The sequence below is a fragment of the Melitaea cinxia genome, chromosome 11 (genome assembly GCF_905220565.1).
Source record: "Melitaea cinxia chromosome 11, ilMelCinx1.1, whole genome shotgun sequence".
NCBI lineage: Eukaryota > Metazoa > Arthropoda > Insecta > Lepidoptera > Nymphalidae > Melitaea > Melitaea cinxia.
Window position 1 is genome coordinate 14025372 of NC_059404.1, and position 72089 is coordinate 14097460.

General features: G+C 33.3%; 4 protein-coding genes and 1 long non-coding RNA gene across 5 annotated transcripts; 2 read left to right on the plus strand and 3 right to left on the minus strand.

Annotated features, from left to right (window-relative positions):
- The first annotated feature begins 12290 nt into the window (after positions 1–12290).
- On the plus strand, positions 12291–19402 carry LOC123657939 (CCR4-NOT transcription complex subunit 6). Its single transcript, XM_045593423.1, has 7 exons — positions 12291–12448; positions 13086–13240; positions 14615–14772; positions 15333–15545; positions 15824–15995; positions 16827–16966; positions 19323–19402. Exons 1-7 carry the CDS (start codon positions 12305–12307, stop codon positions 19400–19402), a joined length of 1062 nt encoding a protein of 353 aa, XP_045449379.1. The 5' UTR covers positions 12291–12304.
- A 7153-nt stretch (positions 19403–26555) lies between these two features.
- LOC123657940 lies at positions 26556–27922 on the minus strand. Its single transcript, XR_006743806.1, has 2 exons — positions 27383–27922; positions 26556–26859 (listed from the first exon to the last, which is right to left on the minus strand). It is a non-coding gene; the product is annotated as an uncharacterized LOC123657940 (long non-coding RNA).
- Positions 27923–28499: 577 nt separating this feature from the next.
- LOC123657938 (28S ribosomal protein S24, mitochondrial) lies at positions 28500–31797 on the minus strand. Its single transcript, XM_045593422.1, has 4 exons — positions 31623–31797; positions 31208–31394; positions 30299–30399; positions 28500–28746 (listed from the first exon to the last, which is right to left on the minus strand). The coding sequence occupies exons 1-4, from the start codon at positions 31653–31655 to the stop codon at positions 28558–28560; spliced, it is 510 nt and encodes a 169-aa protein (XP_045449378.1). The 5' UTR covers positions 31656–31797; the 3' UTR covers positions 28500–28557.
- A 2709-nt stretch (positions 31798–34506) lies between these two features.
- LOC123657633 lies at positions 34507–46291 on the plus strand. Its single transcript, XM_045593155.1, has 11 exons — positions 34507–34849; positions 34970–35092; positions 35915–36502; positions 36585–37127; positions 37264–37376; positions 37490–37693; positions 38448–38511; positions 43025–43252; positions 44221–44426; positions 45455–45598; positions 45993–46291. The coding sequence occupies exons 1-11, from the start codon at positions 34507–34509 to the stop codon at positions 46077–46079; spliced, it is 2643 nt and encodes an 880-aa protein (XP_045449111.1). The 3' UTR covers positions 46080–46291.
- Positions 46292–55249: 8958 nt separating this feature from the next.
- On the minus strand, positions 55250–71684 carry LOC123657634 (collagen alpha-1(I) chain-like). Its single transcript, XM_045593156.1, is given in 25 exon segments — positions 55250–55917; positions 56537–56758; positions 56919–57088; positions 57435–57656; positions 57819–58004; positions 58129–58417; positions 58503–58718; positions 58866–59135; positions 59227–59360; positions 59464–59724; positions 60732–60876; positions 60968–61165; positions 61541–61702; positions 61904–62371; positions 62533–62829; positions 63488–63586; positions 64037–64243; positions 64925–65049; positions 65611–65728; positions 66552–66736; positions 67774–67973; positions 68244–68292; positions 68454–68625; positions 71268–71410; positions 71663–71684. Coding segments are annotated over 25 exon segments (4707 nt in total). The 3' UTR covers positions 55250–55770.
- Positions 71685–72089: the final 405 nt, after the last annotated feature.

Genomic DNA, 72089 nt, shown 5'->3' on the forward strand with positions numbered 1-72089 from the left:
GCGAACAATGTGAAGAGCATACCGGTGCTTATCAACTTCGGTCAATCTAGTGCTCATTCGACTTTCACTCAGCGAATTGTCTATAACACCACTTTATTCGCGACCGTCTTATTAGCTCTCGGATACCGCTAAGATTTCACCAAGATCTCCAGTTTCTAATATCGACATCGACATTTCTATTTTGAACTAAAGTGAACGACCGACAGTTTACTAGTATTGTTTACGAAATGAGAAGAGGACATCCATCAAGCGGTAGGCGGATGTTTTTTACCGCTTAATATTCAATAACACAACCATAGCCGTGTATTGTGTTACGAGTTATGCCCGTTCGGGAGACGATGGTCGCGCATGTTAAGCCAGTCGTGATTTAGTGCAGGGCCGGGCTCACAGCCCACGGCCCTAATTACAAAGTGTAATGAGGTGACGCCCGCACCCACTGCGGCGAACTGTGCTATCTCGCTGACATCGAAAAGCTTGTTCGCACGTCATCTTTATATTATCTTCGTTAGATTTAATTATGTACCTCTATGTTATTTACATAAATACACAATATGCCTCTTTTGTAAAATTTCGTTATGTCAAAATAATAAGATCTGCATGTGAAAGAAGTAGGATTATTTCATAGAAATCCTTCTTGATAGGATAATAAACCTTTGTATAGTTTTAGAACGAATGCTTTTTTAACTAACTTCGCTTAGTAAAAGTTCTCGTCGTCAATTAATCTTATCAAAATAAAATCTGTCTGCAAGTGCCTTTAGAGAATATTTTAACAGGGACAATATAAACGTGACACGATCCGCTATACACCTACGAAAACATGCGACTCGAACGCTTCAACGGCGAATAATAGTTTCATACATAGACAACTGATACTCGCTCCTAATCTTAAGCGGAGATCGAAGATAAGATGCTTAGCTTAGCAACTCAAAATTGTACAAGCTGTAAAGACTTTTCTTGAATTGCTTTATTGTTTCGGAGCTCATGCTGCCGTCCGTCAACGTTGCAACTGTAATTTTAGTAACTGTAGGATAATTTATTTTATTATTTTAAAAGGACGATACAAAATTTTTATTATTATTTTTTTTTTTAATTCTTAAAACAAAGTAAAAAGTAATAGTGTTTGATTCAAAACCATTTTATTATTTTAAGAAGCCCCAGTTTACTATCAGATCATCCCTATATTTAATTGAGACGACGTGGCGTTTACACCATTTTATAGAGAACGAATTGCGTGAATCAAATAATAACGTACAAAAAATACCCACTCCCTTCCCGTGGGTGTCGTAAGAGGCGACTAAGATAACACAGTTCCACTACTACCTTGGAACTTGGAAAGCCGACCGATGGCGAGATAACCATTCAACTGCTGGCTTTGAAATACACAGGCCGAAGACGGGCAGCAGCGTCTTTGGCGCGACAAAACCAGCCCTGCGGTCACCAACCCGCCTGCCCAGCATGGTGACTATGATAAAACACATGAGTTCACGCCATTTTTGGCGTGAACTTGTGGAGGCCTATGTCCAGTAGTGAACTGCGAAAGGCTGATGTGATGATTATGATGATGATGATGATAAAATACTTTCACATTACAATGTAATGTAAAATTAATTTTATTCAAAAATACATTCTTCTTTTGCTAGTGTCTTGAAGATCTTAAAAAAACTGTTTTATTGCCTTGTTTTCCAATAAACTCATGCCTTTATTGAAATTTTATGCACTTAAAAAATCATAATATTTGATTAATATTAAGATATTTTTAAAGTTATTACGATAAACCTCACGTATAAGGTTTTTATTGTTGTAATATTAAGGTTTCGCAAACAATGTGAGACCAATAGAAATGTCTTATATTGGTCGTTTTTCCACCTTAGCTTTATGTGGGAACGCCGCCAGCTGGTACAAATGGAACGTCTGCGTTTAACGTCTCAGCGTCACATCTGATGGCGCCAGAAGAACGACCCTACTTTACTAAGTGATTTTACTTAGGATCAGATTTCATTCAGACGTACGCACTAATCGAATTTAATCCTGGAGATTTAAAGGTGCTTTGCCTTCAAAGCTCAACTTCAATGAATATTTAACTTGAGACTAATTTTAGTAATTTTAAAATTAAACATCGTAAAAAAACTGTATGATCAAATGATATGTGTAATGTAGTCATAATGCAAATTCATTAATCTCTGCCAAATTATTGTTTTCAAAATATAAGTCATGGCCTTTTTTGAAATTGAAGTTAATGATAAATCGTTTTGAATGCTTCGAAATTTTTCTCTAAAAGTGATGATATTTAAATGAAGTATTTTTTGTCTCCTATTAAGAAAAATATCTTCGGATACCGTTGAGACTATGATTAGATGATTTCGCCATTGTTCATGGGCCACTTGACAATTCTGTGTTTAATTTCACAGATCTTCTTTATATTTATTTTGCACGAAACAGTCAGTAACTTTTTATGTATATTTGTAACCATGCGATTAAATTTTTTGCTACTCTTCGAAATATGAAACTACCAAATTATAGCGATGGAATTGATTTGCAAATCACTCCTTACGAATACAGACGCACGATTTACGATTTTGTTACAATAACGGTAGCTTTTTGCTGGTGATCACAAATGAATTTTTTGTGAAACTTGAAAGTTGTAATGGACACTCGATTAATAGTTTCATCTACGAGTAAAGGGTATTGTTGCTAAACCAACGGACGATTAATGTTCTAGGCTCGTGTCTCAAAGAACAGGATATTGTTCAGAAAACTGTTCCTAATTCATGCCAACTTGGCGTTCCAACTTTTGCCGGATGAAAATAAGTTTGAGAAAAATTGTTCTGACGCTTTGTATCGTCGTTGTTAAAAAATAAATCTGTATTTTGTATTGACACATAATAACTATTATTATAACTTATTTTATGTCATCATTTCAGTATATTTTAGTAAATTATGAATCATCATGTATTTAAATTCTTAGAAGTTTATCAAACTATGTTTATGCCGTACTTTAATTATCTATTAATAAATTGTGCTTTAAATACATTTTCTTTTTTTTTTTCAGTTACTGCCACCCAACCACCGCAGAGGCCTTGGATACCCTTGACGCGACCAAACAGGACACGTCCAACTTGTAAGTACATCCAATTCATGTTATGGTTATCTGTGTCAATGTCGTAATGTAGCGTGTGGATTTTTAGTTAATATAATGAAATAAATTTCATTTGAATTGCGTAAAAATGTGTGGTAAAACGATGTTTATTGCGCTTTTAAGTCTCCTTTAATCTTTATTTTTATTAAGTGTCCTTTAATAAATAGTTATTAAAGCCAAGGTGAAAGAATACCACTCATTTTTATGGTAATTCTTTTATCATTCCTTTATAATATAAACTAGCTGTGCCCGCGACTTCGTGCTCGTGGAATTTAACAAAATAATTATTGTTAAGTCCGCAGAGTTATATATAAATAAAAATATAAAATAAGTAGCCTACGTTACTCCTTATTACATCAGCTGCCAGTGAAAATCCCGTCAAAATCAGTCCGGCCTTTTCAGAAATTAAGCCGGAACAAACAGACGGACAGACAGACAAAAATTATAAAAAAATGTTATTTTGGTATATGTACCGTGTATAGATGCATACAAATTTAGTTAAAAAGTGGTAATTTTAATATAACAAACAGACACTCCAATTTTATTTATTTGTATATGTAATATTGCTCGAGAAGTTCTTTAATCTGCTAAAAAAATTGCAGATGGAATAATTACAACATCTGCAGCCGTTTTCAATTATTATCTACAATGTTAATTGTCTATAAAAACCGCAGAATATTATTAAAAAGCGTTAATAGAATGATTGAGAACGAGTTATGTCGATAATTATCTGCTAGTGGCACGAATGGGTGCGGCGCATTTGGTTAACCATAAATAAACTAGCAAGGACCGCCCTGTGCTCGACGCTGGAACGTGAGGACCTGAGTCATACATGCTCGGTAACATCGCATGTATGGGCGGTATCCTAGTCGTAACTTCGTTCGTCATTGTAATAACTCAGCTCCAATATACTGCGGACTTGGGCATCTTCGCTCGGAGGTTCTGTCCAATTTAAGACATCTTTATTTAAATTGATTTAAACTTCTCATATGTAGCTTCAAATTATTTATACTTCGTAGAGGTACTTGTATCGAAAACAAGGCTATAGTATTCGTACTAAGAAGTACGGCGAAAAAAGGTATTTCTTTTATTCGTCATTGTGTAAGTTGATATGTATGTGGTTTTTCCGAAAAAGGTGCGGGCAAACTCGGAGCTTGGTTGACTTTTGCAAATGATGATTCTTTTTGCAATTCAATTCGTGCAGGAAAATGTCGGTCGAAAAACTGCGTGTTTTGAAAAAATTCAGAATCATATGTTATGCAAAAGCTGACTAACTATAAAATACCCTTAAGTTTAAAAGTGAAAACATTGATTCGAAAATAGGGCACTCTTAAATATTTTTATATAGATTGACGAACAACTTCTTCTGAAAACGAAGAAGTGTTGGAGCTTAACCCACTATGCGCTCTACTACGGACTCGCGGAATAGAGTTAGTCACTATTTCTATACTACACACAAAAATCTTAGGATTTTAGTTAGTTTCATGTATTTACCTTTGCAGAATATTTAGTACAGTTTACGCTTCAGCCTGTAATATCCTACTACTGGGCATAGGCCTCTTTCCCCATGTAGGAGAAGGATCAGAGCTTAATCGACCACGCTGCTCCAATGCGGGTTGGCGGACATATTCCCTACTATGAGTAACGATCGCTATCAGGTGTACATGATAACAACCGGGACCAACGGCTTAACGTGCTCTCCGAGGCACGGTGGGGAGACCCACAAGGACTGCACAAACATCCAGACCACGGCAAACACCTGTATGGTCAATACAAATGTTTGTCATGTGGGGGGATCGAACCCGCAACCGCCAGCGCAACAAGTATAATCCATGGCTGTGATCGTTGCGCCAACGCGGCGTCGTTTAGTACATTTTACCAACTTCTTTTTTTGTACATTTAATAAAAAGAATTTATTTTATCCCTTAATAATAGTTGATTGATTATTGAATCATTGTTATTACTCTTAAACTTAATTAATTGATCGTGAAATAAAGAAAGCTTTCAAAATCAATGAATAGAGCGTAAAGTAAATTGTTTAAATGTTCAATTGGCGTTGCATCCTGCGTCCGAGGCCGAGCACTGAGCACGCCGTTTGATACACGGCGCACTGACACTGCGCGATAGATTAACAATTAGTCAAGTTATTGTTTATTTATTGTTATCCCTACTAATATTATAAATGTGAATGTAAGTTTGTTACGCTTTCACGCGAAAACTACTCAACCGATCATCATGAAACTTTGTACACATATTAAATTATAATTAAAAAAAAAAGTGTCTTAAACTTAAACTAGTTATAAAATTATCAAAAAAAAAAAATAGCATGACTCAAAACAATTAATTTAATTTTATCAAAACAATTAATTAAATCCTAATAATATAACCCGTTATTTACTAACGGAAATATTTGCATAGTTCGGTTGTCTTATAATTACTGACGATTTTTTTTTTGTACAAGTCGGTTTTAGGAAAACGACTAGGAGACGCTACGGGCGTCGTTTTTTGTTGTGATTCTTTTAATTAGATTGATTCTCGTATCTCTTAACAATCAGGTATGAGTAGTCTTTTAAATAATGATACATGAAATAAACTGAGATATACATATAGAAGTAACGCTAGTTTAGTTCATGCAGACTTATAATTTAAATTAATTATGGTCGAATTTCTACCACTGGGCGACCACTAGTTCGTATCATTTTACATATCTTCTTCTATAATATAAAAATGAGTCGCTGAATGTGTTGCTAAGCGCAAAACTCGAGAACGGTTGGAGCGATTTCGCTAATTCTTTTTTTAAAATATTCCTTGAAGTACGAGGATGGTTCTTACGGAGAGAAAAATTCTAAAAAAAAAATTAAAATTTCCTGAAAAAGTCTAAAAACAACACTTTTCTATACTCCCATACAAAAGATTTGTGATAATACTTAAAAGTCAATTTGAACTTTAATACCATAGGATAAAGTTTGTGTTAGGCGATACGAAGTTCGCCGGGTCAGCTAGTTAGTTATAAAAATTAAAATATGTTATATCAAATACTGTGTCACAATTTTTATGTTTTCATGTCTACTATGAATTTATTTATGAATCATAATTATGGTGTTGACTAAACTAAAATTAATTTCAACTATAACTTGAGATATGTCTACTTACATATATTACAATGATCTATTTTATTTCAAAGTTTCAAAATATAACCTTAAAATTTTGAATTTAATTTATATTGTTTCTATTTCGACAATAGAACATAATATCTCTCAGTAGCGGTGAACGCCAGAAGGCCAGTTCATTTCGAGTGTCATTACATGATATTATGTGACGTGATCAAATTTTAACGTAACGAATTCGATATTTCGATCCACGAATATCTTATTGCGTAACTCGAATCTATTCCGAACACAATATATTTTGGACCTGTTTCATTTGTTTTCTGACAAATTTGATCTTGCACATAAGTTGCTGACGATACGCATCATGTGAAGAAGGAAAGAAATTTAATAAACAAAACATAAAGATTCAAAGGCTGCGAATAAAGCTGATAGTGAGAAAGAAAATATTCTTATTTTTTATTTTTTCTATACTATTATGCATCTGATAGCGTTTTCAGCAAGTGGTAAAACAGATCCTATGAAATAAAATATAGAGAACAACTGTTTATTTCTTATCCAACAGAATGTCTTACTTATAGAATGGACATACAGGTGATATGTTAAGTGTAGATAGAAGGATCATAGACATTTTAGTGATAACAAAAGCAGAAGGTGCAAATTCTGTCTACGACCTCACAATCAGAAATGCTCAGACCACTACATATATATACCATTATATAAATTTTTGTCGTTAGGGGTAAAAGATGCGACTGCAGTGTCATGACGAAGTTGCTGTTTCCACTGCGTCAAACAGTTGAATAGTAGTGGAAATTGAACTCATAAAAGATAATTTTTTCTTTTGGTTCTCAACTCCTGCTGTGTTTTTTTTATTTATACCTACTTAGTTTATTAATACGCTTGACCGGTGCAAATTGAATAGATGATAACAATTAAACGATATCCATTTTTCGCTTGACTTCGATACAATTACACTCAATCAAGCGGTCACGGTCAAATGGCTAAGGAAGAGAGGAAATGCCCTCCGCAGGCCATTTGGGAAAACAATGCACAATGCGAGACATTGGCTCCGACCTCCTGGCATCCGTGAATTTACGGTCTACATACATATATTTAGTCCAACAACTTATAATTAATTACCATTAGTTGCAAAATATTGACTAGCTGAATAGACAAACGTTGTTGTCTTGCTGATTATAAAACGGGTAAAGTTGAAATAATTGCCACTTTTTCTGAAAATTTCCAAATGTCTGCGCGATTTTCTTACATTTTTATTACATCAAAACCTTAAAACACTTAAAAATATAATAAATGAGTTTGTCGTTTCCGAGTTTGCGCTTAGCAACACATTTAACGATTAGATTTTATTTATATAGATACAAAAGTGTGAGAATTTTTAACAAATAATGCCAGTAATCTATAATTTTATATTATAAGTAGCTGACCCCGAAAAGGTTGTTTTACTATATGTTATTAACCCCGTTAACCCCCCTCCCCCGTGTAACTAGGGGTATGAAAAATAGATGTTGGCCGATTCTCAGATCTAGCCCATATCCACACAAAATTTCATAAAAATCGGCCCAGCCGTTTCGAATTTTATATATATAAGATAACTCCTAAATCATTTTTTTAATCATTTTAGTATTGAATATCATATCGAAAATTGACCGTTCCAGCGGCGATCGAACCTGCGTCTCCGACTGACCGTGTCACCGGCGCTCTAGCCAATTAAGCTATGGAACGATCTACCCGTTAGATCGAAATTTTTGATATGATGATTTTTATTTTCGGTTTAAGCGAACCGGGGCGCCGTAATCGTATGGACTTTTTCATTATTATTTTTGTATGTTTATTTAAAACAGCGTTATATTAAAAATACAGACCGCGCCTCCTGCCATTATATTCATATGAGACAAGATGGCGAGCCGGATGTGTTTGTTTTGACTGTCGTTATGTAATATTTGTGTCTTTAACTAACTCGTCTCTAAATATGAATATTGATAAAGCATTATTGTGACAAAAAAAATCAATTTTACTTAATTACTAGCTAAACTAACTTTGTGACGCCATATTTTTCAATTTTACAATAAAAATATCGCGGTCATTAATCGAAACAAAATATAGCCTATGGCTTAAGTTGGACTAAGTGAATAGTGTTGAGACTGTGTGGTTTCGGCATTAAGAATATAGCCACCCCCTTTTTTCCCGTGGGTATCGTAAGAGGCGACTAAGAGATAACACAGTTCCACTACCGCCTTGGAACTTAAAAAGCCGACCGACGGCGGGATAACCATCTAACTGCTGGGATTGAAATACACAGGCCGAAGACGGGCAGCAGCGTCTTCGGTGCGACAAAGCCAGCCCTGCGGTCACCAACCCGCCTGCCCAGCGTGGTGACTATGGGCAAAACACATGCGTTAACTCCATTTTTGGCGTGAAGTTGTGGGGGCGAAGCTATGTCCAGCAGTGGACTATATTAAGCTAAAGTGAAGTTAGAAGAGTTGCAAAATCAGTCGAATAGCTTCGGAGATTATCCCGGATAAACATCGTGACACGCGCTTTTTACATATGTAGATATAGAGTTAAGAGCCTAATAGGCGCCTTTTTAAATTATCGTGTTAGCATGTGCAAGTTCCCACGAAACTTCAACCATGTGTCTTCATCGTCGCACTCGAAATCGATAATATCGACACGCTTCACGTGATGTAACTACACGTTTTATTATTGTATATCAACACTTGTTCTATATTGTCTTTATTTTGGTTCTTCGTCTTACGTTTGCGTCACGGCGATATTACTGATTCAAAATATATTACCTTCCAGTATCATTACTTGTTGTTACTTTTGAGTGTGATTTATTACCGCAAAAACACAGTCCAGTCGCTTTTAAATAACGCTGTGAGATAGTTGACGCCTCAATTAGTAGTCAAGAAAATTGCATGATACGACTCTATTAGCTGAAGGTGAAATCAATAGAGCGGCGGTCGGCGACAGCAGGCAGCGGGCTCGTATCCCGACACTCACTAACTATATCTTGTTAGCACCTATTGAGTGTTCTTACGTCATAGCGATGACCGCAGCGGTCTATGACCCGAGCCTGAATCTGATCTAATGAGATCTTCGCATTGCCGATCCGAATGGAAATCTCTTAAATCTTTTTAATGAGTCTCATTGACTCCGCAAAAAAAACCTATTGAATATTGACGAGCTGTATTGATATTGAAAATCGCAACACGAGCGTGACCGGCTCTCGCTAAAACGGTATTACCTCATTGTCTAATGAGGTTTGAGCTCTTTGGCTATCGGAACAAGAGACGCAAACAATGTTTGTTTTACGTGAAACGTGATTATCGCATGAGTAAATATTGCCGTTTTGGAAACCGCTCAAACTTTGTCGGATTGTGGGTCATCGTGAAATGTATCTTGTTCGCTATCTCCCGGTTTTGATCTTTACTGTCCTTGTTTGACTGTTATTGTTTAATGTTTAATAAAGAACCTATATTCTGTAACATTATGTTTACCTGTATACATTTGTCTGCTGTTGTCATCGTCTGATTCGAATGAAAACTCGTGTACGTATTGTTTATATGGCAGGATCGCTAATTATATCGTCGTTTCTAAGCTCTTGCTCGGCCATGGTCCTCGACCGAAACGATTATCAATGCGCGCATTGTTTTGCGACGTTTGGCATGTGTGCCGCGTCTCGTGCCTCCTCATCGAGCATACAATGGACGTCGTCAAAGCACGTGCTGCGGTCGTTTTGATCGCAACCGTGTCGTCAGGTGACGTTGACTTGGTGTCGATTAGCATGGATGCGAGCGTGCATCACGATCGCTATCAATTTGTCTTGACAGCGCCTCTGTCCCAATGTTTTCGCACCGTCTCGACGTTTTGACTGTTCTTGAACTTCTTTATCGGTCGTTTTTTATATTATTTGCAATATTATATAAACCTACTAGTGGTCGCCCAGATGTCGAAATTCTACCATAATTAAAACTTTAAATTATAGAAAACGGAAAAAATAATTAAATTTTTTTTTTTTTAATTTTCATATTGACTACAGACTTTGACAATCAACAAAAGAGTATATATGCTTGTGTGTCAAATACATGGTAGTGAGTTTAATGTTTTTTTATTGATTTAATGTACTTTTTATGCACAATTTAAAGAAAATGAGCATTCTGCACTCCTTTTCTATATACACTATAAGTGTGCGAAATTTCATACTTCTCCGTCCGCGTAATTTTCGTAAAAAGGGGCACAAAGTTTCTGCTTCGCGTATCAATATATAGATAATTCGACACGAATAATCGTATGGCTCTTAAACAAAACAATTGGAGGTGACATTGATATGTCGGAGAATGCGACAGAAGACATTTTATTGTTCTTTACTTTGATGGGTTATTTGCTCCTTACTCTTTTGTTATGCTTATTTTATTTTACATTGTTAAAATGTTTTAAGCGATAACTATAATATTACATATTTTTAACAATATATTAGTCAACGAATATTTATGTTTTTGAAGACAATTTATATAACAATTACCCAATACCGAGTTTCGATGCAAAAACACATTCGATTATGACCTAAGTCGTTCGTAATCGATTACGGTCTGAAGCGTTTACGACATGACCACGTTTAACAATGTACCTAATAGTCTTAAAATTGCTACCCCGAGGGATACCCGTGGGTACTAAACGCGAATGTTAAGCTTATAACTAAACGGCTCATTTTCTCGGCTTACACGATGGAACAGATACATAAAGGTATCATCATTAGGGCAAGTTAAGTCGCTGTTAAACTCACTATACTCGTAATGCGCATCTCGTACGATGAAGATTAAAATATAAAAAAAAAGCGAGCGTCGCGTGCCGCCGCACGGTCTAGCTCGGTTTGTGTGGAGCGTGCTGTTTAGTGCCATTTTAATTGACGCTATTATTCTTAGCGTTCAACGTTTGCGAGTTAGACGGATATGTTAATTATACTGTTTTTAAAGTGCACGAAATGCTATTTTAGTTTTTATTTTTTATTTTTTTTAACATCAATGTCATTTTTAATGGATTGTCAGAAGTGATTAAAATGTAATGAAATAAATGACGCATGTAGATAGAGACAAATTATGAAATAGTTAAACGTATATTTTTATGCGTAGGCACACGTGCACTGTCGAAGCGGATTGTTTGTTTCTTACAAACAAATTTATCACAATCAAACTCTACACCCGAAATTTTCCACCAATGTTATTTAATCACTAGAAAATTTTAAACAACACGAAATTAATTTAGCTTTTCGTTTTTTTCCTTAACAACTGAACAGGCTACGTAAGTCGTAACCTGGCGGAAAGGCCTTTAACTGTCGGGGAAATTCCCGTTTTTATTGATTTAGTTTTGCTTACTGGCGCCTACAATCAGACAGCGGTTTAATAATTGGCCGAGGTCGAATTAGAACTTATTTATGTAAAGTTCTTTACTAATGTATAGTGTTATTGCAAGGTATGTTTTGATCAAGCGTATAAAGCAAGAATGATCAAGCTTTTGTGTGGGAAACTGCTTTAATATTTTTTGTTTCGTTATTTTTTTTAATATTCATTGCTATGTATGTATTTATATTTTTTAAATGATTCTGTGGTTTCTTGTACATGAGAGATTCTGCACACCGGTTAAACTATCTTAATTTTACTACATTATTCTTTGACTTCCCTTCAATAGAAGATAACTTTTGTCGTTACCCCAATTTATTCACCTATCCTCTTTGAACGAATCCGTTTTTTTTTTCATTAACTGCTCAAAGTTAGGAATTAAAATTCTCAATATCATCATCTGCAACATATTAACAATAAATCAAATATTAATGTCTAAAAAGATTACGGAAATATTTTCGTTGTAATAAAACGTTAGTATTATAATTCAAATCTTGTCAAAAGTCGTCAAGAAGCCATTTATACCTGGCGGTGTTACATTTGTAAATATTTTTACTTTACATTCCAATATAAAAAATGGGTATAAATAGCATTGGTGAATTAAATGCTTATTGCATTATTTTTCAGGCATATTCACAGTGATGTGCTACAATGTCCTATGCGACAAGTACGCGACTAGACAGATGTACGGCTACTGCCCGAGCTGGGCACTCGAGTGGGACTACAGGAAGAAGGGCATCCTTGACGAGATTAGGCATTATTCTGCTGACATCATTAGTTTACAGGTTAGTGATTTTCCAATTGATGACTTATGAGATTATCATATGTATTGGATGTTGATTTGAAGATTGTTGTTGTCGTATTGGAATAGAACGTTTGGTTTGGAGATAGGTTGGAATTGTCCTATTCCAAGTTGTTGTGGTTACGAGATCATAAAACCTATATTTTACGATGTTTTTCGAGAAGTGAGTGACCTAATCACTGACCAAAGAAAGCCTTTGAAATGGTTCGAAGGTTAATCCACTGTGCTATATCTATCCATTGCGTTGGCGGGTATGTCTCAAAGTATGTTTTAAAACACAGTATTTCCAAATGATTCCTTTAAACTGAGCTTAAGAATTCAACTTCTAGTAATTTTACAATTAAACCTATGAAACATCTTTTTCGAATTTTATCGCGATTTATAAAATTTTTTAGATGTCCGACGTTTCAAATACTTTAACAGCAACCATTGTCTAAAAACGTAAAAATTTAATAAACTGCGATGAAATCCGAAAAAGTTGTTTCATTATAATGAGTAAAATTCGCGTAAACATTAGAAAATAATTAAACCTATGATATTAAAGCTAGAGATAAATATAGTTAAAATTATCTTAATATATATACAATACCTTTTTTAATTGTTCTTTTTTCTGTTAACAGGAAGTGGAAACGGATCAGTTTTATCATTTTTTTCTCCCGGAACTGAAGCAAGACGGTTATGATGGTATTTTCTCGCCGAAATCACGCGCAAAGACAATGTCCGAATCGGAACGAAAATATGTTGATGGTTGTGCCATCTTTTTTAGATCTGCTAAGTAAGTCAATATTTATATTACCTTTAAGAATTCGAAAGGCGGTATTAAATGGTATTCATTATAACACCGTAATGTAAAGATTTATAAAGGCAGAACAAATAAATCTCTAATTTGCACGTAATTGAATAGTCGATTAAGAGTCTTCTTTTTTTTAAAATAAAAGTAATGAAAAATTTACTCGAATGTCCCGGTAAAAATTATGATCGTATAAAGTATACTAGCTGTGCTCGCGACTTCGTCCGCGTGCACAAAAAAGTTATTGTTTGGTTCGCAGAGTTATAAAATAAATAAATTTCTAAAATAAAAGTAGCCTGTGTTACTCCTTACTACATCAGCTATCTGCCAGTGAAAGTCCCGTCAAAATCGGTCCAGCCGTTTCAGAAATGCGTCGGAACAAACAGACAGACAGACAAAAATTGTAAAAAATATTATTATGGTACAGGTACCGTGTATATGCATCCGTGTATATCCATATGCATTTAGTAAAAAGCGTACCGTGTATACATGCATACGAATTTAGTTAAAAAGTGGTTATTTTAATATGACAAACAGGCACTCCAATTTTATTTATTTGTATGTATAGAAGATTAATTTACATTTTGTGTCATGTTTTAATGAAAAATTTAAACAAAATTAGTATATAACTATACACAAACGAAGGATAACAGCGTACTGTAGAGTGTACTCGTAGGTAGAGTAGAACGTGTCGTATTGCTCTTGTCATGTTCCCTCAACGCAAATTGATTTCGACCCGAAGATCGTTCTGTTGATTGTTCATAAGTAACAGTGATCATATCAAATGACACTGACTGCCCGTTTGCTGGTTATTTCCTTACGTATGTAATATATAAACTATGAACAAACAACTACCTCAGCGCTTTCTCCTAATTGTAGAAGAGAAAAAATAGCAAATGATCATGAAAAATAAATACGTTAGAAGATACGCGAAAAAAATAAATAACATTTATATATTACATAATTGTATAAGCTTATTATTTTACGTTGATAATTATTTAAGGCCTGTTGCACCAATTATTGATGAAGTCTATCTCGCACATATATTATTGATATATCTATTAGTAGAGAGAGGTTTAACTAAACCTCAGGGCCTATTTTACCTTAATTAATAAACAAACATTTCTGGGTTCACAGGTTACAATTAATATATCTGATGGATAAAGTAGAGTTTGACGTTGAAAAAATATCAACAACTTTTATCTATTAGATGCCTTTATCCGCCAGCTAACTTTATCAGTAACCAGTGAAAGAGGCCCTTTTTGAACCATTACTCATTTCACGCATCATTCTTTAACATTTTGGCTAAATATAATTTTTAATTATGTAAGTTATTAACAGGAATTTATTTACCGACAGATTCTCATTAGTAAAGGAACATCTAATTGAATTTAATCAACTAGCAATGGCTAATAGCGAAGGTTCGGATAATATGTTGAACCGAGTGATGCCGAAAGACAACATCGGGCTCGCTGCCTTATTAAAGACCAAGGAAGCAGCGTGGGAAAACGGTAAACGTGATTTAATATTTTTTTTGTCCAAATGTTTTCGTACGCAGTAAATTTTAACGATCAATCTTTAATAAAAGTATACCCAAATTATCAGTAACTCGTTACATCAACTTTATTTTTTATAATTTAACCTTTTTTTTTAATTAATTGATAGCAACTTTATAATGAAAATAATATATAAAACCTGTTTCGTTATATAAGAACAGTTTTCGTAGTTGAGCAATATGATTATAGCACGAATCTTTTGTGATACTTAAAATTGAAAATAACATTTCAACATTTCGGTGTAAGCGAACACTTAATTTTGGTAGATTACAAGCTTTTCTTATACAACTAGGTCGGAAAACAAGCGTAAGGTCCTTCTTATGTTAAGCGATTGCCATAGCTTATAGACGCCTGCAATACCAGAAGCATCACAGACGCGTTGCCGACTCTACGCCTAACCCTCCCCATGATTTCTGGCCACTTTACTCTCCACAGGAACTCAGCACTGCTTGAAAGCAGTATTATTTACCGCAGTTAAACTAGATTAATCCGGTTTTTACTGGTTCCAGGTATACCAACAGACTCGTCGACTCTAGCACAACCTATTCTAGTGTGTACCGCACACATACACTGGGACCCAGAATTTTGTGATGTCAAACTAATCCAAACTATGATGCTCAGTAACGAACTGAGGTCAATTTTAGACGATTCCGCAAGAACATTGCGTCTTTCAGGACAGAAGGACAACGTGCAACTGTTACTATGTGGGGACTTCAATTCTCTACCGGATAGTGGTGAGTTTATACTATCCACTACTTAATATATACCAAAAACTTTAAGGTTCAGGTATTCGACCTTCCAGTCGGCATAGATTCGTATTTTTCGTGCTTCAATTCTAAACAAAAATAATTTTAAGGAACCAATTTCCCTTTATTTTGGTAATTCGTCGAACTTCTTTGACGTTGACCGATAAAAGCTTATTGGCAGGATGAATAATTTAAGGTCAAGCGACTTGCCTCCTTGTTTACTGTATAATTTACAGTAAAAAATAAAAATAAAAAAAATCTTGCAGGAGTTGTGGAGTTCCTATCATCAGGCCGTGTGTCTGCTGATCACCGAGATTTCAAAGAATTGGGTTACGCGACATCGTTAAGACGTATGCCCGGTTCAGAGCATGAATTCACGCACAATTTCAAGCTGGCTTCCGCTTACAGTGAGGACATCATGCCCTACACTAATTACACGTGAGTTTTATATACGATTCAGCCTGCAACATCCTATAGCTGGGTTTGACCTCTCCATATAGGAGAGGATAGAGCTCAATCCACCACGCTGCTCCATTGTGGGTTGGAGGATATATTCCCTACTGTGAGTGACGAACGCTTCAGGTATTTATGACAACAACTGGGACCGACAGCTTAACGTGCTCTCTGAAGCACGGTGGGGAGACCTACAATTACAAACATCCAAACCGGATACAAATATTTGCGCAAATATAAATGTCCATCCCAAGCGGGAATCGAACCCGCAAACCGCTAACTTTCAGGCGCGTACATAGCACACGCGCCACTACACGAGACGGGTTGTTTAAGTTTTATATACCTTGTTATTTATTTATTTCATATTTTACTGCATATTTACATTTAAAGAAAATTTTAATAAAATAGTTCTAACTTAGAAAAGTGTAAAGGTTGGTCTTTAATCTAATAGTACCTAGTCTCTTAACGACGTATACTCGTATATTATATTATCTCTCACTCACTTCCTTTTGTTATTAGTACTTTTTGAAAATTATTGTAATCCATTCCATTGTGCTAATCACTTTCCTCCTTAGATTTTTTTTAAATATTACTTCCAATATATTTTATCATTAATCTTGATATTTTTGATAGTCTTACTAATTAAAGCTACTAGAATTACATGGCATCGTTTATTTTATAAATCTTATGTAATTTGGATAATTGTTAAATTATGTCAATTGTTTGCAATAATAAAAAAAACGAAAAAATTAAACATGAATCATTTGAAGTTCATATTTATCTAGTAATAAAATAAGAAATCTAATTCCATTTCAGATTTGACTTCAAAGGTATCATTGACTACATATTCTACAGCAAGCAGTCGATGACGCCCTTAGGGTTGCTGGGCCCGTTATCACAGGATTGGTTCCGCGAGCATAAGGTCGTCGGCTGTCCCCATCCACACATACCTTCAGGTAAAAAATATATAAAAATAAAATAATAAAATCTTACTCTCAATAGCCTTATTATTATCAAATGTTGGAGGTCCAGTAAGTTTTCATATTACCTTAGACCCCGATCAATGCCGTCAGTAAGTTGCCATTAACCATAACCATAAATTTGGCAAAAAAAAAATCTGTGTATATTTATTTATTTGTTATTTGTCTATAGTAAAATTTTGTTAAAGATTACTTGGTCAAATAGAAAACCATAAACAAAGTATTAGATCTTAATAAAAATAATAATGACAATTATTTCTAACTCATTAAATTGGTCTTACTGAGATACAAAAAAAAAAAAAACCTAAAAAGAATAGACCACACGTAATGGTCATTAAAAAAAACCTAAGGTCACATTGTCATGTCTACAAAAAAACTCTCGGGCGAATATCGACCGAAATAGGCTCTTATCTTTATAAAAACCATTTAAGATTATATAATTGATGTAAGGTTTTTTCCAGCATCATTAGAAAAAAAAATAATGTGTTTATTTTATAGCCGTAGATTACTACATCAACATTATTAAATGTTGATCATTATTAAAATATGAATATTATCAAAAACTGGTTATAAATTAAAGTATAATTTATAATACAAGTTTAATTTTTTGTATCTATTTAAACCTAGTCTACCTGTATAGGTAGAAGATTTATTCTAAGTCACTTTAACCTACCTTTTGCATGCCTTTGTGTCAATTATGCATACTCAATTACATGTTTTATGATCAATTTGATAAGCTCGCAGTATTTTGTACAATACAAATTTTACTTAGTTGAAAATTTTTAAGTCGTGAATTTTTTTTATATACTGAGGTAGGGCACAGCAGGAATTTCCTGCTCAAAATATGGAGCAGCCCGACTGGGGTAGTACGTCGACCTTACAGAAGATCACAGCAAAATAATACTGTTTTCAAGCAGTATTGTGTTTCTGTTGGTGAGTAAGGTGACCAGAGCTCCGGGGGGATTGGGGATTGGGTCGGCAACGCGCTTGCGATGCTTCTGGTGTTGCAGGCGTCTATAAGCTACGGTAATCGCTTACCATCAGGTGAGCCGTACGCTTGTTTGCCGACCTAGTGACATAAAAAAAAATATAGTATCCAGTACATTATATACGATCGCAAATCGGGGGGGGGGGGGGGAACTAAGAAAGTTCAATATTTTTTTTGCATAATTTGAAAGTTTTTTTTAATAACGATAAAATCTTATTTATGAAGTGACGATGGCTATCAGGTATTTATTATAACAGTCGAGACCGACAGCTTAACGTGCTCTCCGAGGTACGGTGGGGAGGAGGGAGGGTGGTGTCTAAAACGGTAAAATTCCACTCGATGTATATTATGAACACTAAGACAACCCTGTTGACTCATATTGTTAATCAGAATATATCGTACGTCGATATAACCCATAATATTTTTCGTTCATTATAATGAAACAACTTTTTCGGATTTTTTAGATGGCCGACATTTCGGATATTATACAGTAACCATGGTCACGGGGGTTTCCTAGTCCTCCCGTGACCATGGTTGAAAAAGTCGTTTTGTTATAATGAGTGAAATTCGCGTAAACCTTAAGGAGGTGATAGACGTACGAACTTAAAGAACGCGGTTTTGAAGATCGCGAACTTACTCGGCTCGACGTCGGTGACACACGTGAAGCTTACTCATTCTGTATTGCAATGTCGTTGATAGAAGAAGCTTTGTGTTATTTAGAAATTCTATCGTATGACATTTTAAAAAACAAAAAAGACGAAGTTCTGAAATAATTCATTTTGAGTAATTTCTCAATCAAAAGTAATAAAAATTACAAATACCTACACTACAAGCGTTGCGCGTCCACGGACTAGCGAAAAATAATGGTGATTTAAAAAAAACTGACTTCAATTACATCGACAAGTAACACATCGTAGGCAGACGAAAAAACAGTCAAGTAAATACGAATTATTAGATATAACCCAAAAACTACTTATTAGATCGCAGTCAAATTTAAATGGGACCACACGACACACACTACTTTTTGATTAAAATAAAAATCATGAAAATCAGCCTACCCAGTCAAAAGTTCTCAAAGTTCTGAATCGAATTGAAAACCTCCTCCTTTTTTGAAAGTCGGTTAAAATTGGTGGCTCACGGTTCGCAGTGCTGCCACACGCACGAGCGGAGGCGGACTACGAGCAAAATTTCAAACTTATCGGATCGCTAACGAACTTACTCGGCGATTTTAAAGTACGCGTACGTAGGTTGACACACTAGCGAAAAAGGTCGTCGAGCCCCAAGTTCGCGAACTTACTCGCACGTCTATCACCCCCTTTAGAAAACAATATTTTTCGTTTCCAGATCACTTCCCGCTGCTAGTCGAGCTCGAGATGTGTCCGAGCTCGAGCGGCAACAGTAACGGGCTGATCGGGCGCAGGTAGCACGCGTCGCGCTCCAAGCACCAGCACCAACACCAACAACAGCACCAACACCAACACCAACACCAGCACCAACTCCAACGCCGCGACCGCGCATCCAACACGTGAGGGTGAGGTCTACCAACTTTTAGAAACGTTCGCTCGTAAATTGTTGAAAACCGCTGACTTGAAACGATATGTCACAAATTGTCAGTTAATGACAGTAGCAATTTGACAGTTTTCTTTTTTGTTCAGTTTTCGTTTGTTCGTAATGGTTTAGAACCGCTGTCGTGAAAAAATGTGTCGCAAATTGTCAATTAGTGAAAGTAACGTGAGTCTTCATCTATTTTTCTGTCTAGTTTTGTTATCTCGGGTTTTTGTTAATTAAATTAATAATAAATCTTCGATGTGGTTGCACTAAAGACTTATTTAGAAAATGGCAATTTGCGATAATAACACAATTTTTGCACGACAGTTGCTGTATTGAACTATATAACTCTGGTTTTGTAAGGACACGTTTGTATAATTAAAATAAAATCAATCAAATACAATTTATTTGTTATTTTTGTTTTATATATATCATGGTTATAATGATCGTCTACGATCTTTTCCCAATATTGAAATACCGTTGTGTTGTTTTTCAATTTGGTCTTCTCTGTGTGTGCTACCAAGCACATATGTATATATAAAGGAAATATTATTTTTGATTTTTTATGTATTTTAATGTACAAAATATTATTTTATATCACAGTTTAAATGCAAACGTGTCTTATAATTCTTTCAATGTAATAATTCACTAAAATGTAATAATAATATTTTTTATAAATTATGTTCTAAAAGTTGGTAGCATTATATCATAAACGAGATACTCAATTTTAAAAAACGAATTAACGTTAAAAATCATTCGTTACGTTAATTTCTTTTGCCTGTTTAAATGTCGAAATAATTAATAATGTTCATATTTTATAACTGAAATCAATAGCGTGTCTCGTTAGTAAACTGCCTTAGTAATATTGTAATTGAATGTGTATTATAGTAAAACGAATGTTGTCTCTGTTCACTGGATTAGTTACAAATTAGTTATTGACAAAAATAATATAGATTAATATTATAGTTACTGTCCAGTGTGTAGGAGACTCGCGTGTTAGTATTTAGTGTATGGACATTGCTCATTTCAATCTTTTTCGAATTATTTCGAAGTTTTCTGTCGGTGATACGGCTTAGTTAAGTTTTTTAACTATCTGTGCAATCGCGACCCGACTGCGGGTAGATGTGTTTTTTTTTTTAAGTCGACGTTTAAGTCGAACCAACATTTGGACCGTGCAAATTATGTCAAATATAAATTATTATTGAATCGAGAGATGAATATTTTTTCAACACGATATTTTGTCGGCAAATTTACGCTTAGTTTAATAATAATAATTATACAGTTGAGGAATGATACAATATATTTTATAGTATGTCATCGGAACTTGGTTTGAAATCAAAATGGAATTTTTTTTTAAGTTTTTTTTTTATTAAAAACTAAGCAGTTTTTTTTTTCAATTTATATCTTAAATTATATTTTATAAAGATGTATATAATTATATATATTAAATCATTATACTTTTATGCGTTTATAAATTTGACGTAAAAATAAATTCCGATAATGTTGTAAAAATAAGTTTCGATAATGTTGTAAAATTAAGTGTTTCTTAAAACATGTGAAAACGATGCACAAAATCGTCGACAAATTGTCAAACGTCCATTTACCAATTAGTCTTTAAATTCCTCCACTGTATATTATTTAGGTATAAAATCTGGGTATGTTATGCAATGTTAAGATTCTCGGTTTTGAACTAGATGACTCTGCAATATAGATCATTTAATGCGTTACGGCTATTGAGACGATTTACAGAGATCCCTAGATCATCAAACATTTTTTTTGATCTCTTTTCGACTTCGACCAAAGACAATCATAAATTGTAAACTGTTGCTTATGCCGTGTCAAAACATTTTTTAATCTGTATTTTTCATAAAAATAAATAAGAATACTCTTAAAATTGAACTAAGTGTCGTATTAATCGTCTCTCTGATCGTGCGTTGTTAATAAACAGTGGATAACTTGTAATGTAATTTAGCGTTGCGGTGTATGCGGCTTTGTATGGTTCAAATATCCATATTAAGTGTCATCGTGTCGTTAGAAGTATTGACGCTGGTTTAGTTAGATAGGTTACGCGGTGAAGCGGTAGATGGCGTTCGATTGATATTGCGGTACTGTGAACAAAGTCGAGCGACGCTCTTAGGTTAATGAAAACATCGTGTGTTCCAACAAACTTCTCAGCGAGACTTATTACTCCTCATTTTTATTCCCCCCTCCCCCTTCCAAAACTTTCCTAGTGTTTTATAACTATGGTGTACGTAAGGTTAGCTTAGTGGTAATTAATCCTTGATTTTTTATGAACTGTCTTCTTTAGCGCGAGCGCTGTCGGGTATCTCTATTAGTCGTTAAGTAGCTTTTACATGTGACGAACTGTTCTTCATTGCGATTGATATTTCACAAATTATTTCGATTAAGGTCGTGTTAGGTGTAGAAATTATATTTTTTGTCAGTATTCGCGTCGTTCCTCCGTATGGTCTGACTTAAAATCGCAGCGACGTTAGATGCATTTTATTTGTTAGTTCATATTAGATTTTAAATTGATTTTTCGGGAGTTGCCCGACAGCGAGCCGCCTTTGTTAGTAATAGCGGGTAGCATACTGGCGTAGTACAAATGTGTGTATGTATTTGAGTGTGTGTTAGCTGTGGGCGTGATCACTACGTCGCGTGTCTCGAAATCGCTTCTGATTGGTCGGTACATCTTTGTCCGCACGAATGACAGTTGAGTAAGGTGTTGCCAGATTGTTAACATTTTTTATTGAACTACTAGATATGGCAATTCTAAAATGTAAAGTTTTTTTTTTGTTCAATTAAATTACAAGAAAAAGATTTATACCATTTTTATTTAGTGAAAAAGTCAGTTGTCGTCTCTTAAATAGTTATAGATTTGCTCTATCGAGTAGCTCTTAGGAGTATCTATTTTTGTCTATCGTTGAGATGTAAAATGTTTTTGTCAGAAATTTTTAATGTAATGAACTAGTCATACAGAGATTGGTCAATCTTTGCTCCGAAAAATAGATTCAGTCATTTTGTTTTTGCTTACGTATCTGTGTTAGTAATATTTACTTAGTTATCTGGGCTTCTGTTTTGTTTATTTCAATTATCGAAGTCTATAGTTCTGTAGGATTGTTTCCGCTGTGATGATTTGATCATTTCGTCTTAAATTTGTTTATTTATTTTGGTTTGGTAGTTGCAGGGCCAAATGACAAAGGCCGAATAAAGGCTTTGTATTTATTTTATTTACTTAGTTGCAAGGCAAAGATTGTACAAAACTTACCAATCTCGCATCGTGCCCTCGTTGTGAAGCTTTTGTTGTCTCATCGGTATGATTAGTGATATTTACTAAAACATTTTTATATTATTACAAAATAAATGGACCATTGCATAGTTGTATCTACGTTTTATTTGTCCTCTCCATTGGAATTATATATGATTTTGAATATTTTTATATTCAATATATTATATTATTATGTATATCAAATGATAGGTGCTGTTGTATTTAATTTAATGTTACTAGCGCGTTTGTGATAGGGATACGTCTCTCTTGTAATCTATCGGATAAACTGTGAACACTACGAGCCAAATCATGTTAAAGGGTATATTTAATTACTTTTAGGATAAACGTGGTCGACACGAAGTTTTATACGATACAAATTTTACTACTGACACTTTATAATTTTTTTTTTTTTCTAAGGACAAATAGATTTTAAAATCATATCACGCGATTAATCTTGTTCTGAAAAGTTTTTTTTTGTAAATTATAGTATTTTAAGATACGAACTCGGTACTTGATATTTTTCTATATGTGCGTTTCGTGCACAAAGTATATTTACGGTACAATATCGCCGTCTCGAGTCACATTGGAAGAATTTCAAGTTTCATAGTATTTGGCTTTAATTCTAAATTCCGCTCCGTGTCACGAACGAGACACGTAATCTCAGACCGATCTATCGATTCAAGGTAACGCTAGGATGTATGAAATATTGTTAATATTTTTGCATTTATCACACATTTGTAGTTATGTATCATAAAATTTATGTATATTTATATTTATATTTGGTCCACCGATTTCGAACAACGGCCAAAAGTGAAAGAGCAAATTTAAAGTCTGAATCCATAGATGCTATTGATATTTCTTAAATCAAAGTTCAAGTAAGTACTTACATGCTGATGAGTTTAAGTTTAATTATATCTTTAATAAGGGAATGCGTACGCTTATACGACTTTATAAAAATTCATCGGAGGGTAGTTCAAACTTTTTTTCACAATGGACGTAATTTATCCGTGTGAAGAATTTGATATTATTATTGTTTATATCACACGGAAGAATAGGAATATATGGATATATTGCGTTAAGCGTACGCACTTCTTTACTTGTCCTAATGTAAATTAAGATATGAGAGATATTTTTGTCAACAGTCACTGGTTGAGAATTGTCTAAATCCTAATTAGGTAGGCTCGTCTTTTGTTGTAGTTTCTACACAGGTTAAATGTGAGCGCTTTTTTCGGTATGTCAAGCGACGCGTCAAACTTGTTTTGAAGCGATTAAGAAATTTATGTTCACACGAAACTTACCCGTTGTCCTACGTGAGCGATGAAATCGACAACGCTAAGCGAAAAGGTAATGTCAACTTATCATGTCCTATAAAGCTGCCTGTAACGACATTCACGAAACACAAAGGTATAGGGCGCGATATGTCGCACCGCTTTGCGACGATTTCAGTCTTGTCGGGTCTTGTCGTGTTTCGTCGCTTACCATGGACAGCGATTATAGTTCGCTAATAAAATCAGTATTTAAAGACAGTAGACTTTACGAATTAATAGCATTGCTTATGAGTAATGAGAGCTTTATTGTATCGATGTTTATCTTATTTGTGGAGTGTTAGGACATGTGATCTCTTTTATTTTTAATAGAATTTTGATGGTCAATTTTACTTAATAGATCTAGCAGTATAGTGTTGAAATAGGAAATTATTATCGCACATAAAATTCGTTATAATTCACTGTATATTATTTTACACAACTGATGCCATCCGGAACTTTTTCGACAAATTTTCTGACGCATTATTGAAGCTACTCTCGTTGTTACTTACGCCTGTTCAAAATTGGACCATTTTATTTGTACATATTTGTATTATATGTATCCTTACATTCATATGTAAATAAGTGACAAACTATATTTTTTATTTTAATCTGAAATGTGATTTTATATATCGATATTTTTATGCGTTATACATTTATCAATGACACTACTACGTTTTGTACTCGTTGGTTGGGGAGTTTCAATAATGCGATTTAATATTGGATAGCCATTAGAATCACGGGAAGCCTTCGATTTATCTGTATATTTTATTTGTAAATATGTAAACGACAATGCTAACAAGAGCGAGCCGTCGCATACTGTCAGCCGTTTGGACTTCTGCGCAAACTGACTTACAAACGGATACGGAAGGAAAACGTTGAACCGGTTACGCAAAACGTTTAAATAACGGTTCAGATTTACTTTCGTAACACTACCATACCTGTACTGTGAGCGCCGTTAACCGTCGTCCTACGTAAGCGACAAACTAAACAACATTATAAGATCTGTTATACCTATCAACAGCCCTACGTTGTCGCGTTAAATCACATCGCTCGATATATATAAACGAATCGCGTCTCGTCACTTACTAGGACAGCGTGTGCAGCAACAAACGTCAGTGTGTAACCGGCCTTAACGTAATGAGCCTCGAATAGGTGTATCTCGACAGACATTCCACAGGCCCTATCGAATTAGCTCAATACTAAAGACTGTTTGAGACTTTAAAAAAAAAAAAAGAATAATATCATAATAATGAAAAAAAAAATATTTTCTGAAGCACCTTAACGAGTTTACAAAACGTGTTTTATGGTGATTTAATTAATAAGATCGCAATGTTTAACTCACTAGTATGTAAGGACAAATGCTTTACGTCACTGTGATAGACAATATAAATTTACCTGAGAGAAACACCATAGGCATTTATGTGAAATTTAGAAAAAATATCTTATGAAAAAAAAAACTAATGTAATGATGTACCTACCCTCATATTGTGAACGTTACTTGATTCTGTACACACGGGACTTATAAAAATCATTAATTACTTCGTACAATTTTCTGACTTAATTAGAGCTAGATAGTTAATATTTATTTGTTAGTCGTGTCGTGTCGTGTCGTGTGTGGGAGTCAAGTATCGGCGGTTATCGTCAAAGTACAAAGCGTATGTGCAGAAGTCGGTGTGTGTGTCGCCGGCCCGCGTCTCGCTGTGCTGTTTGTTGACACATTATGTATATTTGAATGAATCAAATTATAAGAGAATATGAATTTTATATCTGACTTTTATTTTTTCATTGCCCAAAGCTGTTTGAAGAATTGGCTAATTAAATCTTTAGCCGGATTTTTTTTATTGTTTATAAGGTAAGGTGTAATGTATTACAAGGATAACAATTTAAAAAAAGGAGTGACCAAAAAATTCTAAACAACCTGCACAGTAGGTCGTTCTCAGCGCATCTTTTAAATATTTAAATTGTAATAAAACTTAAGGGTAGAGTGCACAGATTAATAAACAAAAGGCAGATGGAGCGTGTGCAACAAAAAGTATGAAGCCACTTTTTATTCATGTGTGCGTGGCGACTAGAAATGGCACTGTAGGAACACGTGCATCTATGTGTGTATAATGATACCATAAAAAGAAAAAAACTCCCTGTATTTTTTAAAATGTCCTTTTACGACCATAGGTTCTAAAGTTTTATTTGGATACATGAATTTATAACTAAATAAATACTTTAATAATAATAATAATATTAATAAAGGTTTCGTTAAAAATAACGAAAGAAATAGGTAATATGTCAAGATTTTTATAACTAGCGGTCCGTCCACACTTTGCTTCGGGTATTAATTTTGTTTTTGTTTAATAAGGTTTAAATGGACTTTACAATGTTTACAACTCTAGATAATAAAACTTTAGTGTTTTTCAGTAGTATCATATTTATTTCATTAGACAAATTAAAAAAAACATACATAATTTAAAATATTTATTAATAATAATAATAATAATAATAATCATCATTTATTCACACTCACACATATATCGATATACAGACAACTTAAAGACTAGACCAAAAGATAAGATAGTATTACAAATAATTACATTGGAATTTTTTTTTTATCAACCTACGACATTTTTCGGTAAAGCATAAGCCATCCTCTTTAAAATGTTATGAACACACAACGCAAAATTTTGAAGCCTGCCAATTATTTTCTTGCCTGCTTTGGCAAATAATAGAAACCCATTCCTCGCGTAGAACAACATCTGTCGGCAATCTGCAAAAATAATTAAATAATAAAACTTGACACTGATTACAATATGTATTCTTTAAATATATCTAGTATCTTCCATTAATTCCACTAATATTATAATCTGGCTATTGCCTACAACTTAACAAAATATACCATATATGTAAATAACTTCATCATTAGCATATAACTAATTGATTAACTACTAACGGAACTAAATTGATAACCATATACATTTTTATTTAAGCTCCTGCATTAGATATTAATGACCGAATCACAGTAAATAGTAATAACAGATAAAAATACATCTAAATTCGGAATAACTATTTAGGCGTGATATTACGTGTGGAAATCGAATACACGTCCGTACATTTAAAAGTCAGTCTCACTAACGCCTAGACCATCAGGTAGTTTCCCCAATTGAAGGGAAAAACATTTCGCCGAACACTGGCAACACAGTTGAATTAATGTCGAGGTTTTGTGTTCCGAGATAACCATATAATTTATTGAGTGAATAAATAATAAAATCAATTAAATAATTTATAATTACCTGTGAAATGAAATTCCATCCCCTTTTTTTTATTTTTGGGAACAACTTTCACAATGTTTAATAACACAAGACGGCATTTTTTGACACAAAATAATGAATCACTCGAGACGTTTAAACAATACGACGCTATCTTTAGCACTGCTGCGACTTTGTATTCGCTTTTGATTTTGTATTCGCTTTGGTGGCTTCACTCGCATGTTCGGCACGCTCCATCTGCCTTTTGTTTATTAATCTGAGGTAGAGTGAAAATCATAAGCGCCTCAGCCAAATAACACAGCCCTAGTGTTGTATTCCTGCTGTAAGGTAAGCCACACAGTGGGCTGAAATTCACGTTTCATAGACAGTCAAATTTTTTTTTCAAGTGACGCTTTTTTTGCTTGAATGCGATTGAGAATAACTGCTATATGCCTTATATAATGAACTTTCAGGTTTACAATCGTAAACAGCGCACTTAGAATTTTTTTTTTTTGTATGGAGTCGACATAAATGATGATATCTCCATAGTCGCACAATTGCGCCTAATATCCTCTTAGGTTATTAAAATATAAATTATTTTTGTTTTTTTTTTTTTGACATACTTCATGATGCGTCTATAAAACGTGAATTTCAGCCCACTGTGAGCCAGTTCTCTTGGTTAGGGTTGGCAACTCGCCTAAAATACTTCTGTCGGCTATAAGGCTAACCGCTTAGCACCCCGTGGACCGTACGCTATTACTTTACATTATGTCACCATAGTTGTATCCAAAAAGGTAAAAAACTTTCTGGTTAAATATGTAGCAAGTAAAAATAAAGTTTTTGTTTATTTGCACACTTTAAATAGTTCTGCTATCATTTCTTTTTATTGAAACTTTTTTACTATAACAATTTGTAGTATTGTACAAGTTTTTTAAATAAACTATACAAGTGAAACGTAGAACCTTCAAATTATATTGGATCTAGTATATTAGTACATCTACCAATTAAACCTTATTTTCTTAATATTACACATAACTACATTCACAATAACTTTATATATTGTCTATGAATGTGATTACAAAACTAAATACATTCAAAACGAAACAGAACAGTAGGTAAATTTAAGTCATTTATTTCTTACTTAAAAAAAATAAAATAAATATTACAATCAATCTTTATTTATTCTAACTATATTACACACAATTAACAACATTAAAGATTTAAATGTATTTGAATATGACATCTTTGTAGCTGTCTACTGTTTGAAGTTCCAACGTCACTGGACATTGTATCCACGTTGACAATAATTCCTCAGAGTAGCCTATCAGGAAATACATCTTGGTCGGGGAGACAGCACGTCTTACAATGGCTGCAATCCTTATGTGATTAAACTGCCTTTTTATTATAATCTGCATAAAAAAAGGACTAATTTTAATGTAATCCTATAGCGAAAACAAACTATGAGATACAAGTTATAGACTAGGTGTATTACAAAACAAGTAATCAATATTATGACCTATTACATCAGTTGCTGATAAAATTTATCTTGCATACACGTTAATGATAGGCTTTATTAGCACCTGTCACTTCAACTAACTATATTGTTAAATTCACAGGTACATGTCTAGATTTTTAGATTCACAGGGACAGGTCACAGGCACAGATTCTTGGTAAAAAACAATAATATACTAAAAACTTTTATCTGTTGGATATATCATCCGTCAAATAGCCTTATTATCCACAATCGGTGGAACAGGCCCTGGGGTCAGCAACCTGCGGCTCGCGAGCCACATGCAGCTCTTTCGGTGTGAAACTGTGGCTCTTTAGTTCCATACGCAAGTATAATTGATTTTACTAAAAAAAAAATTAAATAATCCACGAAATTCTGAAGTTTCACTGCATCATTATACACCAAGAAGCACTTTGTGCCCATTTCATTTCGGTCGAAATAGTTGAGGTTATGAATTTGGTAATCAAAATTGTTAATAGCATCTTGTCAAAAGCACTCTACCATCGCCAGTTTAAAGAATTGTTAAACGAATTCGAGACTCAGTGTTCAGACCTCCTTCTTCATAATAAAGTGCGATAGCTTTCCAAAGGTATTGGAGTGCTGACTATCTTCGGATCGACATATTCATGCGAGCAAGCGTTCTCTTGCATGATTATAATTAAAAATAAAGAAGCCAGTTAAAAAATGAAAATTTAGAGCCATGTTTGAAACTTAAAACAACAAGATATGAGCCAAATTTATCCAAACTTTCTAAAACCATACAAAGCCATTGCTCCCATTGACTTTGTTTGCCTAATTGTTTGTTATTAAAGTACAAGTTAGGGTTGTCAGTAAATGTTAAGCTTTTTAATGTTTTTACTTATAATAAATAACTATCTGGTAACTATCTAATAATTCCATATAAATATATATGTATATTATCTAATTTATTGGGAAAAACACGACAAATATATGAATAAATAGATTTTTTTTGAATAAAAGATTAGTTTTTTTACCAAAAACTTTTAATATGCGAGTACTATTTATTATTGACGAAAAAAAAAAATTGTGGCTATTTAAAAACTGAAATTTTGTAAATTGTAATTTTTGGCTCTTTTGACTCAAAAGGTTGCCGACCCCTGCCTTAGTATAAAGATGAAAAGTTATTTGTATATTTGAAAATGCAAAAATTTGATTTCCATCACTACCTGTTAGATAAAAAAAGTTTCTATATACACTAGGATTTTAGTCTATTTCACTTACAGTAAACTTCTTATAACTTAGGTAAATTTTGTCATTGGAGTTAACAAGATATGACAATGCTAACTTCATACTAATCAATATTCATCAAAACTTATTGTTCTGTACATGGCTGATAACAAACACACACACAACTTAATAATTAATGTTTTTGATACCTTTGGTATTCTTCTATTCTAATCGTTTACCACTAAAATTGTAAAATCATTTACCTCGCTACAAACGAGACCATGCCAGGTTCCATTCATAAATCTCCTGATGAACTCATCTTCAACTGCCGTTTCTGATTTTCTAAGACCATCTTTTAAACTCGCTATAATGAAAAACAATAATAATAATGATGATAAAAACATTGATTACAATATTCAATTAGAATCAATATGAAAATGTTTTATACAATATTTATTGGAGGCACTGCATTGTCCTTTTTTTGTTTTATCATAATCTTAATAATCGATGAATGGGTCATAATAGTTATAATTTAGTCTATGACAGAATTTTTATAAAAATTCATTCATCACTTCAGCATCGCAGTCCACAGCTGGACATAGGCTTCCACAGGTTTGCGCCTAAAATGGCGTGAATTCATGTGTGTTGCCCATAGTCACCACATTGGGCAGGCAGGTTGGTTGCTGCTGCCCGTCTTCGGCCTGTGTATTTGAAAGCCGGTAGTTGGATGGTTATTCTGCTATTGGTCGGCTTTATATAAGCTCCAAGGTGGTAGTGGAACTATGTTATCTCTTAGCCGCCTTTTACTACACCCACAGGAAAAGAAGGGGTGGCTATTGTCTTTACTACAGTAGCCACACAGCTTCAAAATTCATTAAAATGTAGAAAAAAGTATAAAAACTTAATAATATGAAAATAAAACTTCAAAAATAGGCAGGAAATTTTAAAACTAAGTATTATTTTCATTGATACTCATAGACTTTTTTGATAGTAGAAAATTAAAAACCAACATATGTATGTTTACATAAATATACAACACAACCAGAACACAGCTAAAACAATTGCAGTTATTAATGTACCTATTACAAGTTCAATAGTTAAAAAGTTAACATAACATAATAAATAAATAATATCACCAATTCAAATCAAAGAAGAAACTCTTTTCTACATACAAGTATTCCATGAGTTCCAAGACTTTCGGTGAGCGATATAGTGAGGTGCATTTGCCATTTCATAGGTTAGCGGCCTGTCTCTCTTTTTAGTTATTCTATATTTTCCTGAAACTACTCTGCATAGCGCTGATGATGTATGAAATTGCGACGCTAACACCGGAGAACATTTTGCCAGAATATTTGAAGACTGAAAGAAATAAATTATATATACTTAGTAATGGCTTTAATAATATGCTCGACACTTTATAATACACAAACTTGCTCATGAATAAGACACCTTATTGTGAGGAATATAATGCAGTTGAAGATGTATATCACATTATTTATGATCAAGCTCTAAAATACTTTTAAAAAAAATATTTATATAAAGTTCAAGATAACTGAAAATCAAAAGGCTTTACAATTATTAACATACCTGTACTAATTTTAATACAGTGGATGTATTCATTGTTATTTTGCTTAATATGTGTAATTCTTGACTTGAATAGTCCTATTCTTTTATTAAATAAATACAAACCATAACCTACAAACTTTTGTACGTCAAGAAATAACGAATATGTCAAAATGGGACTGACATTTTATTGACCGTTTAAAAACAACTAGTTTTTTAAGCGCTAGTGCGGTAGTGCAACATCTTATTTGATTTTTTTACTGTTTATATTAATGATTAATGGTTTACAACCAGTAGTATTATAATCTCATAAAATCTATTCTACTATAGTAAATATTAAAAAACGGGAATGGTAAATATAAATATACTAATAAAATTAAAGCTGTACTAGTTCGGTTTTACTTTTAGTTTTAATCTATAAGTAACATTAATTTAAAATAAATTAAAAAAAAGGAATTAGCAATTTTTTCAAAAAAAAAAAAATATTTAAGAGTTATCCACCCGAATGTCTTGTTGTTGAGTCATGAATATTAGCTATAGCACGGACGCGGACCACGAAGAATTTTGTACAATGACCTTTTTGCCTACTGCCAGTGGTTCTCAAATTTTTTATACAAAGTACGAAGCATTAAAAAATTGGTAAAGTTTAGAATTTGGGATGTCTTAGAACTCGTTTTTTGCACACTACACTACCTTTGCTGGATTATGCTGACACTGCTTATCTTGACATTACTGAGGAGCAACTTAATAAGCTTGAGCGCATTCAAAATTTATGTATCCGTTTCATATTTGGCCTACGCAAATATTATCACATCTCTGATTTTCGCAAAAAACTTAAGTGCCTCCAAATTCGCCTTCGCAGGAATACTCACATACTTACTTTGTTATATTGCATACTATTTAATCCTGCTACTCCTTCTTACCTACGTAAACGTTTTAAGTATCTCAGCGAGTCTCATGAGCGAAGCCTTCGCTCCGATGATAGTTTACTTCTTAAAATTCCTCCCCACTCCACTAATTTCTATACTAAATCATTTACTGTCCAAGCTGCTCGGCTTTGGAACTCCCTTCCTTTGCCCATCAGACGCGTTGAATCCCTTCCAATTTTTAAGAAGTCGGTGAAACACTATTTCCTTCAATTTTAATCCTTCTATCTAGTCACATATTATCTCCTGTCCTCACTTTAAATCTTATCACAATAATTCATTAACTTTATGTATGTAACTATACGTCTATGTATGTCTATTATAACTTTATATTTATATATGCCATGTACATACATATACTTTATTTTAATTTTTTATCATTTTTTTTTACATTATTTATTTGTCTAAATATATTGTATATGTTTAGGTAAAACTGTATACCTAAACTGTCTACTTTGTACTTATCTCCTGTTTTTATTTCTGTAATTTTGCTCACTCTTGGTGTACAATAAAGTTTTTATTATTATTAATACTACTACGCTGTCTGTCCGTGGATCGGTCTAGTCACAGAATAAAATATTTTTTGTTTAATCATAGAAAAGAACTTGTATATATTACTATGTGTACAATTTGGTGGCTATACTTTGTATATGCAAAAAAAAACTTAGATCTGTTTCTGTGTAAAAAAAGACACCAATAAACACACATTCGCATTAAATATAAGTATTATTAACTTTTGAGTTAAATAAAAAATAAAAAACGATGAATCTTGTGACTTAAATGTGGTAAAAAAAATAAAAGTAAAAAGGTTGACAATCTGTGAATACGGCTGTCAGTACACCTGTGTGAGCGCAACGGCAATATGTTTATACGCGAGCGACAAAGACAAAAGATGAGAGGTCAATGTACGAAATTCTTCGTGCTCCGCGTCCGTGCTATAGTTGTCAGTGGCGCATAATAGTAGTATAGTTTTCTTCTTCTCTCTTTAAATCTGTTTATGAATTCAAAATAATCTTATGGCCATACAGTGCAATGTGTACCCGGTGAACTTCACTGTTGACCTAAATTCTGTTTTAGAAGCTAATTTTTTTTTTAAATAATTTAACATTGATATGAAGATAATTATCACCAAACAATATTACTTCGCTAAACAAAATTTATCAATTTTTTTCAGGTCATATACATTAATTAATTTCTGTTTGAAAATACTGCATTACTAAAAACATCAAGTTTCATAATTAGATATACAAAAGTGTGTACATATATTGGGAGATCGAGGTGAATTATTAGCAGGAATTTAAAAAGTAAGGACTAGAATAATTGACTCTTAATTAAAGAAACGACTTTGGACCAAAAAGGGTTAGACATTGACAAAATATCTTGAATTAGATTTATATTACTATTAGTTTTGCTAGTTTATATAATGGTTTTGACTAAAGTACTTAATTTCATTTATGGTTTATCGCAAAAGTACAAAAATTGTATAATACTGTAAAAGTATTATTTTAAGAATAAGTAATAGGTATTTCAATTATGGATTTATTGAAGTGATTACACAGCCCATTAAAATTTGTAGCTATTTATTACTAATCAACAAGCGATAATTAAACCTACTAGGAATTTGTGGCTTTACTGGGTGTGTTGATAAAAATGATTTCGTGGCACATTTCTATACTGTTATCATTTTTCCCGCTTTTTGGTAAGATAAAGTCCAACATTAAGTTTCCTTTTTTATGTCAGTCGATTCAGTGTCTGAAATTTTATTTTTAGTACATCTCAGCATTATTCATAACTCTTACGTTGATTCGGAGTTAAATAAAAATAAAATTCAAAACATAACTCATAAAATTGATAAAATTGCTCATGATTTACAAAGTCAGCCGGATGACAAAATAGAATATTATCTAAACAATATTAAAAATCAGTTACAAAAAGCAGCTCAACACTTAGGCCAGAAAGGAAATAAATATGTAGAATTAATAATGGAAGGTATACAATTAAAAGCCTTTAATAACTCAAAAGATGATACAAAAACTTTGCGGGCGGACCACGTAGAAACAATGTCTAACGGAGATTTTCTAGATATTAAATATATTGACAGTTTAGCAAGTAAAATTGACTTACTTATTGAAGATGATTTAGGTCGACTCAAAACGCCTCGAAATAAACATAAACTCTTAGAAAGTATAAAGAAAAGAGTACTAGAAACTGTTGATGAAAAACAAAAAGAAATTAGTCAAAATGAAAATTTAGATACGAGGCGGAATTTAAAAATGAAAGACGAACATGTAATAAATAGTTACAATAATGTCGACAATATTATTAGTAATACAAATTATCATACAGAAAAAGAAATGAATAATTTTGAAATTGAAATATCTAAATCTCCTAATAGCGGAATATCTTCACCTTTGTGTGAAAATGCGTATAATCGTGTCTGTTTAGGAATAAAAAATATGAATAACTTGAAATGTCTTTATGGTGATGTTTTTGTTACACTTGATAAATTGTGTAACGATAACATTGACTGCCCCGATGGATCTGATGAAAAATATTGTGGATCACAAGGTAAATCTCAATTTAGTTATGTGCTTAAAAGCTTAAGGATGCTTTGTAATTTCTACGAGTACCTATGTAAGTAAACTGCATATTAGATTCCTTAGAGTGTAGAGAAAATTTGTTCAATCCTCTGTAATATATTCTAGTTAAAAATTTAAATGCAATTCTATGACTTGTCAAATTATAATCATTACATCGTCACTTTCCGTTGTCTGTCCCTATGTATGCTTAGATCTTTAAAATTATACAAAAGATTTTGATGCGGTTTTATTTAGTTAATAGAGTGCCTCTAGAGGAAGGTTTATATGTATAATACATGCATAATATAGTAGAATGGAGAATCTTACTAACATAATAAATTAATGCAAATTTTTTATGGGTGTATGGATGGATGTTTTTAATCTTTCACATAAAAATAGGTCAACTCAATGCTATGTAGACAGATTGAGATTCAAAACAATTCGTGGGATACTTTTGTTCCCATTTTTCTGAAATTCGGATTATTAAACGCGGATGAAACCGCAACTTGCTATGTAGACAGATTGAGATTCAAAACAATTCGTGGGATACTTTTGTTCCCATTTTTCTGAAATTCGGATTATTAAACGCGGATGAAACCGCAACAAAACTATAGTACCACCTGTATTTAACTCAAATATTACTATTACAAATTTATTTAAAAATTACATATAGTTATTAAACATTCTTAGAAAGTTAAACAGTAATCAATGATAAATCATTATCGTTTATCGTTGTTATCATATATCCATCCAATGGTTGCAAAATATGTCTATATCTGAGTGACTTACTTATAGTTTTTACTAATTTTAGCTATGGAAAGAATGCAATATTCGAATTGGGTTATAACTAATATCGAATCCTATTTAGAAAACAATTGTTTTGAAATAAATGAAAATGGGACAACTTCGACAAAAAGAAATGAAGTGATCCTTGATATATTGCAAATGCAAAGAGAATTTAAAGAAAAATATAAAAATTTTAGTCTTTCATTTGAAAGTAGTAATTTGATTGTTAAAGGAGATTCTGATTATGATGCGAGCTTAAAAATTAAGGCAAAAGAAATCACTTTAATAATCAGTTCATTTGCAAAAACATTAGATGGACTGTTGTGTTCCCAAAGATCTGGTGAACTTGAAACAAGACGAAACGCCGCTATTTTCGAAATTAATGTAGATAAAATAACGAAAGATTCAACTTGGCCACCAAAGCATTGCAAATGTAACAAGGAACATTGTCCTGACTGCAGTAATAGTTGCAAACGCATTTGTTGGCAACAGTACAGTCTTCACTTATGGAACTGTGAATCAGTTCACGGTACTGATACGGTATCGTTAAATTCCTTATGTGATGGGAAATTGGACTGTATCGATGAAAGCGATGAGAAAGATTGCAGGATTGGTAAGTTTAGCGATAATAAATGATGAAAAGTTATAGTAGAGTTAAAATATTTACATTTTGGTCGTATGTTTTCAAATCAAAGGTAGCGGATATGAGAAATTTGAAGCACAAGAGAAATACAACAGAGTTATAAAAATGTTAAATTTAAGATCTTCGAAACAGAACTTGCTAATACAAAAGATGTTCTTTAATCTTCGAGAATTAATTATGAAACTGCAAAAAATGACATTAAAATATGTAGCTGATATTTCTGCAGTACGAAAACTAAGAAATGAATGTTATAATTTAATACAGACTATATATTCCAAAATGTGGCAGCAATCATCCTCTTTCGATGAGTCCGTTGAAGCGTATTTATATCTACTATCTATTAATGAAAATTTAGGAGCAGCTTTAAAACGTTCTCATACTGGTAATAGTCGGATTATAGGTGAAGGATGCATTTGTCGAAATGGATTTTGCTCGAAAGCCCTGTGTTCAAAAGTATGTGTAAAAGCATGTAAAGTTGAACCTAAACTAATGAGCTATCAATGTAAGGGTTCCAATGTGACGGTATCACTTGATAACATCTGCAACGATAAACGGGATTGTCCTAATGGATTCGATGAAATCAACTGCAAGAAAGGTAGTCGTAAATTTTTAAAGGTTCTTTTTTCCTTTAAACTGTTTTGGCGTTAATTAAAATATAGTATATAACTTAAAAAAAATAATTTATGACATTTATTCGAAACTATATATTTATTTATTTTTTTATGATTTAGATGAAATTTGTCGTCGCCATCATCTAATTATCTTGCGTAATAGTCTACAAGATGTCGGAAAAACTTTCAAAGGAACTGCTTTAGGAGAACTGCTGATATCTTGGAAAACAAAAGTATGTTTGTCATGTGTATTGTATTGATTTTACTATCGGGTTACTTAAATCATACACAAATAATTTTTGGCATAATACATGAACCTATTTTTCTTATTTTTACACATTGTCAGGTCATCTCAACAATAAATTTTGCGGAAAAAAATGGAAGACCAAAGCCACAAGCTATTAGGAATATTGTGAAAGATATTCTGAGAGACTTACTAGTCACATACGGCTCCGTTGAGAATTATAGAAGAACTAATACTGATTATGGTTTGCCAGAATTCTTGAGTATTGCTCAAATCGTCATGGAAAATATAAAACTTTGTGGTCAATAAATACTTATAATATTCTTTTGTATGTATTGCGTATGTCATGGTCTATATTTATTAAGTTTTGTGCAAGCTTGCTTATTTTTGTTGCAAATATGAGATGTGAATCCGCATTGGGTAAAACAGGTCTTTTAAGCAAATTCTTTGATAGATGATAGAGGTACTATAAGAGTCACCCCCTTCGTTTTTTTTTGCTTCCTTGGTATTGTTGGATCATGACTTCCTCATCTCCTGTCTTTTCGTCTCTGTTGAATGTACTTAAAACTGCTTCTACACAATATTTAATGTACAGATAATAAATACCTAACGTAAGTAGGTACATATAAAGTTGTTCAGTAACAATTTTAACAGAAAAGTTTATTAGCAGCAACGAATAAGCTAGTCATAGTTTTGGCGACATACTATATCTTTTCCGATGTTAGTGATTATCTGAAAAAAATTAAAACCAATAATCTGAAGCTAATATGCCGGCGTCGCATTTCAAAGGTAAAAAAAAACGTACACATTATTTACCATTAAGAAGAAAAGTATAATATCTTATATTTTAGTTTTAAAGATAATGCATGCTATTTTTAAAATGTAATATATTGAAACGAACTATTAAATATCCGAAATATGTAATTAAAGGTAGCATTACTTTAACGTGATTCAAGCACCAAAAATATTTTATTAAACTCTAGTGAACAATTTGTCACACATTTTATGTATCGGTCGTAATAAGTTTAGTGTATTATCAATTAAACGAGTCTGATACTAGTACTTAAGCATTTCGAGCGCTAGCATCACACCAGTCGTTCGTGAGTCGAGCAACATCATGGCAGGTAAGTGATAAGATTACTGATAAGATATACCTACTAAAATATACTATTTTTTACATTTAAGTATATTAAAGCGTACTTTCATTGACCTATTTTGGTTTAAAAAGCAATGGCCCCTTTAAAAGGAACTCTATATTGGATAGAAATTGTCTATATTTAACTATTCCTTGTCATTTAGATGAAATACAATTTAGTTCTTAGTATCAATTCGAAATCATACTCAATTTTTTTGAAATTTGGTTTTTTTTAAATTACTATAAATTATCGTTTTTTTAACGTGTTATACAAAAAATTGACACGTATTTATTCATTATGTAATTGTCATCAACAATGTTATCGGGAAGCTAAAAAAATAAATTATCACTAATTTATTATCAAGCTTACTAATTATCTAAAAATGAAATAGCACATGCGATTCAAATTAAGATAAGCATGATATTTTCAATAAATAGGTAATAAATAATGGTAAAAAAACCGACTTCAATTACATCGACAAGTAATACAACGTAGATAGACGAAAAAATAATCAAGTAAATACGTGTTATAAAAATGTCGAAATCGGCCCACCCAGTCAAAAGTTCTGAAGTAACATACATTAAAAAAATACAGTCGAATTGAAAACCTCCTCCTTTTTTGGAAGTCGGTTAAAAATAGCATGCACTCTGAACGTTAGTATGTTAAAAAGTTTTGTATCGTGGATATAGCCTTCAAAGAGGTGCAAATTGTCTTTCTTAACTATACACCAGTGTAAAACGATTGTTATGTTAATGTACTCCACTTCACCTAAACTATTATAAATACTAACACGATCGATGCTTGTTTGTGTTGTAGTGTTATTTTAATCTGCTGCATTAACATTTGCAAGGTGACTAAAAAGCGTTTTCATGTAAAATTTCGCAACAAAAACTCTTATCTTAATTCAAATTCGTAATTGACAAAGTATTTGGAAATAAAGAATAAAGTAAAATTAAACTTTATTGTAATAACTAAACATATTCTATTTATTAATACGTGAGGCAAAAACTTTGGACCCATTTTTACGGAAATTGCGCGGGTAGAGGAGTATGAAATTTCGCACACAATGTGACGAAAAGGAAAAGAGGGGTCAAAATGTTAGCATTTGACGTGAAGAATAGGTACAGTGTATGACAAATCATCATAATCTTTAAATGAGAACGTGATAAAATATAGGCGTAGGTATACATTTATAATCAGATAATATAAAAATGACTCTTTGCATTGGTCAAGTACATTCCGAGAATTCTACTTTCTCAGCAAACATTAACAAATAAGTTCTTCATCACTTCAGTCTATCGCAGTCCACTGCTGGACATAGGCCTCCACAAGTTCGCGCCAAAAATAGCGTAAACTCGTCTGTGTTGCCCATAGTCATAACGCTGGGCAGGCGAGTTGGTGACCGCAAGGCTGGCTTTGTCGCACTGAAGACGCTGCTGCCCGTCTTCGGCCTGTGTATTTCAAAGCCAGCAGTTGGATGGTTATCCCGCCATCGGTCGGCTTTTTAAGTTTCAAGGTGGTAGTTGAACTGTGTTATCCCTTAGTCGCTTCTTTCTCTCTTACTTAAATAAGTTCTCAGTTTCTGTAATATTTATTAATACGAATCAGTCTTTAGAATATACCTACTGTTAGAGCTATATACAATGCAAAAATTGTGAATATAGAATCAGCTAACTGACATAATATTAATTCTTATTATTTTTAAAATCTTTTAGAAGAAATACAAAAATTTACGTTTTAGATGACTTCTAAGGACTATCACTAGCAGAGTAAGGTTTCGTATAAATATATGTCAATGTTTCAGCTGTTATAAGGACACTGTTATCGTCTTTTTTTCTCAAAGTCAATATTTTTGTGTTAAGGAGTGTCAAGGCTTAAATTGATAACACACATTAACAAAATACCTACATGAAAATTAGTGATAAAGTTTCGAATTACTATCTGTTAATAAATGGACAATTAATAAATTAACAATTGCTGTGTGGTTACGGCATTAAGAATATAGCCATCCTTCTCTTCCCGTGGGTGTCATATGAGGCGACTAAGTAACACATAACACAGTTCCATTACCACCTTGGAACTTACAAAGGCGACCGATAGCGGAATACGCATCCAACTGCTGGCTTTGAAATACACAGGCCGCGGACGGGCAGCAGCGTCTTCAGTGCGACAGAGCCAGCCCTGCGGTCACCAACCCGCCTGTCTGCCGTGGTGACTATGTGCAAAACACATGAGTTCGCGCCATAATTTCTAGCGTGAACTTAGGAGTGGAGAGCGCGTCTTGTAGCCAGAAGACGTCCTTCACGCAATGTAGGACGTCTTCTGGCCCGCTAGACCGACGATCTACGTAAGAATGCTGGTGTAGGCTGGATTACGGAAAACTGGGATGTCTGGCGCGAACTTGGAGAGGCCTATGTCCAGCAGTGGACTGCGATAGGCTGAAGTGATGAATGACATGAAGGCAAAAGTCGTTACGAAAATAATATTTAACAAGCATATTATAAATTATTTTTACACTGCAGTCTAACGAGAACAAACTGAAATCGAAATTTTGGATCTATCTCTTGACTACAAATATTGATTGATTATAGTATTAATATAATTTGGTTTGGTAAATAGTTCCAATTAAAAACCAACTGAAGAAAAATTTGATGAAAATGTATTACTTATAATGTCAAAATTAGTGTATAATTTCAAATAATTTAATTATCAGGTTAGGCTGATTAAAATACATAAAAATATCATTACAAGCTAAACTTGTCCTAAACCTATATAAAATGATAAATGCGGAAATGATTATCAAAGGCTGTTTCGTTTTCATCATCAATGTGAGGGAACGATGATCGTGAAGGTTATTATTGACTAAGCGGCCTGCATGACTTAATCCGCATCGATAAATACTACTGAACTTGTATCAGATGTAGTTTTAAATTTATTGACCTATCACTGTACATGTACACAGTTTTTATAAAGAAACAATATTTTCTTTTAACCTCATTCAAACTAATAAACATTTTACCAACCTGGCAAGATGTGCACGCTTAAACAAACAAAAGTTCTTTTTCAATTTATATAGGTACCTGACAAGACAGTGGGCACACTTATAATAATATATTTTGGCTTTTCCTTGGATTTTAATGTTTAGTATTTTTTTAATCAACTGTATTACGAGTTATAGTTCTCACAAATATGGCATCCCAAAAAATAATCAAATCGATTATAGTTCATCATATTAGCGTATTTTTAATCTAAAGAAAACCTTTTAAGAGCAAACAAAGAATAAATCTTCAATAAATTCACTAGGTATATGAAATAAACATCCATAATTGCTAAGAAAATAAATATCACATACCTGTCTACTTTGATTAATTTAACAATGGAAGAATGTGATAAACCTACAATTGATGTCATTGTAAAATAGAACTTGTGGAGAAGGTGTCTTGGAGTACTTTCGATTGAAAGTGGGCATTAAAGATAATGCATCATATCTTATTTATTTGGTGTATTAATCCGATACCGATACGGACACAGTTAGGTACACTTTCAAGGAAAATGCTGCTACATAAATATTTCCAAAAACTCTCCTATCGATTAAATATTATTATATTATAATAAGATTTGTTATTATTATTAATTAAAACATACTTGATATTTTACTTTTCCGCTCATAAATCTATATTCAATCGTTATCAATCAGAGCGCTTGTGGTTTTAGGAAAATTTCGCATAAACTCGACCGTGCCAATCCTCGAAAATCGATTTTTGTTTTTCGTTGGCAGTATAAAGTTAAGTTACCTTTTAGCAATCTATCTCCTATCTTTTTGAGTTAACACATACATTAATGATACATGGTTTACTACTTCACTTATCCACAGAAATCTGTTTTTTGTCAGCATATACTACTAAGACAATCCAAACTACTAAGACAATCCAAACTATGAACTAAACAAAGATGCCTTGAAAATACCTGCCACCCATGGCTTTGCGAGAGCTAGTACTGCCGGACAAGTTAATCGATGCGTTAAAAGAAACCTTTAAACCTTTTGGTTTATATACTTAAAATCTGATGTTATTTATTTAGTTACCTAACGCACATATATGATCTTTAATGTTTTAAATAAAACATAGAATTACTACGTATCAAAAAACATTATCAATAACCTTATCCTTAACAATTTGTAGATAAGTTCGCTTTTATCAATACACTTTTTTTTTGTAAAAGAACTGATTATTTCCATAAATCACTTTATACTATAGTATGTATATTTATATAAACTTCAGTAAAATTCAATTCAAGTACATTAGGAAATTTAAAAGTAACAAATAAAAATATATAAACAGAAAAAATGTGTTCATCCTTATTTATTGCTTCTACGGTTTTTTAAGAAAAAAATTGTATATAAAAATGGAAGTACCTTAAGAAATAGGTAATATATGTACATCTGTGACTCAGAAATAGTTTCTACTATATAATACTAAATAACGTCCTTTATGTTACACAGATAAATATTACGGTTACGGTGTAAGACCCGGATATGGATACCCGCCCGGCCCACCAGGATCTGGTGCTCCTCCCTCGAATTATCCCTATGGGCCCGGTGTTGGATTCTACCCTGTTCATCCCCCATATCCTCCCAGCTACTATCCCCCCTCCGGCGGCATTCATGTTGTCGATTCCAATCCAAACGATGTACCACAATTACCCGGAGAAATAGTCGAGTTACCATGGAGTAAGTGACATCCGGTTGCTAATGCCAATTCACAAAAACTTTGCATGAAAGTAATACTAGTCTTTTTATCATTCAATTTATATGTGGTAGCTAAATCATGTTCAAAACTTATTCTTTCCAAACTAAGACGAGACTTAATATTTTTAAAATATTCCTTTCGTTACATAAATTATAAAATAAATGTAACACAAGGCTACTACAGATTCAAGTAATTCAACTGTTTGAAGAAAATCGATTAAGTGAATTTTAATCTAATAGTTCTATATAAATAAAATTTTCAGCTAAATAGTCTTGAAGCCAATTTGACATGATTTAACGTGACCTATGTACTTACATTTTAAAGTATAAATAAATGTTATTGCTAAAGTTGTCTTTAGGGTTATTTCTTTAACTTGCTCGAGTGTTGTCTGCGGGTGTCAGTGAGGGCCAATCCTCTCTATGGTTCCTGTCAATCCTCCTATCCCATTGTTACACCAGATCCTGAATCATTCTTTCAATCGGATATTTTCTTATATTTTAATAAATCTGTTATGTAAAATAAACCATATAGAGTTTTGGCCATTGCTTTTTGTGTTGTCAATTTCGCATCATACACGCTCTACTAATATTTTATTTTAAACTTTATCTACAGACAAAATTAGTAATACATTAAAATAATATTATCGAATACCTTGAAAAATTAGATATGCGAAATGGTATTTTGCAAAATATTTGCTAATAGGTAACTGATAAACAATAATATCAGAATTGTATCATGAAGTGTTATTGATTAAAACGCTTGTTTATGCAATTTTGATCTTATGTCGATTCTTAGTAACCACTGCCTTAAAAGGTTTGGTAGAATTTTCTGTAGATAATGTTATCAGTTACTTAATTTTCAGTATTGCCACAAAAAATCATATTAAGCATTAACTTTTTGTACTTTTTGTTTTTAATACAATGCTGATGCAATCATTTAACATCTTTAGGCACATTCCGTTGGGTTCCGGCATGTTTGAGCCAGAGGAGTATCCCTATGGGAGCTCTTCGAGTCGGCACAGACGTCGATGGCGACGAAATTTACGCAGGCAGAGCACATCATGCAGGAGACATCCTCCCAGCAAAGGTCATTCCTACCAAGAACGCCTGTTACATCGCGTACGAAGGTCAAGAAATTCTGGTGGATCAGTTCGAGGTAATGACAAATCAACTCATCCATCATCCTGACTTTTGCATCGCAGTATATTTATGAAAATATAATGTACATACGGAAAAATAGGTATTTATTTGTCAGTCGTAGTGATCAACATGCCTCACATGATGTAACCCTCAGGAACGACCACAAATTAATATTTCTAAATTCTGGCTCAGGAAAAAAATTAGTTGCTTTATAGGAATGTCTATCTTATTATACAATAAGATTCCAGCTGCGCTTCAATCTCTGTCTTTACTGAATTAAAAAAAAAATATTAAGCGAACTTTATGTAGTAAAGCCTATTATAACATCAATGAATATCTTAATGATGAAAAGGCATGGGATTGAATAAAGCTCGACCAGGCTATGTCTTTGATCTCAATCTGTAAATAAATATAGTTAAAGTTAAGTTAAGAGCAGGTTACATGTGGTGGTTTCGACGCACACGATTGGCTGTCTTGTGTTTGTCCTGATCATTTCATGGTCATACTGTTACTTTTTGTGTTTAAATTTTTAGAAGAGCACCGAGAGTTTTTTCCACCGGCTTTTTTTTTCTCTCGGTCTACACTAGGGACATTAGTTTATCTTATTTATTATAATATTTAATAAAGCCGAGGACGTAAGTGGAAGGTAATGTCTACCGAGATATTAGAAATTTAAAGTAACTTAATATTTTGATTATTTTGACTAAGTTAAGGATGCGCATACCACTGGGTATATTACCTAAGTTTGTAATGTACCCAATGTGAAGATATAAATTTTTATTTTATTGATTGATTTTTTTGCTGCCCTAATTTTCTTTTATTATTGTCGAGTTTTTTTTTTAATTTATTTGTATTATTATTTTTGTAAATGACATTATTTTGACTTTCATTAAGTGTTTATATCACCTATGACGAAATAAATGTTTTCATTTCATTTCAACACCGCATTAATTATTTTAGTAATAAATAAATAAAAGTTTAATAGTAAAGTATATACAATAATAAATGTAATTGTCCTAAACCTTCACGTGGTTTCTCTTTCAGGTTCTGGTCCCCGCCATGTTCTCGTGGCAGTTCTCAACTAACGGTAACGTGCCCCCAGGCGCAGTGGAAGCCGGTATGACCGCTGATGGAGAAAAACTTTACTTCGGCAGGGTTAACCACGATGGCTGCACTACACCTGGCAAGGTACTCCTGATTATATAATTACCTGACCTTGATGTAAAGTAGTGTGATTGGTCATCTTCTGCTGGAAATAAGCCTGGGTTTTTTTAGTTAGCACCTTTAAAAATCAGAAGCTGCTTACTGCGTCTTGGGAGTCTATACCCAGAACATATAAATTATAATAGAGCTTTAACTTTGCTTGAGACAAGGTCACATAGTTTGTTGGTGACGCTGGTCCATAGCAGATTAGCAAATATAGGATACACGAGTTGTAATTTGTCTTAATACATTCAGATTCCTACACCATGTCTTTAATTAAAACTGTAGTTATTTTATTGAATTTTCTCTACTAAGGACATTGACTTTTTAACAAATTATGGTTCACATTATAATTAAACCATTTTTTTATTGTATTCAGATACACCCAAGTCACTGTGTTTGCTACTACCCCTTCGACGGAGAAGAGAGAAGCTCATCAGAATATGAGTGTCTTGTCCTTATTTAAATTATATGTAGCAACAAATTTATAGTTTAATGTTAACTTAAAATTGTAAAGAAAATGATGTTGATGCTCTATCTAAATTCATTTGTTATTTTTGAAAAAGTATTCGAGTCACAGATATAAATAAAAATATACATGTAATGTTGGTTAAAAAATGCGCTCAAATGCTAAGAGGAAATCCTCTTATTTTATAGATTTAGTTTGACGGTTTATTTGATGTAATCATGTCTGATAAAAAAGATAGGCTGTACAACATGTGGAAAAAAGATCCTAAAAACTTTATTCTTCTAAACGAATATAAAAAAACGCGAAATAAGTTACATAAGGTGACGGAATACTATAGAAATTCGTATTTCAAGAATAAAATCAAAAGCAATTTTAATAATAGTCGCAAAATTTGGCAAATTATTAATGAGATCTATGGAAGAATAAACTTGTCTTTGGACCAGGCAATATTGAAAGCATTTGAAGCTCAAAATCTCCGACCAAAACAAATTGCTAATAAATTTGCAGAAGAATTCAGTCTCGCAGTCAAAAATATACTTCCTAAATGTAGCTCAAAACTAATGCCTGATGACTATTCTAAGAGTAAACCCGTTACATGCTTTCGATTTATAAAAGCTACTCCAGCTAAAGTGCATAAAATAATTATGAAGCAGAACGCACATAAGGCACCTGGGATAGACGCAGTTAGAATGATAGACATCAAGAATATCAGCGACAAGATATCAATAGCTATAGCCAATCTTATTAATACGTCACTATATTCAAAAATATACCCTAATGAATTAAAAAAAGGTTGTGTGCGTCCAATATTTAAAAAGGGTAAAAAAGACGACGTCAGTAACTATCGGCCCATTACCCTATTGTCTTCTATTGATAAAATTGTCGAAAAATTTGTTTGCGACCAGATTCACACCTACTACAAAAACAATAACATAATCAACAAACATCAGTATGGATTCCAGCCAGGTAAGAGTACAACGATGCTTCTGTCCAAATTCACAGACTATATCAATTATAATCTTAACGATAAGAAACAGGTTCTTGCACTTTTCATAGACTTCTCTCGGGCTTTCGATACCCTTGACCACCAAAAGCTCATTAAAAGTTTAAATAATACAGGAATACAGGGTTATCCTTTGGAATGGTGTAGCAATTATCTGAAGGAGCGGTACTTAAGTGTTAAGATACAAAATTGGTATAGCAAGGACATGAAAGTTACTGAGGGTACAGCCCAGGGCTCAGTCCTCGGGCCTGTTCACTTTCTGGCGTACGTCAATGATATTAGTAGAACGCTGACGCACTGCACCACCTTTCAATTTGCGGATGATACCTGCTTACTCGTTGCCGATAGTAATATAAATGAAGCAATGGAAAAATTACAGATAGATTTCGACGCTCTCTGCAGATGGTGCCACGATGCAGGATTGGTTCTAAATGCGCAAAAAACAAAATTAGTCCACATTAGCTCACCTCATAAAAGAGACATTCTTCAAAAAAAATTAATATCCCGTTGTCACTCCTGCCTTCATAACCATCAATTATCTATGACTTGTCCGAATGATTGCCAACCCATTGAGGTCGTAGACAACCACACATATCTTGGTCTTGTAATAGATCGCAACTTAAACTGGCAACCACATATTAATCGTATATGTGAAAAATTAAGAGCATTTTTAGCCAACATCGTAATAATAAAAAACCGTATTTCTTTCCATACACGCTTGCTTATTTATAATGCCTTTATAACCTCTGTCTTGTCCTACGGGCTCAGTAGTTATGGACGTACGTATCGCACTTATCTAAATAGTATCCATCGATTGCAAATAAGAATAATTAAAAACATTGTACCGCCTAAAATTAAAATGGACTGCGCTAATAATGATAATCTATTATTCAAAATCTGTAAAACACTTCCCGTTCACGACCTTGTAAATTACAATTTACTTAAAGAACAATTCTTCAATTTGGACATTCAAGAGTTAAAGGAACACAAAATTGCCACACGTCAAGTCACAAACAAAAAATTAAATATACCTAAAATCAAAAATATATACGGCAAACGCACCAGCGCCTATCTCATTCCGGTTTTAGTCAACGATCTTGATCTAGAATTAAGAAATAATATAACTCCAACAAATATAAAATACATACTTAAGATGCATTTCTTGATAAAAGCTATAACAGCCTGTATCAATATGGTCTTTGTATATTTAACATGTTTGTATATGTAAATTTTTTTTTTTTTTTTTGTATTTACTGAGTCGGATTTCTTTTAATACTACCGTCATAATTATGTTGTTTTGTTTTGATTAAGAACTGTATTGTGATTTTTGTGTTGCGAATGATTGTTGAACGACATATTCCTATGTAAACCTAATTGGTTTTTTTTGTGAATGTGTAAATTGTACTTTTGTTACATGTTTGTATGGTAATAAAAAAAAAAAAAAAAAAAATAAAAAATGTACACGGTTTTTGAACGTCTTATTTCAAATAGTTAAGTTCAAAATATATTTTCATACATTTACTATTTACCGTTTTATTTTCTCACCTTACTAAAATTAAGAATCAATTTTTACAGAATTTCGAAATTATAAACGTCTAATTCCAAACTTTGGGCAAGCATCGAATCCATAAAAAAGCAGGTTACGACAACTTAAAGAACACAACTTAAAGAACTTGGTACACTTGATAAAGTCTAGCAGTAATTCCTACCCGAAAAGCTTCTTAAACTATAACAAGCCCAAGTTACGATCGCACATAGTAAACCGTAGCCTTTACAGCTCGGCTACGCCACCACCATGCTACTTCTTTCTAATATCGACATTAATTAGAATATCTGCGAAGGGTTGTCTGTCTTTTGGTATTTTTTGCGTATTGGTCTATTTTGCGTATAAAAACGTAGTAACATCAACGTGTCAAAAGTTGCCCGCGACTTATGACACGTTGATGACAAATTGTATATTTTACTTATTTTACTAGTTTTTTTTTGTATAAAGAAGCGTAACTTAGATTCGTTTATGTTATTCGTTTCTTTGTTTTACTAAAATGTGATAATAAAATAATTTTCATCTTTAGTCTAATTTCTTACAGACTTTAGAGCGAACAACTCTTTTTAAAATTTATTTTCTAATACAAATACATACAAATTAATTTATACTATTTTGCAGTTATTAAAGACAGTAAACAAAAAAAGACAGTAAAAAAGAACAGTTAGTTCTCGTAGTTCTCGTAAAAAAGAGGTATTTTTTTTTTATTCAAATAAAGAAGCTCCTACATTTTTTTAATCAGCAAAGACATTCAACCTCGAATACCATATCCAAGCAACTTACGTAGGCGTGAATACCTCAAGTACGATTAAAAGTAGGTACGTCAATCGCAACAGTCGATAAGCGTTCACTGCAAGACAATATTCTTTCTAGTTCACACGCGTTTGATAAAATATTTTTAAATCACTGTTTACGTAATAAAAAGTTTAATAAAATATATGTGTGATAAAATTGCAATCATGAAATCGACAATATGCTTAATCATATTGAGTAAGTATTATTTTACTTGTTGCTTAACTTGTAATGATCCAATTATTATAAGTAATTTTTCAATTACTTTTTAATTATATTGTTCAATTAAGTTTAAGGTTAAATCAAACTGTAAATTGAAACATTTAATTAAACGCTGACCACATTTGAAAAATATTAAAATGACACTTTTATAACTATAGGATTTTTATATAATTTAAAAAATTCACTTCTATTTCGGTGATTAAATCAAAACCTTTTATCAAATGACCCTTAGGTCAGACTAAAACGCAGAGGTCTTAGACCTGTGTTTAGTCTTCTTTCACAATTTTACTTTTGATATCGTAAGTGACATAATGAATTACAATAAACTTTAGCTAACTTAAACAAACAGTTATTAATTCTAAAGAAGAAGAAGAACTTAAGCAAACTAAAAATTAAAACGACATTCTTCATTTTTAAATGAACCTATTTTAGAATACATCAAATATAGACCTAGTTTATAATGGACCACCGGTTTTTTTTATTTGCAAACATATATATATATATATCTATATAATGTTAAATATATTCTCATTTTATAATACTTATATGATGTACACATTATTTCCCACGCACCTTTTCCTACGCAAAATCAGACCATAGGTACATATCAAACAGACATAGGTACTCTTCATCTTTAGATCTTCCGATTACTATAATTTACAACATGTCATTCTTCAAATAGAAACCTGATGTCTCACAATTTCTCGTTAAGGCTTAAATTTATTAAGTAAATAAGGTAGCCTTAGGTACTTATTTTCCTTGAGTAATATTGTTTATTAAATAAAACCGGTTTTCTGTATGTATTAATGTCTTTATCATCATATATATTAACATGCTAAGGTTAAGAAGTTTTCCTCCCTTTTCAGAAAATACAATTTTATAGATAATTGCTTGCTCTGCCGGCATCTGCAAATTAAAATGTATTTTTGGTTTTGTTTTTGTAAATTATATTTTAGTTTAGATTTAATAAAATAAACTCGAGTAAATACTTTTAAAACGTTGCACACAAAAATGAAAATAACGCTTTCATAAATGAATTTATTCGCTATGATAATGATATAAGACCGCATAGTTGTAACGGTTTTGTGAAGGTTTAGTAACTTAGTATTTAGTTCAAGTCGCCTATGAAACTTGATCTTACTTAGGCATTGAAATATGGCAAGACATACCTTGACTAAACATTAAAACAGTCATACTGAGGAAGTAGCTCAACCACACGGAAGATCATAGCTAAATAATACTGCTCTCCAAATCTTCATGTGGTATGTTAATTGTAAAGTATTCCGTGGGTTGCCTTGTATTGAAAGCATAAGAAGGGTCATTGCAACTCTCTGATACACGAGTGGTCCCAGGTTTAATTATTATCATTCTTGGGCTGAAAGCCTTTCAGTTGTGCCAGGGGGCACTGTCGGTTTAGCCAATCGCCAAAGGTTTAATCCCACATATGATTAATGTTTTTATATGGCATACTGATGTCTGTCATGATCTAGGGGTAGGTTTGGTTAGGTTAGATTATATTACGTGTTTCCAGACCCCTAGCAGAGGATTCATGTCATACCGTGGGGCCATTAAGTGCGAACTGTTATTTAATATCACTATACTTATTCCAGTGTTCAGCTCAGTATTAGGTGATATAGCAGGTGAGTGTGACCTCGCTGGTTTTTACATGGAGTTGGGTTGCACTGCGATGCCTAACGCTAACAACAGTACTACCTGCCCAGAAGCGTTTTCATGTCCTAAACTACATCCCGACTCCAGCATGTGTTACTACAGGTAATTATTAAATTAATTTCTTTAAATTAATATTTACTGAATGTTTGAATGCGTAATTGTTTTTTTTATATTTCATATTTGTCTGTGTATGTCACAACCTTTAAATAAGACAGCATTTGCTGCATAGCATTGTTGTTTTGTAAACATTTGCATAATATAATTAAGCAAATTTTTTGAATTTATTATTCAACGATCAAGATAAAAAATAGGTCATTTAAAATACTAATTATTGTAATCAACACTATTGTTAGGTAACCATTCTTTGAGTAACAGGATATATATAGAACCTTTTAAGTACGATAAAAGTAAAAATAATTCAACTTCCTTTTTTCCTTGTTTATATTATTGGTTTTAACAAATTAATACAATACACAAGCCTTGGATGAGGCTGACCTCAAATATCCAAGAATTGTCTCAGTTTTTGCGTTTATTACTTGCCAAACAAAAACTTGACCTCATGACCGGTCACTTGGAAATACCACAACCTTCGAGGCGCGTGCGCATACGACAAAATGCTTGTTAAAGTTGAATAAATTGTTAAATTATTCCACTATTATTGTATCTATATTTGAATTAAAATATTACTTAACTCATTAATTGTTGGACTAAAAATATACTAAGAACAGAAATTTCGAACCAATTCGAAAGAATTCCACCTTTTCTTACTCTCTTACTTATTAGGATGTTTGTTACTCAATACTTCTTAAAATGGGTTTATTACAAATCTTACCATGTTCAGAAAAATTACACACATAATTACAAAATTACATACATCAATATAAATTAAGTCAGTGACGATAAATCATTTATTAATTTAATCATTTATTTTTATTGAATGACAAACAATATTTTCGTTTCTGATGTCACGGTTGAATATTAATTAGATCAAAAATTAATCATATTACAATTCTTATACACATATTTTTTTATTGTAAAAATATTCTAATCAAACTGATAGCTAAAGTGCAAATAAGTAGCAAATGAAATAAGGTCAGCATAAGCTTAAGCTTAATGAACTTAAGTTGTTACTCAATAATCCGTGGCCCTTTTAATATAATAATTTCGAAAAGATACACGTTAGGTTGTTCTTGTTAATAATTTTGTAATTTTAAATTATTTTCAGAGGAGTACCTTACGCGGATGGGGATATGATACCACAAAACTTGATCAAAAATCCGTGTTCCCAAGCGTGCAGTTGCAGCGTTAGCGGATCGCCGCAATTCGACTGCGCTGCTGTGGACTGCGTCGAGATCTTCGACTCAGATGCGCAGCAAGAATGCATTAATACTTTTGAACTGGACTCTTGCTGTAGTACTGGAAGTGTTTGCGGTAATTATAACTATCCAAATTTAAATATACTTAGCCTAGTCGAAAGTAAAGATGAGAAAGAGTAGACTTATCTATAAATAGCCGAAGAAAAGGGCAGGAGATACGAATGCTGAAGTTTTTTATTTTATTTTCTGTCTTTCTCCGATTAATTATATTAATTTGTATTCTAAGTATGGTCAACGCCTCACTCAAAATACAGCCTAATATCAGACTATCAGTTTACTGAATACTTTTTAAGAGGAGTAGTGACCAGCCATGACGTGAAAAATATTAGAGATATGTGAATGTGTAAATATAACAGCCGTAAAAGTTTTCTGAGTGTTTAGCAGATTGTTACTTCTATTCAATTTGAATAATTAACTTTTTTCTATTAATGTTGGTATGAAATCGTTGCAAACTCAGACTAAAACACAAGTAATTTTTAGTTGAATAATTTTTCAGGTAACAGGGAAAAAAAATTGCAGTGCACTGCAAGTAAATATAAACAATTAAAATTACTTCTAAAATGTTTTCTGATGATGTAATGTAAATAATATGCTACAAGCCATTACACTTAAATTTTTTATTTATAGACTTCAGAGATGATCAGAATATTTTAAAATACAATAGTTACTTCCTCTGCGTTCATTATTTGAGACGATACAACGGAACCACTCGAATGATCTATTGTTTACTTTTAAATGTACCTAATATGACGATACATAGTCATTCATACTTTATATGGTTGTGTAATGTCACAATTAACAAACCCAAATGCTATAAATGATCGATCGATCGATAAACATCGATAACAAAACCATATTGGGATCGTTTTATTCTTAGTAAAATACGTACTCCTTTAGCAAGTCGATAAAATAACGTAGCCATACCCAAACATTGGCCAGTTCGAAATATTTGAATACTTAATTTGCAAAAAAATTATTAACACAAACCATAAAATACATTTCTATAAATATGCGTTCCACGTTCCGATTTTTAAAAGTGACTGTAACTCACACAGGTAAAGACGCAATCGCCAATTTGAAAACATGCGAGGTTGATGGTCAAATGTACAAAGAAGGCCAATCTTTCGAGCCAGCTAACACTCGCAAGACGTGTATCTGCACCTCCCAATGGAATGGCACCTACGACTACCCCTATTGCACAGACATCAACTGCGGTTTGGAGATCCACTATCAAGATGAAATATTTGACAACTGCGCTCCCGTGTTTGTAGGCAATATGAAGAGTTGTCCTATCGCTTTCCAGTGTCGTAAGTTATCACTTCTAACTTTGTTCCAAAGAATACGATTTTCTCATGCTTAATTTAAACGACATTTTGACCATTATCAGCAATTGTCATTTGTGTAAAATTATTTAAAACTAGCTGTGCCCACGACTTCGTCCGCGTGTAATTTAACAAAATAGTTATTGTTCTGTTCGCAGAGTTATAAAAAAATATCTAAAATAAAACTACCCTAAGTTACTCCTTACTTCATCAGCTATCTGCCAGTGAACGCCCCGTCAAAATCGATCCAGCCGTTTCCAAGTTAGCCTGAACCAACAGACAGACAGACAGACAGACAGACAAAAATTGTAAAAACTGTTATTATGGTATATGCATCGTGTATACAGTGAATTTTATAAAAAGCGGTTATTTTAATATTACAAACAGACACTCCAGTTTTATTTATTTGTACAGATTCCGATTAAATTAAAAATTTTGAATTTTCAAATGAATTGAATCAAGTCCAATTTTATCTCCCAATGAAAAACAATAGTACTTTTTATGAATGAATACTGAAGCACGGTATATTTTTGGTCTTATTTAATAATTTCAATATCATTTAATTCTTTCAGCTTCTAATACATCAAAGGTAATCCGCGGACTAAATCTCCGAAGCATCAGCATGCAGTGTTCTTTCGGGAACATGACCCTCAATGTCGGCGATGAAGTAACAGTCGACGAGAAATGCACCAAGTGCTCCTGCGACAAACCGCCCTTCGTGTCTTGCATGAGGAAGACCTCTTGTAATGAATAACTAGGATAGTTGTTGTTTTCGTTTATTTAACTGTCAATACTTATTAAATTAACTTTGAAAGTAGAATATTTTTCAAAATTGTTTTTCCTACGTATGATTTTTTTGCTCAATAAGTGTTTCTATATAGATTATGTAACTTGATTTCCACATCATGAAGGCAAGACATCGTAAAGGATTTATTATTTATAAAATATATAAAGAATATTTAAAATTACAGTAAGGTTCTTTAAATAAGCGTTTCTTGTAGCGTATCAAACTCGTACATGTATCCAAAATTTTTATTCATAAGAACCACACAGTATTTAATACGTAATAAAATATTTTTTAATATTTCAATGCAAATGAAATAAGCGATTCGAAAAAAATCTCGAGTACAGCTTAGTCCTTGAGATACTTAAAAATATTTAGAAGAAATAAGATAGATAATGTAAATAAATTTTATATTTGATTAAAAATTCAATAATAATAAAACAAAAACAAATACATAAAACTATAATTACTTTCCTATTTATACATGCACTTAATTACAGTTCAGCTTCTTCAGCGAGGTACGAATCTTATATTTTATTACTATCATTTAAAATGTTTAAAATAAGAAATATTTACAATTATGTACAAAACACAGCCTTATCATTGTAAATTAACCTAAAATGTTGTGACGACCTAAAAATATAAGTGTTAAGTACAACGTTATATTATTATTGTTAATATTTAACATAAATGTAAAAATTAAAAATAATGAACACTATATTTTATTTTACATTACCTTGTAGACAAATTACTTAATTTATATTAATGCACTACAAATTACTCTATAAAATATTTATATATAAAAATGCTATTCTGGCTAGTAGTCCTTACGTATTAAAATTATTTATTAAAAATATATTGGTATGATTTTACTAAATCACACTAAAATCTATTACAATAATTTTAAATTTACAAATAATGTCAATACTTCATACTAAATATTGACATATTTATTAGGATTATTTAAGTTTGATTCTAGATAAAGCAGGCGAGCCCCAGTTCGATTCTGAACGTTTGGTCGTGTCTGCCGACGTCCCGTACCGCCACGTCGAGTAGCGGTAGACGGCCCGCCTTGTCAGTTTCATACTGAACTATCGTCTTTGCCCAGTCTGGTTTCTTATACTGTAAAAAATTATATATTATATATCCATATCATATTTCAGATTATTTTTAAGTGTTTTTTTTAAATAGTTGTGATTTGAAACTCGTTAAAAAGATAATATAAATTACACAAATGTATTGGACAGAATGAGATAGAATATATTGCTGCCCAAAACGCGTAAGCGACGCGTTTTTGTATGGCGCTTACGACCTTTTCCACGAGGCCGTGATCATCGTCGACACAAAAAAATCGAAAAGACCTACCTTCCTATAAGTTATCAAAAGTTTCACTTCTGCCGTGTATAAATTACACACAAACACACACAGACAATTTATTATATCGCATAATGAGTCATGGTTTTATTTTTAAATAACATATAAGATGCTTGTCCTAAAGTTTTTTTAGTAGAAACTTTTACATGTGTTCTATAAAGGGTATTCCTAGCGAAGTAACTTGAATACATATACTTATTAAAAAGAGAAAAGGTTTATTTGTTTAGAGTCGACAAAATTTCTAAGCTGTTTTTATCAAATCTTTTACCTATTAGAAGAGTCAAGAACAAACATGGACTACTAAGTGTCATATTAGTGGGTATCCTTAAATATCAAGACAAATAATATCATGGACAGCGATCCTTACCTGACACTCATCCAATAAAGCTTTGTACCGTAGCCTATTGTTAGCTTTGGGCAGGATTTCCGCGTCATTAAAGGCAAGTAACTTGATTCCGTGCTTATAATTTCTTGTCACTGGATCATAATACCCAACAGTATTGCGGCAATGTAACGTCACATTCTGAACTGCTTTAACGGATAGAAGTTGGAGGTAGGTTAGCTGGCTGTGATCAGCTTTGTAAGAAATCTGTAATGTCATAAAACTTTGTTATATTTAAACCGATATTTATCAAAATTATTTACCTCCAATTCAAATTATATAAATCTCAACAAAAAGTTAAAAAAAAATTTGCTTTTTTAAAAGTAAGATGGTAATGTTTGGTAATCTGTATGTTATGGAAAATTACCGTAAATCCGTTTTCAATTTCACTAAGCCATGCTTCATTTCTGTCCGTATGCGTTACGTCTTCCGACATCATAGGCTTAGGGTATACGCAGCTGGCGCTGGTCGACATATCACAATAAACCATAATAGCGTCGTTGATGTCTCCGCCGTTAGGATCTATCCAGTATTGGCCTGAAAATAACAATTATTTTAGAACCTCTCTTGAAGTAAATTCTCCAGTAATTAAGTATAATTTTGAACAAAAGTTTTTTTGTTAAGTCGAACAATTGGTTGTATCTGGCATATGGTAGGTAGATTATGGATATTGGCGTATTATGTACATAGTGAAAATTTAGAAACACTGACATGGATTTAACGCCTGGTCACATATAACAAATCAACGACCTAAATTGAAATCTATGACGATAAATAGGTATCATAAGAATTAAAAATACTTAAAATTTTATAAGTAGAATTTAAGGTTTTTTAATTTTCATATGTTACGAACTTAAAAGATATAAAAATATATAATACGTACCACTTTCAGATTCAGGATGGTGGTATTTAATATCACCGCAAGTCTTTCCAGGAGCTTCTTTCGATCCGTCTGGTTTCAAGAACTTGTCTAGAGATACTTTTAGACGTTCGTATGCTTTCATTACAATTTTCTTTCTTTCTTCTTGAGTCATGTCATCTTTGAAGAAGCGTGGTGGCATACCGTTCGGATCATCGCCTAATTGGTCGGGGCCTTTAAATGAACCTGAGAAAATACAAGATTTCTTAACTTATATTCTCAAAAATATCGAAAATACATTATTGTCAATCGATATATGACCATTAATATCATAAAAAGCCTAAACAATGCCACAAAAATTTTCCCCGTTAGTCGTCATTTAGCAAATTGTATAAATTTGTTATGTACCTTGTTGTAGCATAGCAGCAATTGCAGCGGCATCATAAGCCAGGCCTTCTCCAGGTGGGCCAGGTGGTCCAGGTGGTCCTGCCGGTCCAGGGGTACCGTGACGACCAGGTTCTCCAGGTGGACCGCGACCACCAGGGGGACCGATTGGTCCTTGCAAACCAGGGCTTCCATCGCGACCAGGTGAACCTATTTATTAGGTCAATTAATTTCGAATTAAAGTTACTAAAATTAGTTAAATAATCTGACAAAAATGTTTTACCTCAGTATGGATATGTTAAAATTAAATAAATGTCTGGATAAAAGTATTTACCTCTGGGTCCCGTGTCTCCATCCTTTCCGGGAGGTCCCATTGGTCCAGGTAGTCCTCTATCACCAGCTCTTCCCGGCGCCCCAACCATTCCCGGAAGTCCAGGTATACCCGCATGACCTTTAGCTCCGTCTGCGCCAGCTTCTCCACGTTCACCTTTAAGACCATCCATACCAGGTAGTCCTTGTTTCCCAGCAGGGCCCTGAGGTCCATCAACACCTGGTGGTCCAGATTCACCCCTCGGTCCTCTTTCGCCAGTTGATCCAGGCGGACCGGATGGACCAGGAGGGCCCTGAGAAAATAAAATGTGTAAAATTTAAACCAGGTATATAATATAGTGATAACGTGTAATATGTAGTAATTTTTATTATACTAACCTGTAATCCTGGCGGGCCTGATGCTCCGGATGGTCCTGGCTGTCCAATTGGTCCCTTATCACCTGGTCTGCCAGGTAATCCAGGCTGACCAAGTTTACCTGGGCGGCCTTCAGGCCCTGTTTCACCCATTGGTCCCGGAAGACCTTGAGGTCCAGGTAAACCAGTTGACCCTGGCGCTCCATCTGCACCAGGTTTTCCTGGTGAACCACTTTCTCCCTAAATAATAATAGTGTTTTAAACAATGTTTTTGAGGGTAATATATGTATTCAATAGCAGATTCAATTTTAGTTTATATAGATGTTTTATTTGGATTAATATATCACAAATAAAAATGTTCAAATATTTAATATCCAAAATGATTACCTGTATACCCCTTAAACCTTGTGGTCCAGGGGCTCCAACTAAACCTTGTAAACCACTTGGGCCTCTCTCTCCAGGTGTACCAGGGGTGCCAGGTGGGCCCTGTGGTCCAATCTCTCCTTCACTACCTCTTTCACCCTTTGCACCCTCGGGTCCTGGTGGTCCAGTTAAGCCTTGTGGACCAGGAGCTCCGGGCCGGCCAGAGTCACCTGTTGCGCCTTTGCTACCTGGAATACCTGGAGCACCAGCTATACCTGGGCTACCTTGAGGTCCCTATAAAATAATAATTGTGTATTTAGGTACATAAATTAAAAAAAATACTTTTTATACAGAGTTAACAGTTCCATATTTTAATACTACTTACAGGTGGCCCTAAATCTCCTGGCCTTCCTTGCAACCCAGCATGTCCTATGTCGCCTTTAGGACCCTGATCGCCACGAACTCCCTTGGCTCCTACTGGGCCAGGTAAACCTCTTTGACCAGGTTCTCCGTGTATACCTTGCAAGAAAAAATTGTGATATTTATGTTGAAATTCATTTTTATTTATTATTAAATTATCTATAAATATTCATCTTTGTTAATATATTGCTTTGTTTGTTACCTGGATTACCCGGAGCTCCTTGCTGTCCTTTGGCACCTGCGTAGCCTCTATCACCTTTTAAGCCTGGCATGCCAGTCAAACCTGGTGGACCAGATAAACCTGGTGTTCCCTGAGGTCCAGGTTGGCCACGTTCTCCAGTTGATCCTGGTGCACCTGGTTCTCCTGGTATGCCAGGAGTTCCAGGTTCGCCTCTCTCTGCTGGTTCCCCTGGTGGTCCTGTCGGACCAACAGGCCCTTGAGGTCCTTGTTCACCCTGACGACCTGAAAGTTTTTGAGTATAATAATGTATGTCATTTTCAATAACTTGCCTGCAAAAATATATAGAAATGAACCGTCGAAACGCGTCGATACCGTATGTACGCGCATAACTTACCTAGATATACAAAGTACCTGTGTTTAATAAAAGGGAATTAGCCTGCTAATTAAGGAAGAACCTGTGTATTAATAAAAAGGAATTAACAAAAAGTACTTAATAAAGTACGTATAACTTACGAACGACTGCACAAAATTGGATAAAAATTATTTTTCGCTTCATCGCTTCTGATTGTAATATTTCACTGCTAGGCCTCTTTCCCATATGGGAGAAGGATCAGAGCTTAATCCACCACACTGCTCCAATGCGGGTTTGCGGATATATTCCCTACTACCTACTATGAGTAACGATCGCTATCATATGTACATGATAACAACTGAATACGCCGGCTAAACGTACTCTCCGATGCACGGTGGGGAGACCCACAAAAACTACACTGCAAAGACTAGATGTGAGGGGATCGAACCCGCAACCGCCAGCGCGCAGCAACGGCAACAAACCAGTGCTGTGACCGTTGCGCCAACGCGCCGTCGTTTTTTTTTTATCGGTGTTCGTTATAATTGTGTTTGCTAGCAAACGAAAAAAACCGACTTCAATTACATCGACAAGTAATACAACGTAAGTAGATGAAATTAAATTAACAAAGGCACTAGTCATCACTACGATTTTCCTTGATTTCTCTGGGATCCCATCATCAAATCCTGATTTCCTTATCATGATACCACACTTGAGATATCTACTTTATAACAAAAAAAGAATTATCAAAATCGGTTTATAAACGACGAAGTTATCCCCGAACATACATAAAATACGGTCGAATAAAGTATAACCTCCTCCCTTTTTGAAGTCAGGTAGATTTTAATAACTTCGACAAAGTTACTAACGATATTTAAAATAGTAATAAAAACTAAATAGTCATAAAAACAAAAAATAATAAAAAATATGTTAATAGTACCTTGCGGTCCTTCGGGGCCTTGTGGTCCAGACGAACCTCTTTCTCCCTTCTCACCACTGAGACCAGTTAAACCACGTGGTCCTTGCATTCCCATGGGACCAACTGGCCCTGGATGTCCTTTATTTCCTCTTGGTCCTTCTGGACCCTAAGGCAATACAAAAATAATTAATAATAATACTCTAAATAATATGAATTTGTATTTTAAGCTTTTAGAATTAATATTTATCCTTATGTACCGGAAGACCATCAAGTCCTTGTGCACCAGCTTCACCCTTTTCTCCTGCCGCACCAGGTTGACCAGGGAGTCCTCTTTCGCCATAAAAGCCTCTTTCACCTCGTGGTCCAATTGGTCCCGGCGGTCCAGCAGGTCCAGCCACACCTGGAGCCCCATCTTTACCAGGAGATCCTGGTAAACCAACTGAACCAGGCAGACCCTAAAAAATTAAATATTACAAAACATAAATATTAATTGACAATGTATTAAGTCTTTCAAGTAATAGAGTAGTCAGTGAAAGTACAGTCAGTTACAGAGTATTCCAAAAATTTCCCATATGGCATAATTTAATGTTATTTGTTGTGATAAACTAACTAACGCATTGGGTTTCTGTAATGTTAGTTCTAAGTTTTTTTTTAATGCATAAATAAATAAATAAATAAATAAATAAATAAATATATATATAAATAAATAAATAAATAAATAAATAAATAGATAAATAAATTATGTATTTATAGAAATATATACGCCAAAAGTAATTACTTTAAGTCTACAAAAAGTTTATTTTTTTAAGTTGCGCAAGAAAGGAACTTACTGGGAAACCGGTAGGTCCTGGAGGGCCCGTTTGTCCTCGTTCACCTGCTGGACCTACAGAACCTTGTGGACCTTGAGTACCGGGGCTACCGTCACGACCTGCATCACCTTTGGGACCTGGAGTTCCAGGTTGGCCAACTTCTCCATCTTTTCCTGGTTCGCCCTGAAATATTTAATTGTTTTGAAAATATAGACCTATGAAATGAGTCGAATTGAATCCTATAAAATATTCTATAAAAAAATATTTTGAGTACTAAAAATATAAGTAATATAAGTAAAGCTTTTTGGAGTTATACATAATTTAACAAAAAAATGCAATAGTTCCCTTTCTCGATTTTTTTATTTATTTTGTAAGACTACTGACCTGCAAACCTCTTTCGCCTGGGCTACCTATTAATCCAGGCGGCCCTTGTAAGCCTTGTGGTCCTTGTTCACCAGGTCTGCCATCAGCTCCAGGAATACCTCTTTCTCCTGGAGGCCCCGACTTGCCAGCAATTCCTGGCCTACCAATCAAACCCCTTGCACCAGGAAGTCCCTGTGGCCCAGGTCTACCAGCATCACCTGAACTGCCTTTAGGTCCTGGAAGGCCAATGCCTCCTCTATCACCCGCTTGACCTTTAGGACCGGAAGGGCCGTCAGTACCAGGTAATCCTCTTAATCCTTGTATGCCTCTTTCTCCTTGGGGACCTACATTTCCCGCTGGGCCTCGCAAGCCTCTTTTTCCGCGTTTACCTTCCGGTCCAATACTTCCTGGCAATCCTCTCGGGCCAGGAGATCCAGTTTCTCCTCTTATACCTGATTCTCCTTTTAGTCCCCTTTCACCGGGTTGTCCCTATATTAAATTTTAAATAATATAAACTTTAAATACTCGTAATATAAACTTAATTAAATATCTCAATTTTTAAAATATTTAAATAATTAATAAAGTTGTCGTATTATCTTAAAATCACAAATATTGTTTAAATAAATATTGTTTTTTTTTTTAATAATTACCGGCATTCCCTTAGCCCCCGGCATTCCAGGATCACCAGCAACACCAGGAGTACCTCTTGGTCCAGGAAAACCCTGAGGTCCTGCAGCACCTGCTTGCCCTTGCACGCCCTTCTCACCAGGTATACCATCTCGTCCTGCCAATCCTGGTGGTCCAACTTCTCCAGGTTGTCCAGGACGCCCAGGTTCTCCCCGGGGCCCTTGCATCCCTTGACTACCTTTAGGTCCACTTACTCCTTGTTCGCCTTTCAAGCCAGGTGATCCAGGGAAACCCGGAGAACCAGGCTTTCCGGTATTACCCTTAGAAATAAAATTTAGTATGAAAGGACTACTAACTAAGAAATTGTAATAATATCTTCTAAATATATTTTTATTAATGACTGACCGTCCATCGCGATTTCATACCTTTTTGCTTCTTTTGGATCGCATCGCTTCAGCCTGTAATATATTAGTCCCACTGCTGGGAGTAGGCCTCTTTGCCCGTGTAAGAGAATGATCAAAACTTAATCCACCACGCTGCTCCAATGCGGTTTGGCGGATATATTTTACTATGAGTAACGATCGCTATCAGATGTAAATGATAACAATCGGGACCGACAGCTTAACGTGCTCTCTGAGGCACGGTGGAGAGACCCACAAGGACATACAACCAGTCTGGAAATAGATATTTGTATAAATAAATATCCACTCCAAGTGGGAGTCGAACCCGCGACCGTCGGTGTTTAGGCGCCGCCGGACACCGCACACGCAACATTACACCATATGCATATTATATTATATTTGCTTCTTTAAATCTTAAGTTCTTCGGTATATAGTGTGTTATTGTAGGCTTCAATTATTATTATTGTAGGTCTCAATAACCAACTTTAATTAACAGATTAATTCATTTTAAAAACAAATTCATTAGCTTTATTGTAATAAATGAAATGATATAAATATATCTGTTTTAACTACATACTATAAGTCCTGGGGGTCCAGGAGCTCCATCGACTCCACGCATGCCTGGAGTTCCAGGAGGTCCTTCTCGTCCTCTTTCACCACGTGGACCTACGGGACCCTTTGAAATAAACAACGTAATAAAAAATAAAGAATCATAAAAATATGTGCCAGGTTTAAATAAAATAAAAGATTATAAGATACAATATAAGCATCCTACAATACTCGGCTAGTTTAATACAAAGGGACTTATTTTAGACCAACTGTGTACTTCCAACTATTATTAAATTGCATTGTCTTTTTACTTATTACACTCCGAGTTTACATTTACTGCATTACATGAATATTTACTTTTTAGTCATTTTGGTAACTAAGGCTACAAAAACCATTAACAACCCAACCACTTTGAAAGCTAATATAGTATTTTACATTAATTGAAAAGTACTAGCGTAAAAAGAAGACATATTTTGTCATTATATTCTTGAGACGTAAGTAATCGTATTAATTTATTGTATTTTAGTAGTATTATTGTTCTTATCGTTTATTTATGAAAATTTAATAAATAACTCACAATAGGTCCTGGTGGTCCCATTTGTCCAGGTAATCCACTTGGGCCTTTGTCTCCAGGTAAACCTGGTTCACCCTTAGCGCCATCTTTACCATCGAACCCGCGATGTCCCTTAAGACCAGGTAGTCCTTGTACTCCTGGAAGACCACGTGGCCCTGGTTGTCCTGCCACTCCCGCTGGACCAGGTTCTCCATCTTCTCCAGGATTACCCTTTTGAAACATAATATTTATTGATACAAAATTCAAAAACACAATAGCTAAAGATTACAATATCACAATGATACAATAGCTAAAGACAGTATTGACATTCGAATGCGGAAGAAAGTAGATCATCATCAAAACACATAATATAACACACAATACATAAAAATATAACGGATCGCTGTCCGTACATGGAAGATATATGAGAAAAAATATTACTGGAACCTTTATAAACGCAAACAGCACCCAAAATAATGATTGTTAGAATTTTAGACTGTTTGTCTTTGCGTTTGTGCACGCTAATCTCAGAAACTGCTTATTCGATTTAGATGTGGGTTTCACTAATATTGTGGTAAGTTTCACTTAATATTTAGTGTTTGTTTAATGTCAATCGAGTCATAAATAAAGTTATGCCAATTTAAAGAATTACGTTGAACATGTAAATACCCAAATGACTTATAATCTAAAATAAACCAAAAGATATATCAAAAAAATGCTGTTCAAAGTCACTATTCCACGTTGACGAAGTCGTGGGCACATTTTTTTTTTTCTTCTTAACTTACTAAAATATTTATGTCACTATAAATACGTAGAATTACTCATTAAGTAGTCTTTGTTAATACTTATTAGTCAAAAATTAAATAAATAAAATTAAATAAATAAAATAAATAAATTAATTAATTAACTAACATCTTTTCCTGGCAATCCCTGAGGTCCCCGTTCCCCTGGAGGGCCAGGTTGTCCAATAGGGCCTGGTTCGCCTGGTTCTCCCCTTGGACCTTGGAAGCCTTGCGGTCCTGGAGGACCTTGCGGGCCTGTTAAAAATTAAATTTATTAAACATTTTCTATAACACTCCTTTAATTTTGTAAGGGAGTTTTCTATATACATCCAATTATAAAATTCAAAATCAAATAAATAAGCTATTTCTACATATATTATGTATGTATATATATATGTGTATGTATTTATACGAACATCGACTTTAAAAAATCCATGACTACTACATCAGAACGGTCGTCTTATATATAAAATACTCGTGTCACAATGGTAGTTACCACACTCCTTCGAAGCGGCTGGACCGATTTGTATGAAATTTTGTCTGCATATCGTGTAGGTCTGAGAATCAGCCAATATCTATTTTTCATACCCCTAAGTTCTAGGGGGAGAGGGAGGATTAAGCGGATTAATTACATATATGGCAAAACAACGTTTGCGGGGTCAACTAGTAGGATTACAAATGTCTCATCACAAGTTTTGATCGAAACTGCTTCTGCGGTAAATATTTTGTAGTATTTAGAAACATAAGAATTATTTTAGAATCACTGAGAAGTAAATTAAAATTTTAGAACTTGGTATTTTAATATATTTCAAGTACCTGGTATTCCTCTAATTCCCGGAGAGCCTACAGAAGCTTGCATGTAGTTATAGGGATCAAACACAGGGCCTTTATCTCCTCCTGCAGCTGCTGCTAACTGAGCCAAATAAGCATTTACCTGAAAAAAATTATGAATTTTAGAGAAACCTTTTCTTATTTTTATTATTATCTAACAGCAGCGACTAAAATTAAACAAAAACTTCTTTCGCAAAAGCTTTATCCTCCGATACGCTTAATAAAAAAAAGACAATCGTGAACAAAACCTCGAGTATAGCTAGTAAATGTATTATCTATATTATATATATATATATATATATATATATATATATACTAGCTGACCTGGCGAACTTCGTATCACCTTATTTTTTTCTGGAATATAATAATAACATAATATATCAAAATAAAATATAGCCTATCTTTTAAGTTGGATCGAACTGCACATGGTGTGCGAATTTTATTATAATCGGTTAAGTGGTTTAGGAGTCCATTGAGGACAAACATTGTGACACGAGATTTATATATATTAAGATATATAATATAGATAGAGAGAGACTTTTCCCGTGGTTGTCGTAAGAGGCGACTAAGGGATAACAAGGTTCCACTACCACCTTGGAACTTAAGAAGCCGACCGATGGCGAGATAACCGTCTAACCGCTGGCTTTGAAACACAGAGGCCAAAGACGGGCAGCAGCGTCTTCGGTGTGACAAAGCCAGCCCTGCGGTCACCAACCCGCCTGCCCAGCGTGGTGACTATGGGCAACACACATGAGTTTACGCATTTTTGGCGCGAATTTGTGGAGGCCTATGTCCAGCAGTGGACTGTAATAGACTGGAATGATAATGATGATGATGATGATAGCTAGTAAATGTTGTGTTTCAATTTTTATCTTAAGCACACGCGTAAAACTAATGACAAATAAGGAACAGTTTTGACTGCATACATCTGGCATAGGTCCTACAGGTCCAGGTATACCAGGACTTCCAGGAACACCGTTAACTCCTGGTGCACCTGGCGAGCCGGGTGGGCCATCTTCACCTGGTTCTCCTGTAACCCCCCTTATTGGTGTAGTTGGTTGAGCAGCAACGCCTCTTGGAGGTGGTGGAGGGGGACGACTTGTTGTTGGTGCTGGAATTATTAGTATTGAAAGGCTTAAAATATTCAAAAACAGCCAATACACTAAACTCGTAAAGTCAAATCTGCGAATTCTTTATTGATTTACAAATAAATAGATCATTTTTTGCGATTAAATTAGAGCCGCAGTAGAAAAGTAAAACATAAAAAAGTTGAAATATTTCTGATGTAACAACTTTTTAACATTGTATAAATGGAAAGGCTCATATATTAAACGTCTAAATTGCAACTACCATAATAATATTTGGAAATATTTGTGTTCGCTAGCAAACGAAAAAAAAACCGACTTCAATTACATCGACAAGTACTACAACGTATGTAGATGAAAAAATTGATAGTCAAGTACATACGCATTATCAAAGATTACTCAAAAAGATGTAATCAGATCTTGATAAAATTTAAATGTGATCACATGATAAACATCGGATTTCGATTAAATTGCAAATCATCAAAATCGGTACACCCAGTAAAAAGTTATGCGGATTTTCGAAGGTTTCCCTCGATTTCTCTGAGATCCCATCATTAGATCCTGGTTTCCTTATCATGGTACCACACTTAGGATATCTATTTTCCAACAAAAAAGAATTATCAAGATCGGATCATAAACGACGAAGTTATCCTCGAACATATTTAATATATAAAATTCTCGTGTCGCGGTGTTTGTAGCTAAACTCCTCCGAAACGGCTCGACCGGTTCTCATGAAATTTTGTGTGCATAATGGGTAGGTCTGACAATCGAACAACATCTATTTTTCATCCCCCTAAATGTTAAGGGTAGTCCACCCCTATTTTTTTTAATATTTAGATAAATTATTTATTTTTTATTTTTCTATGATTTGGCGTTGAAAAATACATACAATCCTAAATTTTCACCCTTCTACCACCAACCCCTATTTTTTAATATCTTTTAGCGGCAAGACGACGTTTGCCGAGTCAGCTAGTACAGTTGTTATATATATATATACGGTCGAATTGAGTAACCTCCTCCTTTTTTGAAGTCGGTTAAAAAGCTACCATAATTAAGTACTCACATAAAAGACACGAAGGTAATACTGAGCAATTGACGCGATTATTGTTGCACTGGCAAAGCGTGCAGTTATCCCTCTTCCATGTTTCCCCATCAGCAAATGATCGTCCCATATCCAAACAACGGCTCGATGGTACTATACAGGCATACAAAAACTTTACATCAAAAATTCAAATAGGCGTTTTTAAACTGAAGAGAGGAAAGGTTTATTATTTGCAGAGTAGAATGCTGTCTTATATTACAACTCAAGAAAAAACTTTTTTTTTTTTTAATTTTACTTACCCCTATTTACTGTAGGTACAGTTGGCCTTCGGAAACCAGGAGTCACTGAAATTAAGTTAAAGAAATTAATTTTAGCTAAGCGATAAGTCCCCAGCGTATGTGTTTAAAGTTAAATTATCAATTTATAACAAAAATTCCAAAAGTTATAGGGAGTTAAAGGTATTTAAAAAGAATGACAATAAAGCGATAAATAATGTGTAACCTGTAGTCGATCCAGTGAAATCTCTTTCGGCAATTATTGCTGTAAATAAATAATAATTTAAATATTTTTGTTAAATAAAGCTTAAAAATAAAACGGCACTTGATGATATGGTATTGACTTAGCGGCACAAAAACCACAGTGCACAAAATAACATTAATGCAATGCGTTTTTATAAGTAAACTTAAAGAACACCGTCTCACCATTTTCATCTTCTCCAAATGGATTATAATCATCGTAATTTACAAGATCAGGTTCTTGAGCTTGAGGCAGTTCTTCTTCTTTGATGTCTGCCAGATCTTTAGCAATAGCTGGTAGTACCAGCAGTGCCAGACAAGCGACTCCCACCTGCCACATCCTGCCTATGATTTTAAGCTTTTATTTTTAAAATGGTAAAAATTAAAAAAGTATCAAATAATATAGATGACTAAATTGCTGTTTAACGTTTTTACATTTTATAATAAAGGCGGATTATTATCAGACGCTGTTTAGTAATTTTGGCTAACGTTTTATTGTGTACAGCCATAGAAAAGTAGCTTTGGAGTATCAAGTTTTATATGAAAATCCCATTTAAAGTAGGCTATCATGAAAAAAAGAATATTATTTTCTCAATTTCATTTATTTCAGAAACCTAAATCGTTTCTGTCTGTACACAATAAAAGTTAAAATGAAATCAAATTCTCCTATAAAGAAAATAACTAAATATTGAAGGCAAGAGTATTCGCATAGCCGACCAAATTAGAGCGTCCTAAAGAGAAATTTTATCACCCAATTAAATATAAGACCATTCTTAACATTTCTCGTTCTAAAAACGCGTCCCAGTGACCTTTTTAAATTCAACCCAAGCATCCGTCTGTATAAAGTTGACAGAATCAATTGGCGCCGCGTTATAATTAATTTTAGCAACAGATATGTTATTTTGTTTATGAGCACTTGTCTCTATGGCATTCTCACCTACTTTTTATTAATGTTTGGTCAATTAACATTCGAACTGGTTTATTTTTTTGAATGTATTGGCAGATTGTTTTTTATTATGGTTGATTATTGATATTTAAGTATTCGTTCGGAGCAATGTCTTCTCTAATAGACTATAAAAGTAATTCGTTTGTATATCAGTTTTTAAATGTTCTTCGATTTACTTCATACATAAAAATAGAAGGCCAAAAATCAGTTTACAATGCAGACAGATTTGGTGTCGAAATAGTGTACTTGAAACAAACAAAAATAAATATCTGCGAATTTATAACCGTGTTTAAAATAGTTATTACACTATTTTCGTTGTATCATTTTAAATTTTGTTTTACTATACTTATAACTAAACTGTTTTATTACTATGTAGTAGGTATGTATTGAACAATATTTTTTTTGTAGCCAATGCAAAGATGTATTTTCGCGTATTTTTTTTTTTTTTTTTGACTTTGTCTCCAGTTAAATTTAAATTGTATTATTAAGAAGCTTTTTTGTACCACAGTAAGATAAATAATATACCAGTGCAAACAAGAGTGAAATATGACTTTACAGCACGGAAACGGTAAAAAAAAATTACGTTAGAGACAAAATTGGTAACTGGTAACCTATGTTTTAAAACAACAAAATGATTTTTGAAAAAATTGTGGTGAGTGTTTAAAATAGTTAAATGGTTTTCTGTTACTTTTACTGATACATAAAGAGAGAATAAACTTCTTTGGACATTTTTTAAATAATAATGTTAAGGTTTTTTTTGTTTTCATAAAGTAGGGGAAATATATTTGACCCTGTATCGTTTTATAATTTCAATTAGGTGGTCTTACCAATACCTGTCAAAATTTGATTGACATGAGACAAATTTCAGTAGGTTGTTGAATGACTTTTTGCTCTTTGCAATAAGCTTTTTGTGTAGGTACGTGGTATGTTTTCTTAAATATATAAATGTCCATGCGAAATAGTTCATCTGATCTATGTCATATGAACAAAATGAATTTCAAGCGTTCTCGATTTAATTAGGAATTTTTTTTTTTTTTCGTTTTTTTTGTTTAATAAATTTTAAAATTATATATTTACGTAAATAACCGAAGATGATTTGTGTCAAATATTACGGTAATTTACCAATAAAACACACGAGTTCACGCCTATAATATTAATAAAATAAATGATTACAAAATAAGCAATAGTTACCAAACAAAAAATATATATATCTTTAAAATGTCTTAAGTAAGATACGAGCTAACGACGCTTTATATCAACAAGTCCGTGTTCGCTTTTAAATTTAACAGCTATCATTATTTAGGTATATTTCAAATTTAATTTATCCATAATGACACTGTATAATTCATACTGGGTGCATATGATGTATGCGTGTACGTGCGAAAATTACACTGCAGCTTAATGACTCGCGATATCCTAATAAATGAACAATTGAATACAAACTGCAGTTTTAATAGCAATGATAATATTATAAATAATTTTCACAATTTCTTGTTATAAATATGTGTGCGGTGCATAGTGTTTTTCTTTTCATTCATGATTTTAACACATGGTTAAAACCTTACATATTATGTATATATAATATGGATAGAATATATAACAAGGAAACCAATATTTTAATTTTGATAATATATCTAATTGTTAAGTAACTAAACGAAGACTAAAAATACAAATTTTTAGCTTCTCTTAACGGATTAATTCTTTTAATGCAAATGTTTGTATAGTAAATCTAAAGACCTACGGCTTAGTTACTATTTTAAGCTTAAATATTATTTTTCCAAACTGAACATAATTTAATCAATTTGTTTATTTTATTTTTTAAATATAAAATTTATAAAATTTTAGCGTCAGTGAGTACTGGTCTTAAATGAATATTATGAACGTTCAATCATTAAAAATAATGGGGAAAATATTAATACAGTTTTCTTTTATTTATCACAGACAAAATCCAATTCCATTACAATATACAACACTTTAGATACTTATATTTAAATTTAAATGTACATAATATTTATTTATATTTCGAAAAAAATATGCAAAAAAATATGAATTACCTTGGTGACGTAGTGAGGGGTAGCGCGGCCCGCCCGCGCCGCAACGATTGCGCGTCCTGTCGCCGAGATAGCAATAAATATGCGCGCACGCAGCCTGCGTACGTAAGGAATTCTAGGAATACAGATGTTATCAACTATTATATCTAGTACAGAAGTAAATAAAATAAATTTAGTAATTACTTGTTTTAGAAAATTTTAAATTAATTTTTTTTAAAGCGTTTGTGACATTCACTAATTATATAAGGGTCCCGACGTCGATTGGAAAAAATCTTTACATACCCTTACTTGGGAGGGGCGGGATGTAGAATGATATTACGTAAGAGGCCATCCATAAATTACACCGTTTAACTGATTTATTTTAAAGATTATTTAAAAACTTACTTTTAACTACTTACAATCTAAAGTTGCTAAAACCATCCTTACGTATTAATGAATGGCCCTTTTGTGATAAAAAGATTATATTTATATGTTTATCTGCACAAAAAAATGTTTTGCATATCGTAATTGTACGTTTTATGGGATAAAAATATATTATGGATAGAATATATAAACATTTGCCTTCTACTGTGTTCATATTAAACTCATAAAGAGATCGCAAGAGGCATAAAACTGCATTTTTGTAGCAGACAGGATTTAGAGCGTTGAGGTTCATTTTAACTATAGAAATAATGACTTATGATATTATCAGTAACTTAAAGAATAATCTAATATACCTATTTTAAAAAATGTTTAAAACAATCATATATGATTAATTTCAAAAAGAAATTAATCATATATAATTATTAAATCCTTATAAATTGTAAAGCAAGTTGTGATGGATAC

Bases quoted from the DNA above. Each gene is read 5' to 3' on its own strand.
- LOC123657938 (XM_045593422.1), bottom strand. From the start codon at position 31,655: ATGAATACATCCACTGTATTAAAATTAGTACAG. The intron at 31,395-31,622 runs GTATGTTAATAA...TATTTCTTTCAG, and splicing joins CTGTATTAAAATTAGTACAG to TCTTCAAATATTCTGGCAAA. The intron at 28,747-30,298 runs GTAAATGATTTT...TTTTTTATGCAG, and splicing joins ATGGTCTCGTTTGTAGCGAG to ATTATAATAAAAAGGCAGTT.
- LOC123657939 (XM_045593423.1), top strand. From the start codon at position 12,305: ATGTGCTACAATGTCCTATGCGACAAGTACGCGACTAGACAGATGTAC. The intron at 12,449-13,085 runs GTTAGTGATTTT...TTCTGTTAACAG, and splicing joins CTGACATCATTAGTTTACAG to GAAGTGGAAACGGATCAGTT. The intron at 13,241-14,614 runs GTAAGTCAATAT...ATTTACCGACAG, and splicing joins ATCTTTTTTAGATCTGCTAA to ATTCTCATTAGTAAAGGAAC.
- LOC123657633 (XM_045593155.1), top strand. From the start codon at position 34,507: ATGGAAGGTATACAATTAAAAGCCTTTAATAACTCAAAAGATGATACA. The intron at 35,093-35,914 runs GTAAATCTCAAT...TACTAATTTTAG, and splicing joins AAAATATTGTGGATCACAAG to CTATGGAAAGAATGCAATAT. The intron at 43,253-44,220 runs GTAAGTGACATC...TAACATCTTTAG, and splicing joins AATAGTCGAGTTACCATGGA to GCACATTCCGTTGGGTTCCG.